Source organism: Aythya fuligula, chromosome 11 (assembly GCF_009819795.1).
Source record: "Aythya fuligula isolate bAytFul2 chromosome 11, bAytFul2.pri, whole genome shotgun sequence".
NCBI classification, from domain to species: domain Eukaryota; kingdom Metazoa; phylum Chordata; class Aves; order Anseriformes; family Anatidae; genus Aythya; species Aythya fuligula.
The window spans coordinates 3,594,548-3,666,636 of NC_045569.1; the positions used below are offsets into that span (position 1 = coordinate 3,594,548).

Below are 72,089 nucleotides of genomic sequence, written 5' to 3' on the forward strand. Positions count from 1 at the left end.
GAAGGTCACATACAAAATGATATAAAAGAGATGCAAGCAAGAAACTCTCACAGTTTAAGTGGATTGTAAGCTCTCTCAAACAATATATTTTGTTATTGTGGAAAGAACCAATGCATTTGTAAGGAGTGTGTTAACACATTAAATAATGAGTGCATTAATCTAAACCACATATGATGTGAGAAGACAAAAAACATATTTTTATTACAGCCAAAATACAAGTGGCAGTTGGAGGTCACACCATGTTAAAACACTGCTAAGCCACAGATCCCTAGTGCAGTTAAATCACTCAGTGCTAACTCACAGTCAGGAAAAAGAAAGGCATCCCCTTTTATATGGAACTCTGTTTTGGTTTGATTTCAACAATAACCTTTCCCATATATATATAATAGCATCTATAGACAACTATGCTAGGAAGGGCCAGCTTTAGCGTGGTGGAAGTGCACAAGTCTAGCAAATATTTTGAGAGCAAAGGTGTCTTGGAGAGGAACAATGTTTCTCAGAGCCCTTAGGTAGCCCCCACCTCAGTAGCACAACCTGATTGATCATATGAATTATTTTATGGAGAGTGAAGATGAAATCCTATTTCCTTCCAATGGGTAGCTCATCTGGCCAGGAGCATACTTTGATTAGCAGAATCCTCTAAATCAAGTATAGTGGCAAGTGTACGACAACCTGTTTAGGTAAGTTTGTGCTCAAAAGAGTGTAAGGATTGTTGCTAAACTCCACCCTCTTTTTAACATGATCAAAAATAAGTTGCTGTGTTGTGTTTTTTGTTTGTTTGTTTGTTTGTTTTAAACTCTCCATCTACATCAGGGAAAATAAAACCCAATTATATTTGCAATGTGGTTGCACATAAACAAGATGTGTGTGTGCGTGTACAAGGCAAACCTGTGGGAATGCAGTAACAGTTCAGTGTGGTTAAGACTTCACTTGACTTCCTATACGACAACCACTTACCCTCCACCAAGTCCAGCTTTTTCTGAGTTTCCTTCCAAGCTGAAATCTTATAATTACTTATACTACGGGGAATCATGTTGAGTCCCTCCATTCTGTCCCAGATTTATTTAGTAATAACATTTCATTTATACAGTAAATAAAAATTAAAGTATGATTGATTAGTACCTTCCTGAGTGGCAGACTAGATTTTATTTAACAAAATCCTATGCAAATAACATTTGAATTCAGAATCCACATTTAAAATGAATGTTCTGTAATTACAATAGGATATTGCAACATGCTTGTTTGGATAAACCAAATATATTGAATTTGCATACATCTAAAAACATATTACTTGCATGCAAATAACAGAAGCTTTATTATGACCTTTAAAGACTACACTGAAAGATGTATAGGTCTTACTCCAAAAAAAGGTTTCCACCGTTAGTGACAGCAGTTGATCAAAACTAATAACGTCTCTGGAGACCCAGCCCTAATAAGCAGACAGTCTCACAGACCCAATAGCTTCATTACTTGCAGCTGTTTGGTATACTGAAAGCTCACTGTGCTTATTCCTCTTCTGGCAATGCTTTCCCTTGTCACAATAGGAATTTGTATACAATCCCCTACAGATTACTCCAAAAGCGTTATTTTTTTAGGCTGTAGTTTCCCACAGTATAATAGCCCAAAGTGTGTCAAGATGCAGGCTTAGAAGGGAAGAGAATCATCTTTTTCACCTCAACTGTATCTGTGGCTCTAAGAGAAAGATAAGCTTTAAGGTACACAGCCCTTCTTGGGGTTGTGAAACTGAAGCAACAAACCACGAAGTACAAGCTGGAAATAATTATTTTGAATTCTGTTATGTTCATCAATTCCACAGTTTGAAAGAGAAGGCAGGTGAAGACCACAAATAGGCACCAGCTAGGGGAGAAACCAGGAAGGTCCTAACATCTACAGAAGGGAAAAGAAATCACTTATGAAATAGCCACGGATAAACTAAAAGTGGAATGATGACAAAATTCTTACTGCAATATTTAAATTTATGCTGTACTCAGTCCACTGTTGTTAGTATCTATTCAGAGTTTTAATTTTACTTCCACACTCATCTTTCAAATACCTCAAATGAAAACCTTGCTTCGGATATTTAAAGACGGTACCATTGTTATGTCTGGTTTGATACCAGCACTACACTCTCACTAGTATTTTAAATATGCAAAGATTAACAGCTGCAAAGGGAAAGCATTTCACTGAATAAAGCTGAGAAGAAGAGATCTAGGCAGAGTGGATTATTATACATTCCCATCCACAAGTAACTTGCATAATGTCTGCTGGGGAAAGAAAAGAAAAAAGAAAAAAAAAGGTATGTTTGCTGTATTTTAAATATAGGTTGTACTTCAATTTTCCTTTTCATCAACAAGATTGCCTTCTGAGGAGCCTCGTGGTAAATGGTTTCTTTTGTTGAATGGACAGAAGTTTTAGGTTATTAAAAAGTATGTTCTGCTTTAAGAATTTTATCTTACGACTTTAAATTGAATCAATACTAAGTGCCAAGCAGGTATATAAACAATACAGGTTCAGTGCATTGAAGCAAACCTGGAGAAATTTCATAGGTAAACCTCAAGAAAAGGTAAGTCTTTATCAGCCTTAAAACAGAGGCTGACAGTCTGTCTTTACACTTCACTGCTGGGGTACTTATTAGCTTGCTATTTGAGGGAAAGGTCACAAAAAAGTTGCAAACTATAGTTTAAAGGATGTTTATATTAAGTATTAGTGCTAGGACACTCTTAGGAAGAATTGGCAGAACTTCATCATGTAGCACAGATGAATAAAATGCTACTATTCACATCTTAATGTCAAGTCACTTCTTAATATATTAATATAAAACTGCATACATGCCACTTGCTAACTTCTTTTTGGTTCCATCAAGGAAGATCATAAAAGCACTTGTCTCCTCTAGGACAACTGAGAGCATCCAGTATGTTATCTGGGAAAGAAAAGAGAGGACAGTCACACAACCACAAGAAAAGCTTCCCCACATCAGGATCCTTTTGTGAATTCTGATCTGATAGGCATATCTCAAGTTTTTTTGCTATCTTTCAGAGCCATTCAAATCAACTGCACTACTTCCTCAAGCTACAATTTTAGGAACATTAAAAAAAAACACATCACTTTATCAGATAAAGCAGGTTAAACCACCTGTCCTGCGTGTAACACGCTCATGATTAAAATTTTGAACTTACTTTTGCTTCTCTTCTGTGTCTGTTGCTTTCCATCTCCATCCAACAACCTAAAAGTTGATTATACATCAACCATCAAGAAAGATACATTCCAAGATACAAAAGGATGGTCACAGGCAGAAAGAAGCCCAGTACTCCATGCATAAGAATAAATAGACATAAAACATATTGACTGAGGAATGACAGCTACATTTTCCAAGGCTGCTGCATCATCAATATGAGAAGACAATCTCCTTTATAAAGATACCCGTGTATGCTGTGCCTTTCACCAAAGGTTTTGTTCCAAAGAAAACAGCTCTTTTAAATTAAATGTTTAATATTGAGAATTTAGTGAACTAAAATAAAAAACCCTAGGTTTATTTACATTAACTTCATAACACAAGGCATTTGTTCAGCAATGGTCATTCTAAAAAAAAAAATTCCCCCACTTTAAATGCAGATACACAGATCAACATCACAGTTATTCTTGTGGTTGTTATAAAAACCTCAGCCTCTCTGAAATAATGGTTCAAACAGTAAATAAACTTCAACAAAACCAGCTCATTTTTACATCCATAAACACACTTTATAATGCCTTGCAGGCATAACAACTACATTAATCTCCCTCAAAAAGAAGTGTTTCACAGCTAAACATTTTCCACATTTTCTTCTCCCCCCTGCTCCTTTTTCTTTTTTATTAATATGTATCTGGTGCAGTACAGAAGAAAACAAATTCGAATGCTTAGCTTGGATCAATAAAATGACTAAATACAAAATTTCAGTCGAGTGCTTTAAAGCAAGAACAGTGATCTGAGACCTAAAAGAACACAGCACAAAACTCTGTGCAACCTCTGTAAACTAATATGAAATACCAGTCAGCATATTTTCATTTTTATAAAGCGGTGAACCAACAGAAATAATATGTAGTCAAAATTATACTTCGATACTTAATGCTCAAAGGAGATAACGTGCTGGGCTTCATCACCACTGTTCCTTAGAGCTACATTAAAATTAGAGCAAAAGTTTTATTAAAAGCAAAAATCATCCGAGTAATCATAAAACATACTTACCAAATTTTTTATTAGAGGCATATTATATTAAGCATACATCAAAAATACAGGGTGCAACTACACAAAATAAGCTCAGCTCACAAGCCTCAAAAATAAAACACTAAAGAGAACAAGAGAACAATCAGGTATAAAATCTGCTCTACACAAATTTCTGAACAGTCTCTTACAAAACTCTACTGTGACAGCATCCGGCCACAGTCTTTGGTGGAATATTAGTATACCTTAGAGCATTAAAAAAATAATTCATTGCTTTCTACATGCTAGCATATAAATAACAATGCTTACACCTGCAGAAAAGCTTTGAGTTTTGTTTTTTTTTTTTGGTTGGTTTTTGTTTTTTATGTAAGGTTTTGCAGAATAAAAAGTGTTACTCGGGATTCTTAACTCAGCCCTTCAGTTTCTAATGCCTTCTGTCACTAAAGCACCAGAGAACGTGACTTAACACCTATTGCCTGGGGTTCTTCTCTCTCCACTTCCAATAAGTAAAAATGGACTTTTGTTATAAAAATGTTTTTGATGTTTTGCTTCTTCTAGGTTTTGCTTAAAATGGCAATTTGAAATCCATCAGCCTATTCTTGGAACTCACTGTGAACTATGATTCATTCTGATTATTTTCCTGGGTTTATTCATGCATTCTTTGAAAGAACTGAATTCTAGGTAAGCCAAAGTTTCTTTCACAAACCGCACAAGACAAACTGAGGCATTTGCCATACTTGAGGAAGTGCCAAGTGACTGTAAAATCACCGAGCATATTCTATTAATTACAAGAGCTTTTCATTAAATGCAAATAAAGAACATGTGTGGCATGTGACTTCCTTGAAAATACAAAGTTATATAAACAAAGGTGAAGTTGTTATTCAAGCACATATTGTAAATGTCTTCAGAAGGGAAACAGTGATTCTGGTGTGGATACCAAGAACCAACCTTAAGTTACTTTTTTTGGTAAGGTAAACTTCAGGTAAAATGTCTTTCTAAATTCAAAGAATGGTGGCACAGAATAACTACCAATGGCTGGATGGGAAACAAACGAAACAACAAAAAAAAACTTTTACATCACTCAGAAAGCAAAATATTGAGTTATGTACACTGATCACATTCAAATAGCTCAGAATGCAGTCAGTGTTAATTGATCTTCTGGAGTGACATCAGTCAAAAGCACCAATTTAACTTAGCTCTAGGAAACCCACTGAATACACGACAGTAATTTTCATCGTTATGCAACCACCTGCAGCGTTCAAACAGCAAATTACTTCAGATAGGAAAACCGCAATGGATTCTTAGATTTTCTCCTTCACAGAATAACATGTCACTGCTTTCACGATACATTTTATTTGCCTATTTAAAGTTATCCCATGGTCTTGCTAGAACAACCTAGTTCTCTCTAATCTCTCCCTTTGGAAGCGCTGATATTTCATATGTGGGTGATATTTCATTTGTGGGTCTATGGCCTAACATTACTGTTTTAAGGGATATGGATTCTCTACATGGATTGAAATAAATAAGAGTTTACATATTAAATATCTAAGAATACATATGTACTTTTGTCAAATACTCAGGTTTTTTAATTTTTGATTTTCCAAACTTTCTCAACAGTAGCTTTCAAACTATACATTTTTCATCCACATTTGTATTATTAAAATGGTAAACATTTTAAAAATTTAATTGCATAATAAAAGACAAATGTGAGGACATTCCGAGCAAGTACCATACAACTGGCTCCACCTGAAGGTAATGCTTTCCAACACCACATATCAGATTGTTATTCAAAATAATCAATTGGCATGTAAAAATTAATATTCAGATTAAAAATAGTACAGGTTTCTCTTGGTTTATATGAACACAGGAACTCCTTCAGTAACATATACACCAAGTTCTACAGCTGGTTTAGAACTCTGCAATACGCTTTTTGGGATGCTGTGTTTTATAATCATTCATGCCTACAAGCATGAAGACACTAGACCTGTTCATACTACCTCAAATTAAAAAATTCACTACAACACTTAAAGATCAGAAGAATACTGCAACTTATTGTTCTCAGCTTTTTCACTTGTTTCTTATTTGGAGTTCTTTAAGCAGCAGATCTTGGAGAGCTGTGACTATGTAAGCCGTTCCACTTTTCTTTCTAAAAAGCTTCTAAACCTGCATGGAGGAAAATTAAGAAGCACTTTAACATCTGATTCATATAGCTTTTTAAGAGTTTGAAGCGATTTTTGAGATGATGAGATGTGGTTTATTTAGAAGTTCCAACAACGAGCTGAATGGTCTCTAAATTTTAATACTGTTGCTAATTAGACCCATTTAGCAGCTAAGCTAGTTAACCTAAAAGGACAGAGCAGACTTCAGTAGCATGCTGATGGCCCAGAAAAATATCTTTATATAATCTGGAAAAGTTGGCGCATCTAACCACAATATACGGCTACAAAAATATGCTTATGCATAGGCACTTGCTTATTTCAAAAATTTACTTAAGTGTCAAATTCACAATTTTGAAATGAAATAATTTCTGGAATCTGCTAATAAATCTTTTTTTTTTTTTTTTTTTTTTTTTTTTTAAAAAGGTGGGAAGACTATGCCCAAAGTTTCAAGCTGAGCAATAAAATTATTCACAAAGACAAAATTTTGTTGCAAATATTTACTCAAAAAGTAATAATTTACAGCAGTGCTTTAACAGCTGTTCAAAACATTTAACATTCATTAGAAATAAGACTAAGTCAAAAGCACATTCTGAATATTTCAAATGGAGCAATGAAGTCCTAAGAGCAAGCTACTGTTAGTCAGTTGCATTCCTATACCTAGCTGCTAGCTATAAAGAAAAAAAAAAAAAAACAACCCAAAACCAGCAGCTATCTTTCTGTACATAACAAACTACAAAAGTCCTGAAATCAAACTGTACACTCCTATGCTCTCGTGTCCTTTTTGTAACAGTTAGCAAGTAGCAGCTGCAAAATGGCAGAACGTATGCCAGCTGGTATTTCCAGTTTGGGGTTCTCCTTCTTTCTGCTTAAAACAATTTTTACATTAAACCATACTTTGGTTTGACTTACAGACCATTCCTATGGGTCTACTACTAAGAATATTTAAAACAATGGTAAAAGCCTAACAGCTACAGTACTTTCAGCAGTATGTCCTACTTTATACAATTATGCTCGGTATTTCTGCACAGCCTGCACATTGAAAACCCCACAAATATATATATTTTGTCATAATATTTCCACTTTCACTGAAAGTTTATTAAGGTAAGCTTACAGTCTGGCAGGATTACACCTGTACAGAGGTGCATAGATTCATATAATTCTGTTTACATGCTTTTACAGACAGGAATGTGACACCAAATCCAAAGGTTTACGTTTACCCAATTTATCAGTAGACCAACAACCATTGCTACAAGTGTGCTCCACTTCAGCATCAGAACTGAATTCATACTGAATCCCACCGTTTCACTTAAGGATTTTTAAAAATCTTGTCTTGACTAGCAAATCACTTTATGTGAGATTAAAAAAATAGAATTTATTCCTCCTTTCAAATGTTGGTTTATTAAGATATACCACACAGAAGAGACAGGCAGACAAATTGAAATGTGTTATCTTTCATAAACTTAGTTAAATCAGTTGTACATACATGTACATGCTACCTTCATATGCAAAGTTTCCCTGCTGTGCCTCTTTCTCGCTCTCAAAAAACCCTACAAGCAACCATGAGCACACTTGTCAGGAATGGTCCATGGTGTTCCTACCATTAGTTATAATAAACAATAAAATGAACACAATTTCAGCTTGTTTCATTTTCGTCTGTCTTGTTTACAGTTGTTTCCATTCTGCTGGGACTGCTTTCTTTAGAAGTCTCGTCTGTTCGTTCAGAGGGTCGTTCAGCTTTCTTTGATGAAGGTGCAACATTACCTTTCTGAAGAATTTCAGTCGCTTCATGCTCTAGCACCTCTGATGGAGTCAAAGGCTCCAAATGAATACTGCCTTGTTCACTAATGTCTGAACTAACGGATTCAGGTTCATTTCTTTTTCTCAAGAACTGCTCAAAACTAACATCTTCGCCCAACGTTAGTTTTAAGTCCTTTGCGTTCATTGCTGAAAGTGTAGTTTCATCCAAGTTTTGTACTTTAGTCTGGTCAGTCAAGACACCATCATCTGAACTTTGGCAAGTTTTCAACTCGCTTTCGCCATGAATACATTTTTGTTCTTTGTCTACTAATTGTTTGTTACTATCTGAATCACAACATGCTCCTTTCTCATGCAAAGAATTCTTGGAGCTATTGTCATGGAGTTCCAAATCGGGAACATTTTTTGTATCTGAGAATGATGAGTTGTCTTCATTCTTTTCAACCGATGCAACTTTTTTAGCTTGATTTCTATTGCATTCTTTTGTTTCCTCTGAAGACTCATGCTCTTGTTTGCTGAAAAAACAAAACATGTTATTTTTATAACAGCTAAAATAAAGCAACACATGGCTGTGCTCTGCAAAGTGACACTTTGCAGATTTTGGTATTGCAGATTTCCTATTTGGTATTTCCATAGCAAGATGGGCTGAATTTAACAAGTGCATTTTTCTTAACCATTTACAAACTCAGCCTTAGGACTCTTCAATTCTTGCATTTCATCTCCAGAAATGAAAGTTGTTCCCCTTCTATGATGTAGAACTTTTCAAAATACACCATTAAGTTCCCCTTTGATGCAGATGTCGATACAGCTATTTGGGAATTTCTGTTGATGATGTACAAATAAAAGAAGCCAGTTCGGACCTTTATATTGCCAAATTAACTCTGCAGTACTAATGGCAGTCAGGAGAAAAAGGAATAGTTGGAAATCAACATTAATTTAAATCTAAAATTTAGTGGAGCAGCTAGAAATTTGAGAATTCATTGAAAAAGTAAATCTGTGAGGACCATTTTTCAGAGTAAAACTGCATGTTGATTAAAAATAGGAAGGAACAGTACTGACATACAAGTAAGAATGAGAATCTTATTATACAATAAGATCTAAAACACAGTGTATGAACTTTTATACAAAGTAGCTGCAGTTTAAGTCTCGTATTATCTTAATAAAGCCACATGCAGTCCTTTAAGGTTATTAGGGAGGGGGGAGAATAAAATTCTCCAAAGAGACTGAACCGTGTATTTCAGATGCCACCTCTACCCATAAAAGAAAGCATCTAGTCACATGCTATACACAATTTGCTTATGTGTTTATATTATAAGAGCCAAAATCCTAAATTCTACTCTGATATTTCTTTTTATTTGTTACAGGAACCACTGGCTTCTCTCATTATTTTAATGAGGAGCTCTATTTTTGCTGTGAAGATTTAAGTTTGGTAAAAACATCATTCTAAACCCATTCAATTTTTTTTTTCTGAATGAGAAGTAGTTCTAATTACCTTAAATAGTGATGTTGATAGACAAAAAAACACAAACAAACAAAAAAGAGAAGGATTGGAGGGGAGATGAAAGAATGAGTTTGATTTCAGATATAAATTCTACATAGGAAGTGAAATTAGGAGCAAGTACATCTCCCAGTTTAACTTTTGAATCTGAAACTTGAAAATAGCCTCTGAGCAGTGACACGCAGATAAGAGATGCAACAGATAGTATCATCAAGTATCTTATTAATCAAAAAATAATTCGTACTTTATTTCTTCACGTAGTTTTAAACATGATTTGAAGTCACTTCTGACTAAACCCACCTTTAACACTGGATGAGCAACAGACAGTTCAAAGACTTTTACAAGGAATAACCAACTACCTGTTATTAAGTTTTTGCAATGTATTTTCACACTGAGAAGTCTAACCATGTTTTCCTACTGATGTAGGAAGTTGAAACAATTCATGTGGTTCACCTAGATGCCAGGTGATGCTGAGCTGCACAGAAAATGGTTAGTCTGGTCCAGGTGCTACATACTGCAAACATCCATAAGTCTGTTTTCAAGCTTTACTGTCACTTAAGGAGGGTAATTCGGAAATATTCTATTTCCTACTTAGAATTTATAACACGGGAATATTTTGAGCAGGGATAGGAGACTACAGAAATACTGTTGAACTGTGAAATCTCATTGGCCACAAAATAATAATTTTCACCGTTTCACCAGTTTTTCTTCATAATAAGGAACTAACTCAAGGGACAGGTCAACCTTTATTAAATTACAATTTGCAATTACAGATTTGCTACCACTGCCAGACAAAGGTGTGTTTTTTTCTTTTCATTTATTGTACTAAAACAATAAACAACAATTGCCAATAGACTTTCATAGCCAAATTCTTGTCCTCCCTCCCAAACTCCTAGAAAAAGTGGAAAAAGCGTAATATTTGAGAGAAAACACAAGCCTAGGTTCTAGCACAGGCATCACCACTCAGAACCACATAACATCCATGGCTAACATAATTAGCCTTACTTCACCTGTTCCTAATTACTGTACCTATTCCAGCAAAACACTTAGCTATACAGAGCCTTAATTAAATTCTAGTAAATATTTAGAAACGCATTCATATGAAAATCCAGTCAACTGTTTATGGGAGTGTATGTAGCTCATATACATGAGCTACTTTAGCTACTACTTTTCAGCGAGCAGCCTGAGGGCAAGGAGTAGTTGCAGAGTTAATTAAGCACAATATTATGCTTTACCTGGCCAGTTTTGAACACAGGTATGAAAAAAAAAAAAAAAAAAGGTTTTAAATAAAGGGATGACTAATACCTCATCAGCACACACAACAGTGCTTCCACACTGTGAATCCTATATGGCTTACATGTATGTACACACACGTTTCACACTGAGAAATTCCTCAGAAGGACAAACCTCCCTTAACGTCTGAAGGGAACCCATCACAAACTCCCTCACCTTCTAGTAATCAACCCCCAGCTTTGACCAAACCAAGTCTTCTCACTACAACTCATTTTTGGTGAAGCATGGGAGGTGGGGGGATGGGGAGGAAGAAAAATCTTTATATATTTATTTCTCATGCAGAAAAAAAGCCGTCTCTTACCAATAAAACACAGTATAAAAACCAATTGAACAAATTTTTGCACAGCAATAACCATCACGGAAACAAATATCCAGAAAAGAGTGATATTTTACTGCTAGACACATCAGTAAGCTCATTTAGATTGACCAGTTCTTCAACTAAATGATTTACCTCTGCTGAGAACTGCTGATGAATAAGCAAAACTCAGCAGCTGTGACGCACTAAAACCCGCAATAAAAAAAAAATTATATGGGATTTCAAGAGAACATTCTGTTAGTAGCTGAAAAAGAACAGCTTTCTAACTAATATTTGAATGAAATGCTCTACTGTACCTGCAAACACTGGTTACAGTGTAAGAACACTAGAATTTCAGAAATCAAGAATACCTGGAAAATGTGAGAACTGTATATAGAAACTATACACAGTATATAGAAACAAGAATTTCAGTGATTAGAATACAAAATTTGACTGTTCTTTAATAAATCAGTGAATTGAAGTTTCTAAAGCATTACATCAACCATGGCTAGAGAGTATCAATTCTGGGCCATACTAAGGAATTAGCTGGTATATGCCTGTATGAAGCATGGCTTTAGAATAAGACTAGTGGGGACTAGTGGAAGAGACAGCTTTAAGAACAAGAGATGAACCTACTAAGTGAAAACGCACACACATACCAAGCTAGAGATGGCTAGAAATGAAGAGGATTTTTTTTCTTTTTTTCTCATTGTATAGAAAATATAAGATCTGGGGGTCAAGTGAGGCTGAGGGAAGTTCAGCTCTGCATGTGTGTGTGTTTTGTTTTGAAATCCTACTAAGCTTGAAGTTTTTTGCTGCAATTTGCTATGCATATTCACTTCTTATTATTTAGATTATTAGTATTTTTTTATATTAAGCTTTTAAAACATTCAGGAAAAAATATTGCAATAAAGAAAATCATACAACTTCAGAACAGCAGTATGAAGTGACACACATCTGCATACATGGTAGTTGCATGCAGACCCTCAGTGTGTGGGCTGTACTTAGAGGTAACAAAATCAGTACCGTGGTTGCATTCACATTAACATGTTGGTATGAAACAACAGCATGGTTTTGAGGCAAATTCCTTGACTGCTCCCACATACCGGCTTGGTTTACAGAACTGCTCTGGTGTATGGAAGGTGAGGAAACTGAATTGGAAGCTCTGATCCATGAGAGCACCAACCATGCTCCAGCTCCTAGTGGAGTCCTCAAGAACCCACCCAAGAGCGGCTGTTTCACACAGCTCTGAAGTATGTGCACAGCACGGGCATTCTGTCCCGGGAACACAAGACTGGTCCTTCAAACCACAAATAATGCCTTCAGACCACAAGGCAAAGATGTAGGTTTCTCAGAACCAACTGCTTTGATCTACTCATCTGCTCCTACAAGACTGATTACTTGTTAATACCAACATAGCTATGTTGGCTTAAAAATTGAAAAAAAGTGTTTGAGGACTGAACACCTCTGGCACTAGAGCTACAATACTCTAGATGTCTGTGTAGAGGTCATAAAAATCAACAAACGTATCAAATGAATAGTTTTAGCAGGAAACACAGAACAGGTTTATAAATTAAAGTGACTTTTATCTACCTAAACACAAGGATAGGAGAATGTAGCACATAATATTCAATTAGAATTACAACGACTGTTGACCGATCTGTAAATTAAAGATGAAGTTATGTTCTAATACCTGAACCTTTTTATAGCCTCAATTCTTCAGTATGCATTTTAAATGAAAGTAAAATTTCAAATGATTTGCCTCACTGCATGAGACTATAACAAAGAAAAAAAAAACACAACCCTTTCTAAAAAGAGAAGTAACCTACAGAGACTCTGAAAGCAGACAGTTTTCCTTTTTATTTTTAAAGCACTCTAAGTGCACCTATAAAAAATAACCGTAGTTGTGTTTTGACTATGCTTTTCAAGGTTAAATTTGCATCAACAACTGTGAAAGACTACTAATTGGCAGAAGAGATTTCAGGCCACAGGACCTGAAGTAGTAATTTAGATTGATTACATGATGTATAAGTCTGCCCGCACTGCATGCCCAAAGTAATGTATTAGATCTCAGTTATTTTCCCAGACTAACGTTAAAAATCCACAATTTCAATTATTTTACATAGATCGGTAATTGGTACAGTTACCCAACAAATTAAAGTTAATAATTTTGTTGAGTGTGCTTTCTACAAATGACATGGGTCATGACACTGAATGAATCCCCATGAACTAACATGTTGGGCTGTATGCTAAAATTGCTTCCAGTTTTCCTGGAGATACTGTTAATTCATACACAGTACTACACAAAATGCTTCTTTTAACACTTGATACAATTTATGTCTTGTTTTATGAATTTTGACTAATTTGCAGTTTAAGCATTACTAAGAACACATTTTGACATTTAGAACCTAAATTCTAAATGCCTTGTTGAGTAAATACATTATGACCGCTGTTCAAAAATCTTTATTGCAGAAAATATACATTATGAAAATATCATTTAAAATACTTCCACCCAATTACCTGAGAAATAACACAGCATGTGTTATTTTGTGTACTTGAATTTCAAGATGTAGCTGATCATTATATTTACCTTTTAAATGTTGGTGTTTCTGTTTTTCCTTCAGATAAACTAGGTCTTGAATTTTTCTGTAATAATTAATGATACTTCTTTTATTTTACATCCGTGACCAATTGATTACAATAAAGTTGTAGAAACAAATTTACACCAACCTTCTCATACATCTCCTAGGTAGTAGAGATTGAGCATGGATCATAACAAAGTTGTTTGCAAACAGTCTTCCAAGTTAAAAAAAAAACAAACAAAAAAAAACATAAAAAAGCATAGCAGAACTTTAAAGCAACTCTTGTAGCCTTTCTTCATGTACATCATTTCAATTACACCTTACTGAATAAGATCTGGAGAGTTAAGTCCTAACAGTGCTTTATTTGGTGGTTAAAAAAACAAAAACAAACAAACAAACAAACAAACCCACTAAATTTGTGTTGCTAAAAAGCCAAGGGAAAAGCAAGAAAGAGAAAGTTGAGGTTAGTATATTTTTATAAGCTTTAGGCAGTGTTTTACCCTACAGATGCTGATACACTGATTTTAAAAGGAAGATTCTTATCAAAACTCTTATAATGGAAGAGACATTTGAGTCTAATGTAAGTTACTGAATGAAATACTTTCTCAGCTCTGAACAACATGAACAAAGTTGTGTTGTTGCTTTTTTAAACTAATTTTTAAAATGACAGAAGGTAAAAGTGACTGAAGACTGCCACTGAGAAAAGGTCAAAGCAGTTTTATAGAAACTTCAATACAACAGGGCATTCTGCTCATATTCTCTTACTCTCATTACAGAAAAAAATACTTAAGTGACAAAATTAAGTTGTTAATTTTTTTGGTCTAACTTTTTAACTATTAAGTGAATTCTGGTTTTACAATAAGAGGTTCCTATATGTAAACTCTTATATATTTAAAAAATGCATAATTAGTTTTATATATTATTAGTATACTTCTCCCCACAGAGATGGTGTATTTTATTTCAATGAAGACAAATTATTCAGCTAATATTTTGAAGTTGTATGTTAAACTTAATCTTATTCTGTCTTCCAAAATACCCTTTACAATACTTCTATCATATTTTGTTACATTCCTGTCCTACAAAACTCATACGATCCATAATAAGAAACACTTTTCAACTTCAAATTATTGTACTCTCTGTGCCCTTCCCTACATCTTGGAGATTATTGATCTGTATTCCTCTAGCTGGCCTACCACAGAACCTCCTTCTCTGCACATCATCCTCCTCTGCTCTGCCCAAGAAACTCTGAAGAAAGGAAGATTTCTTGGCTTAACTCTCTGAATTTTATACACTATATTCTAAACAACCCGAATCATCAATTTATATTTTTGGTTCTTCAGCACCCTGCTTGTTCTTTGACCTCCTGCTACCTATTCCCACAGGCCAGGGTGCACACTGCACTTCCGCTGACTCCACATGACAGAGGAAAAAATGATGACCATAGTTAATGCAGTTACTGGCAGATCCTGACGGGGTTGGTGAATAAAATGTCAAGCACCAGCATGCAACAAAACAGCAAGCACTCCATGGGATCTTGGAAAAAAATAACCAGAAGATCCCCAGTGAAAGGCAGCTCACCTTTCTGAGAGGTCCTGGTTCAGACTTCATGTCCAACCTGAGATCTAACAGCAAAGTGCCTGTTTTGTCTGTATTCTCCACCTTCTCCAACCAGGACTATGGTGGTTTTCCATGCCTTTTTTTCATCCTTTTTTATTGTATTTTTTAATGCAAACCAAAATTATGGACCATAATTTTGTGGAGGAAGAAATACAGATTTCATAAATACGTGGTCCCCATTGAGCCTGCAGGAAATGCATTCCAAACATTGTATGTGATGCAAAAGTATGAAAGATGGAAAGTAAAGGCAAAACACATCTAAAGTGGTAATGGAATCTGTGGACAGAAACGATGCTACTATTTGTGTTTCAGAATTCTTTTGCTTAACAGCACTGAATAAAGATGGACAGGCTTATCACACTGCTACATAATCTTGGCTTCGGATACAAAACTCTGATACAAACCTTTTCCACTTTAGAGAATAAGCAAGCGACATTAGAAGTGCAATCTTTACTAGGTCTGAGGACTTCTCTCTCTCTCTAACTGGATGGAATATCCATAACAAATTGCCCTTTTAGAAAGCCAACAGAAAAGACAACTTGTTACACAAGAAAATTCTGTAAAATCTAAATCCAAAGATGATGTTTTTGCAAAAAGTTGTGTATATACTGTGAGATCATTTAGCTTTATGTTAGGCAGAAAGCATGAGGAAATTTGTACACATGCCTAGAAGGAAAGTAATTCAGGCCTAAAGAGGCATTTCCAGAGATTTTCCTCTTTAAAGAAATGCAAAAAGTCAAAAAGTCACAGTTCAGAATCAACATTTACACATTTCTCAGGTTATATTTCAGGTCAGTTTCTGGGTTCACTGAAGATACATACATAAGACAACTAAGCCATTCCTTCACTGGAATCTGGCGTACAAATCAACCGAATTGGACTGACTAAAATTTTGAAATTGTTGTGTGGCAGACATAATAAAGACATCCCTCCACCACTGCGATACCTTTTTGTGCTAAAACACAGAAAGCTAGCTCTTTGCACTACGTATATCTTCAGAACTCCGTGAAGTAGTAGTGTATGTATAGTTAAAATAGAATTGCCTGGCGTCTTCAAACTAGTTACAAAGTTCAGAGATATTGTTTAGACTGTGTGGAGAAAAGAATAGACATTACCTCCAACTTAGCTTCTCTCTCTAGAATGCAGATTTCATTCTTTAACCTAGTGGATAATGAATTAAGATTCAACGTCTTCAATAGTGTCTGGTTAAAACACAGATAAAACGGATGAAGATGCTTACAGTATGAAAGCAACTTGGTAACCTGAAATCAGTTTATGAAGCTTATACTTCTTTTTGAGCTTAAATGTACTTCAGAGCTCCACAAGAGTGTTTCAAGATTTCAATATGTATTATTATTGGTTATACAAAAATTATGAGATAAATTTGTTTCACGTAACCTGCTCCAGTTGTATCACCTCATGAACATCAGCAGTCTTAAGAAAGTTACTGGTACTTCTATGGCAGAACTCCTTCCCATAAAGGCCTTTTAAACAAGAACTGAAGATTTAAGATCTGAAGTGATAAATTTGTTGAAACGTACTCTTTAAGAAGTGTATAAAGCTACATTCTAAGCAAGATTATTTATTTATTAAACATCTACCACAACCCAAATACCCAGAACAAAGTTGTAGTTTACTTACAGGGCAACTGTAAAACATTGCAACTGACCTCCAACTGCAACTTGGAGGAGATGCTTCCTTCAAAATACCTTCACGGGTACAGTCCATATATTAGATGAGCTATTAATTATTTAAATCTATTGACTTCTAAAACCACATTAATTAAACTTATCACAACATCACTAAAATTGATTTTCTGTGTTTATATAAGTAAATGCTACTGCAGAGATAGCAAGATGTGTGTCTCCTACAAAACCTTGTTAAGTCATCACTTCTAGTATAAAATCTAACCTTTCAAATGTTTCCTACAAAAAAACCTGAACAATCCCCTCAAAACTGGCAATGCCTGTATCATCTTTGTTATTGCTGCATTAAAGACAAACACTCTGCTGCAGTATGGTGCTGCCTCTGTTATATTTAAATACTGTTATAAATCATAACTTAAATTATTCATGACCTCACTGAGTGTTAATGGCTGTGTGCAAAGTACAATATGCCTGACAGAAGAAACACCTTTATCAACTCAAATTTTATGAAAAACGTATACTAATATTAGGTACCACATCTATTTTGCTACATTAATCCAAGAAAAAGCAGTGCTAAAAGCAGACCCTTTAAAGAATTTAACACACACTTTCAGCACACCATGTACGCCTTAGATTAACATTAAAGGTCTAGCAGGTAGGCAACTACTTGGATTGTGGTATAAACAACTATTTACATTGTAATTTGCAATAAACCATTGCAAAAATAACTAGGAAAAAAGTCTGTTTTACAATAACTCCTATTTTAGCACTGTAACAATGTTCATCTAATTATCAGTAAGAACAATGATCAGGGTAAATCAAGTAACACATTTATTGGGTCAGAGACTTGAAATGCTCTGAATCATGACCATCAATACTGGTAAAAGATGGTGCAACACCAGATATTTAACTTGGCTTTACTGCTTTAATGATTTCTGTGCAAGAATTTAAACAAGTAGGTTGGAAACTGTAATTTGTCTAAAAACAAACACTATTCACTTCTGAAAAGGAAGAACAATTTATATGCAAAGAAATCAGACACCACAGGACATGCTGTGCATAGAATAACAGAACAGCTTGGGTTGGAAGGGACTTTAAAAGCCATTTAGTTCCAACCCCCTGCTATGGACAGGGATGCTACCCACTAAAGCAAGTTGCCCAAGGCCTCGTCCAACCTGGTCTTGAACACCTGCAGGGATGGGCTTCCACATCTTTGCTGGGCAAGAGAAGTATTTGTTCTTGTTGTATGAGAAGATTAAGTTTTGCCACCACAATAAACAGGTATGAACTGAATCCAATAACCACACACTGTTGTAAATATATTTTTAAAAATAGTTTACATGATCAAATTATGATAGATTTCTGTGGCTATCTTTCTATAGCTTAGAAAACAGATTTAAACTGGATAGTTTACACTGCTTTTAAAGTGAACAAAGTTTATAGCATTTTGTGACAATTACGTCTTTTTTAATATGGTTCACCTTGGATTACTGATATTCTCAACCTTACTTCTGTTTAGGAATAGGTTTTAGAATTTAATTCCTTCTAATTTGTAATTAACAAGTTTCCTAAGTGGATACTGAACCACAGAAGACTAACATCCTGCGATGTCCCTAACACTTTTACAAAAAATCTTAAATGTTTGGGGCCTAACAGTTTGGTTTCTGAAGAGTTCCGTCTCCCGTAGTTCTCAAAAAGCAACAAAGGCAATGTCCTTTCTCATGTATCTGGAGCTGCCATACTTCTGGGAAGAACTTTATGAAAGTAAAACAAAGTCTCTGTCCATCTATATAAGCTTTGGAAAAGTGGGCAGGCCACTAAGGAGGACTTTAAAGAAGTAGCGAGGCTGTGCAGGGACAAAATTAGGAAGGCCAAAGCTCATCTGGAGCTCAATCTGGCTACTGCCGTTAAAGATAACAAAAAACGTTTCTATAAATACATCAACACAAAAAGGAGGACTAAGGAGAATCTCCATCCTTTACTGGATGCGGGGGGAAACTTAGTTACAAGAGATGAGGAAAAGGCGGAGGTGCTCAATGCCTTCTTTGCCTCAGTCTTTAGCGGCAATACCGGATGTTCTCTGGATACCCAGTACCCTGAGCTGGTGGAAGGGGATGGGGAGCAGGATGTGGCCCTCATTATCCATGAAGAACTGGTTGGTGACCTACTACGGCACTTAGATGTGCACAAGTCGATGGGGCCAGATGGGATCCACCCAAGGGTACTGAGGGAACTGGCAGAGGAGCTGGCCAAGCCACTGTCCATCATTTATCAACAGTCCTGGCTATCGGGGGAGGTCCCAATCGATTGGCGGCTAGCAAACGTGACGCCCATCTACAAGAAGGGCCGGAGGGCAGACCCAGGAAACTACAGGCCTGTCAGTTTGACCTCAGTGCCAGGAAAGCTCATGGAGCAGATCCTCCTGAGAGTCATCATGCAGCACTTGAAGGGGAAGCAGGCGATCAGGCCCAGTCAGCATGGGTTTATGAAAGGCAGGTCATGCCTGACGAACCTGATCTCCTTCTATGACAGAGTGACGCGCTGGGTGGATGAGGGAAAGGCTGTGGATGTGGTCTACCTTGACTTCAGCAAGGCTTTTGACACCGTCTCCCACAGCATTCTCCTCAAGAAACTGGCTGCTCTTGGCTTGGACTGGCGCACGCTTCGTTGGGTTAGAAACTGGCTGGATAGCCGGGCCCAAAGAGTCGTGGTGAATGGAGCCAAGTCCAGTTGGAGGCCAGTCACTAGTGGCGTCCCCCAGGGCTCGGTGCTGGGGCCGGTCCTCTTTAATATCTTCATCGATGATCTGGACGAGGGCATCGAGTGCACCCTCAGTAAGTTCGCAGATGACACCAAGTTAGGTGCGTGTGTCGATCTGCTTGAGGGTAGGAAAGCTCTGCAGGAGGATCTGGATAGGCTGGACCGATGGGCTGAGGTCAACTGCATGAAGTTTAACAAGGCCAAGTGCCGGGTCCTGCACCTGGGGCGCAATAACCCCAAGCAGAGCTACAGGCTGGGAGAGGAATGGTTGGAAAGCTGCCAGGCAGAGAAGGACCTGGGAGTGATGGTGGACAGTCGGCTGAATATGAGCCAGCAGTGTGCTCAGGTGGCCAAGAAGGCCAACGGCATCCTGGCTTGCATAAGAAACAGTGTGACCAGCAGGGCTAGGGAGGTGATCGTCCCCCTGTACTCAGCTCTGGTGAGGCCGCACCTCGAGTACTGTGTTCAGTTTTGGGCCCCTCGCTACAAGAAGGACATCGAGGTGCTTGAGCGGGTGCAGAGAAGGGCGACGAAGCTGGTGAGGGGCCTGGAGAACAAGTCCTACGAGGAGCGGCTGAGGGAGCTGGGCTTGTTCAGCCTGGAGAAGAGGAGGCTCAGGGGCGACCTTATCGCTCTTTTTAGGTACCTCAAGGGAGGCTGTAGCGAGGTGGGGGTTGGCCTGTTCTCCCACGTGCCTGGTGACAGGACGAGGGGGAATGGGCTAAAGTTGAGCCAGGGGAGTTTTAGGCTAGATGTTAGGAAGAACTTCTTCACTGAAAGGGTTGTGAGGCATTGGAACAGGCTGCCCAGGGAAGTGGTGGAGTCACCATCCTTGGAAGTCTTCAAAAGACGTTTAGATGTAGAGCTTAGGGATATGGTTTAGTGGAGGGCTGTTAGCGTTAGGTTGGAGGTTGGACTCGATGACCTTGAGGTCTCTTCCAACCTAGAAAATTCTGTGATTCTGTGATCTGTGGTAAATACAGCCTGTTGGTCCACAATTTTGAGCAATTTTGAAACCTCTCTAAAACTCCCCAAATATTATCGTACATTGAAATAAACTTTAATTTAAGAACAATGAGAAGTGACTCCTGATTATCAATCCCTCAAATAAAAATTCCCCCAAGACGTTAACAGCTGACGACTAAATTTCAGCTTGACTGAGATAGTTAAGAGGAAGTAATGGCCACAAAACTAAAGAGGTTCAGGCTTTGACTATAGAATAAAAGACAGGTAATTAAGAACATTCCTTTAGATGCTTTAAATCTGAAGTCAGGTTGATCTGAAACTTTGTTTGATATGCAAGGAATCAGCTTGGGCTAATGGAACAAATTTAGAGTCATTGAAAAAAGCAGACTGTAAGATACATAATCCAAACATAGCTAAGGGTATTGTCATTATTTCTGAAATTCATGTAGTCTCATAGCTTTGCCTGCCTTCACATAATAAAATGTATCTATATTTGTGCACATACAGAGCTCAAATCATGAACCACTGTCTTCCCAGTGATCTGTCATGTTTTCCTACAGTCACATAGTTGTTCCCACAGCTCTTTTGGGTAAGCAGCACTGAAAAAACAGCTTGAATCGTTCACCAAACACACCCTTCCTGTCCATCCCTAACCAAAACGAACTTTTCCTAGGAAATCAGTAGTCCCAGCTGGAGCTAACAACTTTGTGTTATCTAAGTGGCTCATGGTACCTTCCAGCCACCCAGCTCAACTATACACAAGGATTATAAACATAAATTGCTTGTGAAAACAATATACATAAATGTCAAAACAGAGTACCAATCTTCCGTAATTTGCAGGAAATTCTTAGAGAACATTTCTGAAAGCCACAAAAATCTGCAGTCATACTCCTGTTTTGGTTGCTGACAAAAACCTGAATGAAAGTGTGATATCACAGATTTAACTTCCTCTGAGTTACAACAGCATGTTCACAATGAAATAATGATCCCACTACGCTTTTTTGAATGCTATTGTGACAAAACAGAAACAAGTCCTGCAAGAAAAACTTGTGCTATGTAACTGATGGTTGAAATTGAACAACAGCATGCAAGACAGAACATACCTTCTGTCAGAATAAAAAGAAAAAGCAGCAAAAAGAACAAGACTTAGGAGTACTAATTGACTGCGTGGATGTTTAATCACAACGTATGCATAAAAGACAAACTGATGATGAGATCTTTGCTGTTACTAGCAATAACACAGTGGCTGCAGAAGCTCACTATCTCCCAAACTGTTGTTGTTTCTATATGAAAAGTGAAGAGGACAAAAATATCAGTCAAAACAGATTAATCTCATGGAGTTCGATTATGCGGAAAAAGAAAGTGCTGCAAATCAAGACCAACTTGCATTCATTAGAAATCTCTTACAACTAGGAGGTAGTAACAATGACTGATGCCAGAGTAAGATTATCTGCTAAGTTCCCTGGAAGCCACTAAATGAGAAATTCAACCAAGAAAAAAGTTCGCTGTAAGCACAAGGTTAAATTTGTAGGAATGCTAGATGTTCATCATGACAAAATGAAAGCTCATCATATATTCAGACAACTTGTTGATGGATAAACTTGCCACAGATTATCTACAACTACAGATGAAGTCAGAAGCAGTGAAATCAAAATCAGCAGATGTCTTAGCAGCTTGAGTAGAGCATCCTTGAAGATGAGAGATGATACCAAAAGAACAAGGTGTGAATGAACTGTGGCTGCTCCACCCTCAATAAATATATCTGCTTCCATCACATGCTTTCCTCCGATACCATTTAGGAGCAAAAAGAAGTTTAGCCACTAGAGTAAAGCTAATAAATTCCTTTGGCCAAGATTCAGTTTATGCAGTTATGTGTGATAGAAAGCATATTTACTACTGTATATGGCAAAGTCATTGGCAGACAAAATGCAACTTATTTGAATATTAAACAGATCAGGACTTGCATGTTTTAGTGAATACCCAAAGAGAATGACAAATCCCTTTACTTTAAAAATCTAGGATCAAGTTCAGAACAAAATGGGCTTTGGTGCTAGCAGGTATACATCCTCATTTATACACTACTCTAGCTTGGGATGTTACTGACAGACTTGAGGAGACAATGAGCAGCAAAGAAACACTACATCACATAAAGGAAACCACTGCTAAGCCTCTCTTCCAAGGAGTATTGCCCCCCAAAGCTGTAAGTTAATGCTGCAAAGCAGAGTAACAACACAGAAGAGCCTTTGCCAGACTACAGTACTGGGAGAAAAGACCAGACCTGCTGCCTAAAAGACATTAAAAAAAAAAAAAAGGAAAAAAAAAAAAAGAAAAAGAAAAAGAAAAATACCACAGCTTCAATGCATGAAGAAAAAAGAAAAGGTCTGGCCAGATGCTTGTTCGCTTACATACCAAAATAATCCCAAGCTCGACTGGGTTCAATTTGATGCTCCACAATGATGTATCAGTGAGCCAAGGCAGTATAGGATACCTGCTCACTTTCAACTCCCCTGCAACAAAAATGTCTACTGTCAGTTCATTTAAAAATATGTTAATGTTGCGCAAAGCAGAGAGTTGAGAAAAGAAAGAAGAGTGCTCGCACAGTTATTACGCCTTATTCCCTCAGCACAAGGTAGATCACTAAACAACAAAACAACTTATGTAGAGTAACAACTTAAAAAGAAAATCCTGCTGGAACATCTCCAGCTAGGTTATCTGTACTACTAATGACAGGACTCTGGTCCAAAGACAGGTGTCATCAACACTAAACAGAGCTTGTAGAACATGTTTAGTCATTAGCAATAGAGATGAGTTTTACAACACATACTGATAGTCTCATATGTCACAGAAGATATCAAGGTCTGAAAGATGCAAGAGAAGATCCAAAAGCTTCCAAGAATGTACTATGTGTGTTATTGTGTCCAATGATGGTTATTCTGCAGAGTCCCACAAACAAGTTATACCTCATCACAGTATAGGTCAAGGAATGGGAAGAAACATTCGTAGATCACTGAGAAAATACACGGCAAACGTTATGAGTACTGTTTACAGGTTCCTCTTCCGAAGCTAAATGCAGAGCACCACAAACATTTATTTGTGTTTACTCTGTACTGCAAATAATGAATACAAAAATCTGCTACAGAGATATGCTCATGCTTTTAGGTTCAGCAATGATACATTCTTGTCCAAAATATCAGACTTATATAGAAAAGGACAAGATTTCCTGAGATTAACGTCTATCAACATGTCAGTTTTAAAAACCACAGATATCACCTCATGTACAACCATTAACTAATCTTACAGCAACATCAGAGCTCTCAAAAAAGCCAGCTATCTGCATCTACCCTAATCTAACACACTAACAGCTTGCAGAAACAAACCTGTACATGTTTTCAACTCTACTTCAATCTCTTCCTTTGGTGCTCACCCACCTGTTTCTGCCTAATATTATATAAATATACTTCACATATTTAACATCCTTAAAATATTTTCAGACACTTCAACTGTATTTTTAAGAGAGTAAGGTTCTTGTGCAGTACTGACAGCTTGCCACAGATGTACCCCTTTCCCCACCGTTCAATACACCTAGAATCTTTCCTTACACGTAGTCCAGCATACATTAATTCCAAATACCTATTAACAGCTCCACGTAGAAAAAACTAAGGTTGGATCACAGCTCAACACTTCTTATTTTTCCTGCGTTTGACTTTCACCAAAATCCAAACTGTTTAAGAACACAAGCCACCCCGGATTAATCAGGGGATTATAGCTCACCCTCTTAAATGACTCTTCCCAGTGTTTTGCCCGATTTCAATAAGCAGTGCTCCAAAATCAGAAGTTTCATTTTCTTCTTAAATGGCTTTTTGGAACGGTTTCCTAAATTAACTTCCTTCTCCTGTCCATTCCTCCCAGAACATCTATTCTTTTAAATAATGTCTATTATTCATTCCATCAGAACATCATTTTTATTCAATTACAGCACGTTAAGCAGTTACTACTAGAGATTTGAAGTTCGCAGCATAGATTTTGCTCCACTATTATTCGTAACTGAAGAAAATATTTCTATGCTTGGATCAGATGAGAGAGTTTTCCTGTATCTCCTCTTACTGGCCACTTTATGGAAAATAAGAAAGAAAATATTTAATGTACTGGTATGAAATCATAGAATGGTTTGGTTTGGAAGAGACCTAAAGGGTCATCTAGTACTCTAGTACCTCCCTGTCACGGGCAGGGACATCTTTCCTTAGATCAGATATAACTTACTGGGGATATTTACACTACTCACTGAAGGTTGATTTATGCTCAAGAGGCATAAGAAATTCTCTTTGTTGGTAAAGTCCTCATGCATGAGAATCTCTAATCCCCTTAGAGAGAGCCTACTATAGGCTATATGGAGTCAATGACACCTTGTTGTTAAATCTGGGTTAAACTGTTTTCTTTCACCTTTAAAGTTTCTTTCTTTGTAGTCTAATCAACATCTTTATTCCTGCATTTAGAAAGAGTTTAGAGAGAACTCCTGTTTGTTTCAGCTGACACACCTCTGAACTTTCCATTATGGCAAAAACAGTTTCACAAGATACATTGTAAATCCTCAGGTACTGTCCCAGTATAACCAAGGAAGGGCTTAGCATGCCTGATCCTTCTAAGGTTAAAAAAATCCCAAACCCGACAAACACAAGCTCCACAATACTGCAGGTTCTTTTCCAAATCCTTAAAAAATTGAAAGCCAAAATCACCATATTAATTTTTCTTTGCAAATCATTAAAAATTAATGAGACAGCATATCTTTTATCATTTAATCATTATATCATTTAGAAAATAATTTCTAAATAATTTATCCTACTTCCACAAAGGCCACAACTTTCTTTTTTTAATATTTATAACAATATTATGTGAAGAACAAACACTTATTTAATATAGTTAGCAATAAAAGTAAGTTGAATTTACAGTCCCACTAGGCCTAGACTCAGAAGTCAGGATTGAGAAGTACTAATACTGCAAGAACTGTTTATTTTTCATGAGTTCACTAATCACTATTTCCCCATTCTTGCAATTCTGGATGTGTTCAAGAGCAAAAATCATTAAGTAAAAGCATGGGCCTCCCGTACATTTTCTATTCTAATGAATTCAGAAGAAACCCAAGTTCAAAGTGCAAATTTTGGCCATCTGTCACTGAATTAATAGGAAAAAAAAAGAAACATTGAGTGGTAAAACAAAACTTACTCAGATACTTGTTCAGCAGTTGGCAAATCTACAGAAACTGAAAATAAAAATGAAAAAAAATTAGTTAAAAACATTTTAAAATGTGGAAATACACAAGGACTCATTTTCAAATCTAAGCACATAAAGATAACAGAACTGGAAAAAGGACTGCTGTAACAAAGACATCCTCATGTAAGTATTTATATTTACGTGTACTCACCATTCTCTATAATAACTTGACAAGTATGAGTGTGGCTTTCACTCAGATGTGTGGCCATGCTATCTAAGCCAGAACCATCGGTCAGAAAATCGCAGTTAAGACATACTACAGTCACACCTCTAGAGAAGACAAAGTAAAAAGTACATATAAACATAACATACTTCTGGCTTTCTTAGCTTACAGCTACTGGATAGACTATACAGAAAAAAATGATTTTGCAACTATAGATGAGGCGACTCGCAGAAGTATTCTTACTTTTTATACGGCAAATAGCACCCGGAATTTTCAGTCATTGACTAGGACATCTCCATGTTTGATGTAGTACAAAGAATACTACTTTTGACAGAACTTTATCTGTAAAGTTTGAGTTTATTGGTTTTCCCACCTCCCTCTCCTTTCAGACTTTGCACATTGTGAATAATTGGAAAACAGAGTTGGAAATACTTTTTTCGAACTGCCTTGCGTTGAGAAAGAGGTCAACAAATTTGGACAAATTTTTGTTACAAAAGAGAACCTGGCTAGTAAAAGAGCTAGTATTTTCCCTTTTCTGCTCTAATTTGTGTAAGTGTAGAAATTCAAGAGGGTCTAATCTCATTTAATCAATTATCTTACTATTAAAAACTAAAAACATAATGTTCTGTAACTGAAAAAAGCTGAATTACCGTAGCTCTTCTGAATGCTTCTTGTAGATCCAAAATCTTTTACTTGGACGAGCACTGTGAAAACTAAATGTAAGAAAACATTACCACTTAAACTAGCTTTCTGGAGTACATCTCCACATATCCCGTACGTACTGTACACAGTACTGCAATTTCTTTATGACAAGGCATAAAAATAGAATACTCAACTACTGACCTGAATTACTCTAAAAAAATAAATTAATGAAATTTTATAGGCTTCTGAATCTCACCTCCAGCTCAAAACTGGTAAAATCAAAAACAAACAAAAAGCCCACATGGCTGTGTTCAAGAGCAAAAGAGACAAACAACCTCAAGAACATCTAGCATCTCTACTCCTTCTGAGTTATTTAGTAAATAATTAGTTTGGGAGGGACAAGACTTAGCTTTTTGGCATAGTACTGCCTGCACGTAGTTACATTACTTCCGTTCACATTTTAGGTCTGGAAGCACCGTAGCTGAAGCTACACAGCAAAGCTATATGGTGAAGAAGCTTTACTGAATTCAAGCTCCCTAAAGAGATAGATTTAAATGAGATAAAAATCACATCTTCAGAAAACCTTAAGTTATTTCACATGCAGTTTAAGTATGTGCCAACACTGTACTCCCACATGAAACAAAAAGCAAGCAGCTGAGTACAAAGGCTGCTGCAGAAACATCCTCCCTGTAACTGCCTTCTTTCTCATCACCCCTTGTTCCTTAGGTGCTAGGGGCTGCAAGAGGTAAAGTAGGGGGGCAACAATCAAGACTGCATCAAGGAGACAAATGACAGGAGACTGGCTTCCCAGAGAACATACAACAATCAATCATTATTTGTTAAGTTTGACTGAAATAATTATGAAAGATCTCACAGAAACTCGAAGCAAAAACAATGAACAAGAACACTGGATGTAGGCCCTCAACAAAAAATGAAAATCCAACCTTACACATGCCCCTGTTGGTCCTATGACACAATTAAAAATTCAGTTAATACACACACATAACACACTTTATATGAATTTTGAAAGTATTTGATAACCCAATAAAAACTGCGCAGAGTTCTCACCTCATCATGTGATTCACGTAGGCTTTGCTACAGCTAGTATTATATCTGCATAAGCTACAGTGGACATATGTAGGAAAGTGGTTTGCAAAATCCTTTATTTCTGAGTAACACTCAATGCATTTGTGAGCTCCCAAACGATACCTAACAGTAACATGAAAAAGTTGATAGTTAACATCAACACTTTAGAACATAACTAGTTCAAACTTTTTGCTTTAAGTCTTTTAACAGTAAGAAACAAAGAAAGAAGAATTCAAAAAATGTATTAGTTAAATATTTATTATGGGATATGTTAGTACTTATGAAGAAAATGGTTTTTTTTCTTTAATTATTAACTTAACGTCCTTAATAAAAAAGTGCAAGTTAATATAAACATCTGTTATTGGGCATTTCTGTAAACAAGATCCTGCAGGTGAGAACCTCCAATTTCAGCTGCTAGCATTATCTTTCCATACTTTAGAAGGATTTCAAAGAAATGCTTCATTTGCCGCTATGAGCACAAGAGCATGTGGTTTTCCTGTCACCCAAAATCCTCTGCAAGCTTTGAAATATCTATAGATCAAGAATATAATCCTGCTCTTCCCCAGTTTTGCTGGCTATTTTTGGATGTCTTAAAGAGCTATGTTTTGTGAGTATTGGCATCTTACTGAAATGGAGGCATCCATAACCTTTGTCAAAGACAACTACGAATTCATGCTAGGCAATGAAATTATATTCAAGTCCATAAAACACCCATTAAATTATTAACAAGGACTGCAAAAAACATTACACTGTAAATATAAAGAGAGCATTCTCTCCACAGTCTGCATTTACTTTGACTCTTTTGTTAGTTCCCCAAATTAAGGTACCTCCTAGGACAGACAAGACTTCACCTTTTGAATAATGGGTTCAAATAAATCCCTTCAGAAGCTGAAGGAGGAAAACAGTTTTCCCTCCATAAGAAAGCTTGCAAAGAACACCCCAACAGATGTATTCCCCCTCCAAAGGCCACTTTTAATGTAAATCTGCCTGGTGTACCAGTATTTAAATCATTTGGGGCTCTGTGCAGAGAAAGATTCTAAATTTAGAACAGAATACATGTCAGAGCCACACAGAATACATGCCAGACAAAAAATTATGAAGAATGAAGGTTTCAAATTATAATCACGATACCAACACGTGGAAAGTTCATGAGTATGTGCTTTCTACAAAATGGAGTGGTTGAATGTTCTATATTGCTATATCGTGAGTTACTAAAAAATTAATGAAATGACCACTTATATTCAAAGCATACTTACATATATTTTAATGCTAATATTTTACCTTAGATTATGCAGTGCTGTATTTGTAACTTTTTTTTTTTTGCTGCTGCTGTTGGTCCATGCATTTTGCTTCTTCGATGTAGCTGATGGTTTTGATTTTGCTTTTGACTTATTTGTATTAGATCTGTTATGATTTCTAGTGGTTGTATTTTTAGCTTTAGGTGATAGCTGAAATGTGGATGTACTCGTGCTAACAGAAGATCCTGACTGAAGAGATCCAAGAGATGCTCGAATAGTGACCTAGAAGTATGAAATTAAAAGTTTTTTCATTTAAACTATTCAAGTTCCCATTTCTGTTTACATCAAAGTTTGAGCCATTTTAGAAGAGAACTAACAATTTAACATAGCATATGAAATTCCCCTCAGCAAAGGTTGTCTCAAAAAAAGGTAAATACTGCTGACTAGAGTAAACTTAATCTCAACTGGATGCTAAACTTAATCAACTGGATGCTTAAAAAGTTTGTTTTTCTGGAAATAATTAGCCATGACAAAGAACACTGCTCTCTCTTCAGACCTGCAACTGTCTACATCCTGTTCTCAAAACAAAACAAAACAAAACAAAACAAAACAAAACAAAACAAAACAAAACAAAAAACCAAACAACAAGAAGAAGAAGTAGTAGCAGAAAAGAAACAGAAAGGTCTGAATAATAAGACCTGTTAGGAAGAATATCAAAAGAACCTATCAATTCCTGGATTTTTTTTTTTTTTTAAAAAAGTGTCTTATTACCTCATGATTAGCCAATCTATTTATTCCAGATAACTTTCTGAAGAATGAAACAGAACAGCAATACATATCACCAGGAGGAAACCATGAACTGTTCCTAACAATTCTTCCAAAAGGAAGTGATGTTTTAGTTTTAGAGGCAGCAGAAATTTCTTTGCTTTGGACAAGAAAGGAGAAAAGCATCTCTTTCTAATTTCGCCCCTTTCCCTACCAAGGCATTTTCTTCATTTGCCCCTCTACTTCTCCTTTACAAACACTTACCTTTGTTCCAGGAGGCAATCCTTCTAACTGTTTAGGTTTTCTAAATGTTCGGTGATGCTGAGTCTTGTGATCCATTTTTTCTTTGCAAGTCAAAAATTGCAGTCTGCACTTAGTGCAACGGTATATTCCTTTTTTCTTAAAGGAAAAAATAAATATATAGTAAGCAGGAATGTTATGATAAACAAAACTATAGCCCTAGAATTTCTCAAGGAATGGTCATCTGATTTTTAAAAATCAACCTGATAAACTCTTAATAATATTGTACAAAGACAAGACAACTGTGTACACATGTAATATTATTATAAGAGGGAATCAGAGATTGACAGTTAAACTAAGTCAATGCAGTACGTCACAATCTTTTCTCTAGTTAAATCACTGACAGCCTTGCTATTAACTTCAAGAAAAGCAGAACATATCACTATGACTTGGTGAAGAAACCAAGTAGCAGAGAGATTCTTTCAAGAATATTCAGAGATTTTTAAACAGGGAACTTCTGTCATATAAAAACATGACAAAGTCTAACAATTCACTCAAAGACTTCTCAAAAGAAGAAGTTATAAGGCTTCATCCTTTATTAACTATTCTTATCCACTAAGGACTACACAAATCAGTTCTATTTGTTGTTGTTGTTTATTTTAGGGAGAGACTCATTTTATAATTATTTAGCATTTTTCAATTAAGGATAGAAAAATATCTGTTTACCTGATGCCTCATATAATGATGCATATACGGTGCTCCAATTTTTATTACTTTGAGGCAAAATGGGCACAGCAAATGTTTTGTATTTTCATGAACTGTCCTGAAATGTGTTTCTACATCAGAAAAAGCTGAGGATCTGTAGTTGCATACCTAAAATAAGAAGTTCGACTTTCATGTTAGAAGTTTATTGACAGTAGAGACAGTGTTCATGGGGGGGGGGGGGGGGGGGGGGGGGGGGAGGGCGGTGTAATCTAAATACAAAACAGTCACTCTGAAATACCTGGCAAACATACGGCATTTCACCTGGCTTATGATTGTCCTTCATATGTTGCAAAAGAACTTGCTCTGTTTCAAAGGATAATTCACAGATTTTACAAATAGCTAGAAAAAGTGAAAAGCAAGAAAAATACATTAGAAAATTAGCCTGGGATCAAAAGTAAATCAATACATACATATATGTGAACAGCGAACTCTATAAAGGTAAAAGAATCTAACAATCTTTCTACTTTTCAGGTTAAACACTCTGCACAACTTCAGGAAGCCCATAGTGCAAGGCCCCTAAACAATATGAACTCTTGAAATCAGGGGCTTTCAATCATAAAAAAAAGAGCCTGCCTCCACTCCCCATCCCCCAGCTTTTAGAAATATTTTTTCCAGATACATTGTTATGACATAAGTTGAATGACTGCCCAGCTTCTATATTAAACCTCATGATTATTGCTCTTAACGTACAATACCTTTATTCTAAGGTTATTAACCATCAAAAGTCAGAAAATATCTGAAAATTCTAGGTCACAAAAAGGTTCAATGTGATATATAAGTCAACTTACTAGACGACTCATAAGGCGTGTGTGTACTTTCAATGTGGCACTGCAGCTGAAATGGGGTGGGAAACTGACGGTAACAGTGCTGGCAGGTGGTATGGCTTTCCCAGCTTTCACTGCTCTGCTTCTCAAGCTCTAAGTGATGCTTCATGTGGTTCATAAACCTTTGAATGATAGTGAACAGGTGCAAAAAGCCATATTTTAACACTATCCATGACATATCCCATGCAAAATGCACAAGAACCCTTAGAAAAACTGCTCGGAAAGCACTTCTCAATTTCAAGAAGTTAGAGCAGGAAGTGTTCATCTAAAACAAACAAACAAAAATCAATGAAGTTAAGCAAACTGACTATGCTGGAAATCACGTCTCAAAGCTAAAAAAGGTATCTTGACTATTACAAGGAATATGCAACATGTCTGAAACACGCTCTAAAACTAAGCAATCTATTGCATCTTTCATGTTTGTTTAGCCAAAATTCCAGTCTTGAAATACACAAACTGTCAAAGGCAACAGCAACAATACATTCAGACCTCACCACCACTAGAGGCTCAAATCCACATTCTGGAGCAAGCAGAACTGCAGCTCTACTAAAAGCTATTAAGCAGGAAGACTCATGTGCAACTAGGACCTTCACAGCTTTATCTGAAATTACCTCCATCCAGAACTGACAGCATTCCAAGAACTGCCTTTTTATAAATTATTTAGGTCTGAAGATATGTTACGAAGGGCAGTTATCAAAGAATGCCACTGTGCAGCTGATAACCAGGTTATCAGAAACTTGGTGGTACATCACTACTGAAAGTCACCACCTTTTCCTTATTAATATGTCCAACTATCTGCAGGAGGACCTACCTGAGAAGACTAAGCACTTCGCACATTGTTGGCAGGTCAGTTATCTGTGGAGCAATGAATTGCCAAAAGGACATGCTAGTTGCATAACCCACCACTGTTAACTTCATAAACTGTTCTATTTTGAATGGGCTTAATTTCAGTACAGCCAAAAGAGCTATTAAATGTAGGTCACATTCACAAAAAGAATACATTTCTCAAAGTGGTGACCTTGGAATTTTAAAAAAAATAAAAATACAGTTCCTTACTGTGATAAAGAGAATAGTTACTTGAGTTCAGATTTCTAATATAACATAGTTGCTTAAAAAGACCCAAAAAAAGAAAAAAAAAAAAAAAAGAACTGAAAATATCCAGATACTTAGCAGAAGAAAGGAATTGACACCGTTAAGTCATGGCAGTAAACTCTCTTGAACGTCTGACAACATCAGATTTCCTAACTGCTTAAGATGAAATATTGGCAGTTTTACTCAGACACATACTTAAAGATTTACAGCAAGTTTAATGTTTGTAATTACAAGAAACGTTTGTTTTGTTTAATAATATGGGTTTAATGTTAGCATAACGCTGTTCATTTTAATCTGCAGACTGTGTCTTTTGAAAGAATAGTTCATTTTTCTTCAGTTTTACATTCTGCTACTTCAGCTTCCCTTGAAGAATGCATGTAAAAAAGTACAATGACCTTAACTTCCAAATGAACAATGACATGAGTTGGTCTACCCATTAAAACAGCTTACTGAAGCTTTTTGTGGCATTTGGAAGAAAAATTATTCCATCAAAATAACAGTTGTTACATAAGTAAACCACAAACTATTAGTCACTGGAAATCCCTAAAGAAAATTAACACTCACATCTACTGATATCACCATCAATCAGGATGGCAAGTTGTACAATACTTTGCTTGCCCTTTTCAACCCCAAATCCTACAGCTGCTCTCATTAAAACTAAACCATTTCCTTTAGACACCATTAAAACTCGTACTCTGATCAGTGAATAAGTTTAAAATATGGATGGACATGCACAGTAAAAACTAATTCAATTTCTGTTCAATTACCCAGTATTATCAGTTTTCAAGGAGCCAAAAATCTTTCTATGCCAAAGAGACAAATTGTGAATGTACAAAATTAATTGCTATAGGCTGTAAATTATTAAAACGTGTAGAAAGTGAATTCAAATACCTTATGTTATTTTTAAGAACTTTCAGACAGCTGAAGCACTTAAATGTTGTATGAGTCTTCTGCTCCTGTTGTACCTGCTGGGTATCACCTTCATGTTTCCCATAATAGAAGTCGTTAACTAACATAATCAATTTTCCTTTCTCAGATTCATTGATTTTGCTTGTTGTACTTGAACATTCTGTTTTGGCCACTCCAGGGAAGAAATTATCTATCATATCTGGACAACAATACTGAATAGAAAAGGGGAGATGAAGAGACAGACAAAGGTATCAGTTGCTCCGAACAAACTGCATCAACGACAACAGCATTTTAAAAACTGAAGCCACCTGCTAACTAGAGCTACATGCAAAGCTCCATTTCCATTCTGTGTCACGCTAACTCCATGCAAATTCACATACGCTTTTTTAACTCTGAAATGATCTTTTGGTAGTGTTTAGATAAAATACAGTGCATTTTTAACACCGAAGAGGGATTATTCTCATAGTTTCACGTAAAATGAGTTTAAGATTCAAATCAGAATACGAATGTTGCCTAGTGGTTCCTTACTCATTAGAAAACTGTCTACTTAATTTAAATCTAACAAGAAAAAAAAATCAGCTTTTATGCAACTACTTTGTTGATAAGTGTAAGTTTACAGAGCACCTCATGGAATGTTTTATCTTTTACCTCTTTGGGGAGGACATTTATTAAAAACAGCGTTATTTTTATTTCCAGCATTGTGAAAAATTCAGAAATCCTACATCACACAAGACACATTATTTATGTGTTTCTACCTAAAAGCATAGATAATGAATTGCTTAACCCAGAAGCTGTAATAATAAACTTAAAAAGTATGAACTACTTCATATAGAAAATGATATGAAATTTCCAACAGTGAACAAAATCAGAATGTTTCTGAACAGATCTCTCTCCAGCTGGACAACAGTTCTTATTATGCATTATTACTTTCTATAAGCCTACTGGTACAGAGTTCATCTTCTAGTGTAGAAATGTAAGTCAGTATACTTATCCCCATATACTGTAAATTGACATGCAATTAAAAAAAAAAAAAGTCACTTTATTTAATTCACAGTTCTTTAATTCAGCTAGTATAGTAAGTACAAAAGCAATTTCTACAAACAGTGATTAGATAAAGATCAAACTTTTTTTTTTTTTTTTTTTACTATTATTATTATGTATGCTTCTTAATTGTATTTTGAAGCTGAAGAAGACAGGCAGCACATGTGCCTCATTTCATTGGGAAAATATGGTCAAAAGCGGCAACATTTGGAGCTTCCCATCTCCATTCTTTATCTCTGTGACTACGAGACATTTGGGCCCTGGCTGATTATAGCCAGCAGGCAGACTATCTTCACATCAAAACATAGCACTCTTTTTCATAACCAACCAGAAGACCACATAAACTTATTACAAAGTTTATCAGCCCCAAAATATTTTACCTTCATATGATTTTTTAAAGGATCCATAAGATTGAAATGAATATTGCACTTTGGACAAGCTCGTGGAAAAGGTCCTCCGTTTTTAATATTGCTTGATGTAGCATTAGTACCTGGAAAACATATTAAGATTCAGAATTCACAATCAAGAGTGACTAATTTATTATTGTTTATTATTCTAGCAAAACATGCTATTTGAAATAAAAACTATTTCAACCGATGTGGCTGTAGTGAACATACGCAAGGTTTTACAACCATCTTTTAAATACTGTTCTTAATTTCCAAAATCATTTTATTCAGTTTGATATAAACATATATAAAATCTTAGCAAATAACAAGGAAAAAATGGGAGAGGGTAATAGGAGCACAACAGAGACAAAACATTAATTCTGTTCCCCTAAGCCCCCAGATGAAACAGATTACGTGATTTCTTTTTTAAAGAGGTTTAATTTTAAAGAATTGTACAAAACTTTTTATGCCATGACCTGATCACCATCACATAGGGTTCAGATACCTGTTTTTGAAAGGAATTTCACCATCTCATTCTCAATAGTAAGACTATAGTTCTCTGGCAGTAGTTGTAACCCTGAGCCTATTCAGATGCATCATTCCTGTTGAGCAAAGGTGTCTTTGGAAAACCTGGACAATAAATCCTCTAAATAATTACTCCCAAGAATGGAAGGAAGGAATATTCTCTTATCAGTACAAATTAATACTTTTCAAGCAAATTAAAAACAAAAACCTTTGCGTTATCTTAAACTTCAATGAATAAAGCCAAGCTTCCAGTTTTCTCCTAACTGCCAAAAGACAGTGAGAGCTACTTTTCCAGGTCAAGTTCTCTTGCATTTACAAGTCATTCACAGATCTGGAGGACTCCATGCAGAATAAGCAGTTTAGAACAGATTAAACACAGGAGAAGTGTTAATATCTTAACTTCAGGGTCAAATGTACTGTGCCAGGGCTATGAAAAAAATGTAATAAAAAATATACGCACAAATACATCCACCTTGTAACAAGGAAAAGTTTGGGTTAAGAGATGACCATGCAACTGCCTAATACATTTTGTCATTAAAATGATCTTGCATAATCCACAAGCTAGACAGAGATCAAGCAGTATTTTTCCATGAGGATAACATTACTGCTAAGAATCGTAATTAAGCAGAAAGTCCTTCAAATGAGTGGATGACCATGCAAGAGATTTACCACAAAACAGTGCTGCAAGTCTTCAGCATTAAAGTTTGTAAAACATTTTGACAAGTTTGCTGAGGGCAAATTAATTTTGGAACGTTCTGCAGCAAAATGTAATGTTCTGTGGTGCCTCATTGCTGGATTTTGTGACATTTGAAATTTGTATGGGATCGTGGAACTGCCTAGAGACAAACTCAAAAAAATGGGTTCTCAGTAACTATGATCATCTATTCCTTTGTTACTGAATTTAGTAATATCCTCTGGTTATCTTTTGTATGCTGCAAGCTGCAGCACAGTATCTGTTTTGCAGCATAGTATCTGTTTTACCCACCACAGGGTGTAGGAATTCTTTTTTCCCAGCAATATTCTGGGTTATAGCTACTTCCTGCTGGTTGCTAAGGAAGAGAACAGCTGCAAACGGGACGTCAAAAAAAAAGTATTCTAAGCAATTTAATCATAATGTGGGTAGCTTCTCATTTTAATATTATAGGAAAGAGTATGTGGCTGGAAATATCTCAAAGTCAATAAGAAGTTCTGGTCTATTATAATCAGCTGGAAAGCACCTTTTGGCTCAGGAGGAAACGTGCCTGATTACTAATATGCTGAAACAGCCAGACTACCTTTCTACTTGTAGGGAGGGGAAGTTCATTCAGAGCAACCTGAAACTTAAATTCCCCTGCTCCTTTCCTACTACTATTTTAAACCGTATCAAAATCACCACTGCAAAAGAAAGGTCGGAACTGCAAAAACCACTTTGCAATAGTTATTCCAAATACCGGCATCACAGAATTTAGGAGGGATGTGTAGAGGTGTTTTTGTCCAGCCTCCCACTCAAAGCACATGCAACCCCATCAGCATGCTCAGAGCCATCCAGCTGATTTCTCAGTAACTCCAAGGACAGAGATTCCATAGTCCAAGTCCCTCATCTTGCATTCCTAAAGTTAATTGTTTTCATCCTTTTAACTAATCTTTTAAATACTTGATAAATTCAGCAGTCACAAAATTCTTTCAACCTTGATTTTTAGTTGGTTAAGTATCAACCCCATTAAGTTGTTTGAGCTAAAAAAATCAGATGAGTTCAGGGGCATTTGTTTTGAATGTCTGTTTTCACAGCTACTGAACAACTCAACTAGTCTCCACTTCACTGAAGTCAAACATCCGAACAAGGAAGGCCAGAAGTTTGAATATGCAGTAACTTAGGTTGAATTAATTTGTAAAGGTATATAAATTCTTGCACTGAAAGGTTTGTCTTTATTTTTTATTTATTGTAAGGCAGAACAATTACTTATTTACATTGCCTTAACAGCATTGAGAATAATGATCAACTTAAACATTGCAAGAGTGCTAGCTTTCTCCATGAACCAGACGCATGGATGGACAGCTAGACCATTGGATCTACCCTACCTTTTGAAGATACATTTTGTGATGGTGTTACTGTTGGAGAGTTAACTGTAGGTGAAACATCTGAATTGCTTCCAGCACCAACCTCATTAGGCTTGGCCTTTTTTGGAGTTACACTGTTGCCTTCAGAAGTAGCAGGACGCTTAGATACAAAAACACTCTCATTCAGACCTAGTGGTTTAAATTAAAAAACCTCAGTTTTTTTCCATAGTATATTACAAACACATTACTGATGCCTATACTTTAAAAGATGGGCAAGTCCAAATACAGCAGTTAAGATTTCCCTAACATCATAATCCATGCAGAAGTTAAGAAAACTATATCCGACTCAGAATTTTCTCAGACAGTGGAGAAGAAAAGGGTAAAGGTGAAAGATACACAGCCCCATCTGTAAAAACAAGTAAAATATACTGTGACCAACTGAATTTTTTGGCCTGCTTTTCGTATCTTGACCCAGACTCATCTCAAACAGATTCTTAACTCTGTAAAACATTTTGAGACTTCAGTTTGTATGCGAAATACTACCCAAAATGAAAATTGTGTTGTAATTTCTAATAAGCAATCATGGTATGCCTATTTTGCTCTATTCTGATGAAGACGCTGATTCACTAATTGTTTGCAGTACTTCTAAAAATAAATAAAACACTATAAACAACTCTGAAATTCAGAGTTTCAGTGCCTAATAAACTGGTCCTTCAGTATTTGTCTCTCTCTTGTCCTGAAACCACCATCTCTGTTACTGTAAAATTATCCTTGGATTGGAGAATCATCCAACTGATATAATCTTGATACAGAGCTCAATCTTCAACTAGACCTGAAGCACAGCTGCATACCAGTAATTCTGAGGTGATAGTACAGGCCTTCAGTAATTCTGAAGTGACAGCACAGATGGCAGACAGCTTTTACAGTATGATGATCTACGAGGAGGCCAAGACTTGCAGAAAATAACTCCCAAACACAATGATATCAAGGAAGGACATTCTTGTACATTTCCCTCCCAGCCATCTAACTGCTCCAATGACTTCTTTGGGTGTAATAAAAAATGAACTACTATCTTTAAAAGCCTTTCCAATGATCAGAGATAACTTGTGTTACATAAAATTATTCAAACTACTATGAAAAAATAAAAACCAAGCCACTGGTTCACCTCCAAGTCGTGTTTATCCTGTATTAGCTATCTACAGCTAGCAAACAGTCTCCCTGTTCAATCCAAAGAATCTCAGCAGGGAATGCTGGCATTTGAGCATTTGGACATTTACCGCATTATGCCTCATATACAGGAAAACGTAATTCACTTGTTATATATGCATTTAATGATCCTAGTATTCTCCTTCTGAGCATACCCTTCCATAATAACCACTTCTTCCTGACATAAATGAAGATACTAAGCTCAAATATCTCAGCCTGTGCATTGTTTCCCAAAGACAACGCATACACAAAATAAACAGGTCATCTGCTAGATGACACTACTTCCTAGATGTTGTTTGTTTTACATTTACTTATCCTTGATCACAAAAAGTTTTCATACAACTGGTATAACTTTTGAATTCTGCATCACTGAGGCCATTCGAGCACCAGGCCATCAACCCACAGCAGGCAAAATTTAATAAAATATAATTACATATCTGTGTTGTGTAAGAAGGGACTGGGTTAAGACAGAAGGTCTGATTTTATAAGAATCTTCAGTAAAATACTTAATTTTACTAAGGAAAACCTGATATATAAAAAAGACAATCTTTACAGGTTAACAAAATTGGTAATACTTGAAATTTAATAAGCTTGACATATCTGTGACACACAAAAAAATTGAAGTTCGTTTTCTATATTCATACAGGTAAGGATTCTTACCTTGGTTTATACACCTCTGATCTAATAAATTTCCTCTTTCAGAAAAGTGATAACACTAGGAGAACATATATACATTTGCATTTGAATTCCACTGTTTGCTCATTAGAAATATTTCAAGGCATATTGTGAAAAATAAACAAAACTATTTTAAATATTATTTAATATCTAGCCTATGCAAATCAGTCCCTGTTCTGACTGATTTGTCTTTTCAACTTGCCTCTCTAGGCTGGTGCATTGACACCAAATTTCCTCAGATCACTGATGCTCCAGGCTAGTTTGTCCAATGCTCCACCCAACATACCACAAGCTGAAATTGTCAGGGACTCCAGGCACTGGAGCCCAGAGCACACAGTTGCTGTTTGGTTTTGCAGTTTGCTTATGAAGTCTATTACCTTCACTTCACGCTACTAGTAAATACTTCTGTAACTATTTTGTAGTTATTATGAAACAGTTGCCTATTAACATACACACAGCATCACTGTATATGATATCGAGAATTACTGCAAAAAGAAGCCACAATACGGTAAAATATATTAAAAATGGTAACCTTGAATAGAGGTGGTTTATGTAATGTGATAAATCACATCAAATTCACAGAATCGGGACATAAAAGCCTTCTCAGACCTGTCCCTCACCAACACTTTCATTAACCTGGTGATATGAATGGATGCATACACTTCAGACAGCTCTTGAATACCACAGAACAGTTTTTCTGTTGGTTATGGCATTTTCTGGTTTCTCCAAGTGCATAGTTTCACATACATCCCCAGTGCCCATCCAACACCCAGGTACGAGCTATCAGTACAGTTTAACTTCTCAACACTGTTTAGCAGCCTAGCAAAAAGGTTGGTTAGTGTCTGTCAGCAATTCCTCATTTGCCTGGTTCACACACCTCAGAAACAAACATTTATGCTATGTTGAGCTAAAAGTTGTGTATTCTTCAGTGACTCCACATGCAGAGGTTAAACTACTCTGCAGAGAGTACCACAGGCTGGTTCCCACTAAGGCTGCACTTTGAAATACCATATTCCAGAATGTTTTGTGCCAGCAGTGCTGCCCATGAATTAGAGGAAGCACAACGCCAACACAGGCAAGTAGGCATCGGCACATACAACCAAACCAAATGTAAGAGCCTTACGTGACCTTACCACGCCAGCCAAACCACAAAACACACAGATACTTCTTGGGAAATTAAGTTAAATATTACATTAGCCTCCTGTGTCACACAGGAATGAAAGAGACACAACTTTGAACCAGAAATAATAAACCTTTTCATCTATTTTCTCTGTTGTGTATCTTACTGAAATATACAGACTAAGTATGGTATATTACTTTGAATTACAGTCCTTGATGCCTTTGAGTACATCATTTTTCCTGATAAGAGCCTAATATAAGTAATTGTTAAATATGCAAGCAGGTGTCATGAATTAGAAAAATAAAATTAAATACCTGTGGCTTTGGAGAACTAGGGTTGAATACTGAACCATTTGCAATAAATAAAAGCCTCGTTTGCTTTACAAAAAGCTATTTATTCCACTAAGACAAGAATCAGATCACAGAATAGACACATGCAAAGAAATACACTACCTTCATTGATCAGTAGCTGCAGTGAATGCCTTAGCTAGAGATGCAAAATCATCATACCAAGCAACAGAAGAAGCTACCAGTCATTCTGTTTTACTTTTAGTATGACCGGTTAAGCCATTCATTATAGATAGCCTGTTACCTTATGGAAGAATCGAAAGTGTTTGTCATCTATAACTTACAGACTGAATCCTAGGATTCTGTTCAGTTACTAGAGAAGTGCAATCCTTCACAAAAAAAGGGAAAGTTTCAAGTTACAGCCTGTTTAAGATTGAATACACTGCATGCTTCAATTCTATTCCACCTGCTATGAAAAAAGGGGGTTGGTTGGTTGGTTGTGTTTAGATAGGTTAAATAGTTCCTGTTGAAATATGGTTTAGCTAGATGAAAAAAAAAATTAGTTGTCAAACTGCAGTCTGTTCCTTCCCCCTCCTTTTTGCACAGGATCCTTTTGATCCCATTTACTCCAACTGCTATATTTAGCAGTCAGGAAACCAAGACCATCATCATTGGGAATCCACTCAGCAGACTCAGGAAGTTCTTCTGGCACTGTTCCACAGCCCCTCTCTTGCTAACAGCCGCTTCTATTCATGCTAGTCGAAGAGTGCTGGATATACAGAAAATGAGCCTTTAACTGTCAAAAATAATTGTAGTGTATCTGGCAATATTTTTTTTTCCATCTAAATGACCATTACAAGACATCAGTTGATATTACAGTCAGTCTAATGCAATGAAAAGCAAAGTCTGACAACACAAGGCTCTGAAGTTTAATTCATCAAACATTATATAGTGTTATGTACAGGGGGAAGAAAAAAAAGTAGCTATACTATATTCTAAAAATCCTATTTAAAATTATAACCCAAAGGTCTGCACTACAGTTAAATGACATTACGCTGTTTCTTTCTCTTATCAACTACTACAGTTATACCCACCTGTTACATTCACTGATGGCCCAGTCTGGTACTGTGGAACTCCCGAGTTCTCTCTCACACCAAACAGTATACCAGATGTATTATCTGGTGCAGCTGGTGGAGAATCCATAATATAATCCTAATAAGATATTTTCAAGAGGGAAAAGAAATTTGAGGTTTAACATTTTTTTACTTGCAGGCTTCAAAGGGTTTATCTTAAAAACATACGACGGCTTACAAGTACTCATAAGTACTCATCTCTAAACCAAGTTCATTACAATCTCCCCCAAATAGTTTATTTTGACATTTTAAGAAGTTTGCAACTCTTATCAGTGGTTAATTTAGTCATAGCTGTATATCCAAAAAAAAAAAACAACCATATGACCCAAGAAAGCCCATTTTATGAAATATTACTAGGACTATGTGAATTGCTAATTGCAATTACTTTTGTTCAAAAGTCTGATGATGTTGCAAATTACACTTGAATTGTTCTGACAACTGTAGAGCTTTCTTCCTTCAATACAAGCTTAGACATTTGCCTGTTACTCTTGTGTAACAGCTACTACCTGCATTTTAAAAGAACAGAAAACAGAACTGAAAGTAGCACAAACTTGCTGCGAGCAGAAGCCTCTTAAAGATGAGATTACGCCAGTCAAATTCTATGAAGTGATCAAGCTTTAATGAAAGTAAGGAAGTATCTACAACATGGTGACTGTGAATGGCACTCAAACTTATGGTATCACTAAGGGATATTTTTTTTTTTCTTTTATGTAGGATAATTTATAAGAGATTTCTTGAAATAATACAGTTTAACTCCCTTTTCAAAGCACAGCTAACCTAAAAGTTGGTTTGTGTTTCTCAGCACCTTGATGCTTTTGAGCATCTCCAAATACAGGTATACTTTTACCCTTCAACTTAAAAGGTTTGCCCTTTGGTACTACCATAACCTAAAAAATGAAACAGAGTCTACACTTCTCAGCTGCAACACAGAAAACTTATACCTAAACACTTTCATTGATCACCTAACAGGTAACGTTTAGAGTGAAGGAAACATCAAATTTAGTTCTTATTAACATTCAAATTTAGAGGCTGTGGTAGGTGAAAAACACACTTGCCAAGATCATTAATATTGCTCACATCTCTGTTCACACTAACTAAACCAATTTGGAACACAAAATATTTTCAGCAATAGCAATAATCAGTTAAGAAAAACCTTATGGTAGAATTGCATTAAATCTCCATGTTGAGGTATAAATGGCAAAATGTTGGCACTTCATCTTTCTACTCTGAAATAGTGCAATTACTTACATTAACTTTGTCAAGCTGTACTGTGAAACAGAAGACTAGACAGAATTAGCCCCACTTTCTTAAAACATGATCACCTAACACTCATACACACACTTTGTCATCAATGTATCCATGAGACAAAGGCCACAATGCTTTTTGCTGTAAAGTTAAGTCTCTTAATATGCTTCCCACTCCACTAAGTCAGCACAATTGTAGAAACATCCTGGTAGAAGCTGTTACCTTTTTAACTACCGCCATTTTGACTAAACTTGATGGTAACAAGTCTAAAGGCAGTGCACAAATACACAGACAGGTATGATAATTTGTTTTAGGACTCTTAAGTACTAGAAAAGATTGGAACAAAGCAAGAGCTTTTTCTTCCCACCCTGTTTTTGTTGTAGAGCTCTGAAACAAAGACCCTGCAGGGCCCTAATGAAAACACAGAGCTGTTCTTCCGGAGCGATCAAATTCAATCTAAGTAAGTTAAGCAAAGGTGTAGCTGTTGAAATCATGATAATGCTAAAAACATTGACTACTAAATTTCTTTGCCGTATTTGTTACAAGTAAAAACTATGAGCAGGAGTCCTACCAGAGCAGGTTTTACTGTATCCACGATGGCTTCAGACTAGCCAGTGAAATTACAAGTGAAGCCCTTAACCTGCAAACCCCAGTTCTGAAGCAACTAATGCTCAGGTGGTAAGCCTGTTGCAGGCTCCTGGGGTGGAGGACTTTGCACACCACCACTTTAAATATGACCAATACAATACATATACACAAAATCTGCCACTCTTACTACTTTGCAGTTTGTTTTTAAGTGCTGATACCATTTCAGCTTTCTTCAACACACTAGGTATTTCGATGGCATGTGTACACCTCCCTAGTATATACTAAACTCGTCTGGTGAGCAAGAAAGTAAAAGCCTGGAAATTCAGTCTCTTTTTTTTCTCAATGTCCCCTTCTGTTTAAAACTATTCTTTTCACATAATTTGGTTCTGTTGTTTTACATACAATAAAATAAAAAAAAATATCATGCTTTAGAAAGCAAAAACATTTTAAATAATTAAGTAGAGCAGCTTTACCATGTCAATGAAAAAAAATCAACCAAAATTAACTAAATTAACATATTAACTAAATTAACACATACAGGTGCTCTCACATGTAGAAAGTCTAAATCCAACAACATTATAAATGAAGTTCCGAGGGCTCAAGTAAAGAAAAAAAAACAACATTGTCATTCTGTTTTTCAGAAGACTAGTAACAATTTTAGACTCCATGTGCATGCTGGGTTTCCTAACTGTAGAAACTGACACGCCAATCTGTAACCAAATCCACATAGAACTGGAATGATGCATGTTACTGGACCTTTGCTCTTTCAAAATTTAACTAGGAAGAACTGAAACCTGAATCACACTCAGGCTGAGGAATGTGCCTAGCCATTATGGGAAAGATGGACAGAAGCGGCTAGGGCTTACTGGAAGGCATTCTGAATGCTGAATCATAGAAAATCCTCATCGCTGAGAATGAATGAGCCTTAAAGAAGAAGATAACCTTACGGTATCATACAACAGCAGTAGCTCTGAATTAATTAGGACTGGTGTAGACAGTACCACCAAAGCCAAATTCAATTCAGAATTTCTGGAACTGATTTAAAATAGTGCAGTAACAAGAACACAAAACAGAAGAATCAGGTTGGGAAGAAACAGAAAACGTGTGAATGAAAGTGTCATATAAAGCTCAAGGTAGAAAAACATTAATATAAAGCAGTGGTCCCCAGAGAAGGAAGACTAGATAACGGGGAAAAAAAATACCCAAAGCTTAAGGAGCCGTTAAATGAAGACAATTCTAGCCAAGGACATGAACCAAAATAAAAGGAGCATACATATGACACTAAGAAGAGCAGATGACAGTTGTGTCAGGAGTGATATTAAAAAACACAGAACAATGCCCAAGAACCTGAACTACAGTACCTCATTAAAAATAAAAGCACAACAATCAAGCCTTCTCCCTCCCCGCCCCCAAAGTATGGTTTAATCAAGTGGCTGAACAGTACAAGGATAAGGAAGCAAACTATCCTAAATAAGGCTGAAAGTGGAAATACTAATCTGAATCTGGAAGAGTTAAGTTGAAGAGATGGAAGAGTCACCTTCAGTATGTTCTAAGCAAGGAAGAAAACCACCATCAGAACAGTCTTCCTAACAGTACTCAAGAATAACATCTTAAGAACACCTAAAAAATTAAAGAGCTTGTGAAAGCCATGATCAAAATGCCAACACTGAAAAGAAACCATACAATATGAGATGGTCTCAATTGTGTAAGTTTTAAGAGACCACAGAACATATATGCACTGGGCATCCACAAAAGGATGCTCTGCTTTGTAAAGCACATTGATCTAACTTGGAATAAAGACAGAACAGCCTAATACATAGTTAGAGACCCCTTCCTACATCATGCACCTTGAAAGCCGCATTTCTAGCTGCGACTGCTTTACATAGGTGTATCTCTCTCTACCAGTAACAAGAACAACCTGCAGGTTTTGGCAAAGTAAAAGAAATTGTCTAAGTCAACTTTGACGTTCCTGTTGCAAGCAAACTTGATAAATGAGAAAGAACTTTCAACAAAAAGAAGTGCTGTGTGTATACCATCTTTAACCTTCAGAAGACATTACCATCATGTGAGTTACATCCCACTTACATATACGTTTTGCAGCTCAGCTTTCCTAGGTCTGCTTACTCAAAGGTTTCCTAATAAAACCATTTTAGAGGCCACTAGCAGCTTTATCTATTAGAACAGAAACACAGAATTTATATGTGAGAGAAGTATGGGAGGAAGCTGTCCCATGCAACAGAGATTCTGCAAGACATCCTAACATCCTTTTGAAGGATTTGAAAAAGCATACTACATCATGAGTAAACCTTGATAAAACTCACAGACTTGGAATATGTGTATACATTAGGTGAAATAGCAGACTTTTCTGTATTAACTCAGGCTGCTTTATAAAGACAAATTTAAGAGGACTTTAGAGCCAACCTGCATGTCCTACTGACATCTGGCCTTCTAATTATATCACTGTTTTAGGCCTTCATACATGCCACGACAGACTAATTTAATTAACATGTTTCACTAGACGTGCCCAAAAAGTTCTCTTTGCAAATTGTCAATCAACTCCTGAAGACTCTACATTGGAAAGTACGAGTTCCTTCCTAACAAATCTGCCAGAGATCCGGCTATGAAGGCAACAATTCCATTGTAGTTTTTCTGAAAATCCAGCACCACCAATGATTTAGCCACAAATCATAAGAAGAGTAATTCTCATGTTCTACCAGCTTTATTCATACTGATTTCCTTGTTCAGTAAAAGCAGAATACATGAAGACTGAAAGATTTTCATTTATACTTAAAGACTGGCAGCTAGGACAACTGCAGGTCTGTAAATTTGCATGGATTGTGGAGATGGTGCCCACTTCATTTTAGCCTGACAGTAGCAGTTATATAGTAGTCACATTGCCTAGACATTGCCTTTTCACACCATAGTTTACCTCACACAAACATAGAATGTCGATCTTCACTCTCTCTCTCTCACGAGCATCCAACAGGTAAGGCAAAAAAGCCAGCATCTAACTTGACTCCCTCAAGTTCTGAGGGAATCCTGAGGTTCCCTGGCTCTCCCTGAAGATCTACAATATATGACTTGTGTACCTAATTCCCTTGGGCTTTTAAGAAAAAGCAAGTACCTTGTTAGAGCCTTCCAGCTACTCACCCTACAGCTTATGGCTGCTTGCACCCCCGTTCTTATACCACAGTTTCACTACAGCTGCCAAGTGAACCAAGAAGCTACCACAACAGCATTCTCTCAAGCAGCCATACCCCAAGAGAGCCATTGTAAAAATCACATGGGAAAAGCTAAACACCAAATGCAAGTCACTGCAAAATGAAATTAATTCACCAATATGAAGGATCCGTCTCTAAGAAAAGAATGCATCTCTGTAAAACTTACAGAATGGGATTTTGCATCATTTCTCCATATAAGCTAAACAAATTACCTAAACCACATCAATCTATGCTTAAGATTTTTCATTTAATTCTGCTGTTATTAGGTAAAGCTACCATCCTTGAGCCCTGTAACACATTTTAAACATAGTAAGAGTTTTTAAATCAGTATTTTAAATATATACTATAATTAAGCAGAGCAAGGTTATGGTCAATGAATCCTTACAATGTACGTAATAATGATAGTCAATAATTTAGTGCAGGTCTTCAAATAACTCTACTAAGTGAGTCCATATGTTCCACATTAATTTATTCAAAAGCAAACTAAGTATTTTACAGTTTAAGGGAATAAAAATTTACCTGATTGAGTATTACAGGCTGTGTTGTTACAGTAGTCACTGGCCTGGATACAGGTTGAGCCACTACAGGAACTGTGATATTTCTTGATACTGGCTGTGTCGTCACTGGAATGGTTACAGGTCTGCTAACAGGCTGTGATATTCCAGAACTTGGCCGGGGCATCTGCTGTGTTGATAAACATCCAGCAACTGGTCTCTGCAGTGTCTGTGAAGTTCCTGAAACATTCACTGGTCTAGACAATGGCTGAACTGCTACAGAGCTAGTCGTAGGTCTGGATACAGACTGAAAGACTGATGAGACAGGCATGGCACTGGGGCTGGAGGCAGATGTCGGATAATGGTGACTTTCAGGCTTGAATGTAGTAACAGTACCTGTTGCAAAGGATTCCAAAGTTATCTTTATATACTTTCGTGGTCAGACATTTCATAAGTTTTGTGGTTTCGAGTGTGTTTGTTTTTTAATTACCATATTAGGACAATATAGTACCTCTACTGGGTGCACCATTCTGTATCCCCCTTCGTGATGAGCCGAAGTTGACTCTGTTCAATATATCTGTCAAAAGTTACATTTATCTTAATTGCAGTTAAATTAATAGCTTAAGCTCTTTGCAAATTAAAAGCAGCATTCATGTCCACTAATTAAGCCAATTAGGATCTGCCTTATGAATTAGAATATTACTTCTAAAACAAATAACCTTACAACACACAATGTCATTTGTACCAGTTAAGACATGCTCTTCTACTCTGCTTTTCTTAGTTTGGCTAGCTCACTTAAGAATCTCAGGTTTTATTTTCTTGGAGATTAAGACAGAAGTAAGAGTGTAAGCAAAATAAGAACACTTCACAAAGATTTAGCTCTGCTGATTTTAAGAAATGCATTTATTCATTAATGTTTGTTGCATACACAGAAAAGAAGTTCCCCAACTCTACGACTGCTCCGCAGAAAAGGAATCATTTTCTTTAAACCAGTTACTAAACAATTACCAATCTCAAGTTCCCAGTGCCAAAGGAAATGAAGAGAGCAGCAATTACAGGAGCCATATTGGAAGTGTATTACAATCAGATTGATTTTCTTACATATCCCACACAGCAGTCTATGACCAGAGTTCTAACTTGTTGGAAAGAAGTGGAATTTCTTAGATCTAATGCTTACTCCCTAACCGGTATCAGCAATATTCCCCAACCATCTACATCTTTTTCTATGATTACAATGTATTTGCCAGAATATTACAGCAATATTGATCAAATTAAAATATTCTTCTACCACCAGATTCTCAATGCATTTAATGCTACTGCCAAGTTTCTTGCTCTGACATGTGAAAATATGCATATGAAATTAGGTAAATGTTCCAAATCAGTAAGATTGAAAATACCTTCTCAAACCGGGGTCAAATTACATCAGGATCTCAAACGAGGTATTAAAACTTCTGGAAATTGTGCTTAATAACCTCAAGGCTGCTTCCACAGACAACAGCTCATGAGTATTCAGTCCCCAGGTTGATAAATAAATCTAACAGCAGCAGAGCTCAGATCACAGCTCTCAACCTGTCACCTGCATTTAGATCATACTAATGAAAAAGCAGCTGCAAGCGGCAGATTCTAACAAGTTTGCATTTTTTAAGATAGGAGAAATTTACTTCTGCAATAATACTATTTTTACTTCAAATGACGCAGTCTATGAGCAAGGATTAACTTAACTCAGGATTTACCCAAATATGTATATTTTTGTGTTTATTAACAAATCTATACCCCACATTTTAATTCCAGAGCCAAAACAAAAACCTTTGTCTACCTCCCCCTCCCCCCTATAAAAAACACAACACAACAAAAGAACAAATCAAAAACAGACAAGCAAACAAAAAAACAGCTACCCTAAAAACTTAAAAGTTATGGTTCACAAAAGATATTCAGCTCCAGGCAGTCTGATACACAGACAATTCAAATCCTAAAATATAAAGGTAGAGTTTACTATTCATAAAAACATTTCAGAAAACCAGTGTTTTGAAATAAACTAGATTCACATGACAACTGATTCTTCATAGACTTGACATGCTGTTTCCCCTCCCCCTTCAAAGTATTATTTTTCCAGTTTGGGTAAAACAGTACTGAACAATAACAAGGTAACATGGAGAATAACATTTTAAAGTAGCAACAAATTACAAGTTTATGTGTATGACAAAGTAAGCAAGAAAAAATGAGCGGTAACTGTAGGAGAAATAAGCAGTTGCAGGAAACAGTAAAGCAAGCAAAGTGAGAGTTACTTTTCCTCCCACTCTAACTAATCCTCCAGCATGGCAGAAGAGACACTTTGCCATACGTTACACTGGGCCAGCATGTCAAGGCTGGGGCCCTTACCTATTTCCTTCCCAATTTCAACATCAGTCTATAGAAATCGATAATTGCATTGTCAGAAGAAGGTTAAAAAGATTGCTATGTATTGCAGAAAACATACCTTTCAGAAAAATTAAGAGCAATATGCACATCTCCATTTGTCATCTGATCAGACAGGGATTTTCTCAAGCAAAAACTAAACAGTAGCAGTAAGCAAAGCTGAGTTCATTGTGGCTTGCCTATCACGAACAACGATTCTGCAGACTGGAGCCTGACTACTGCCAGGACGTACTACTTACAAGCCAGAGAAGAACTGAGGTCATTCTTCCATAGCTGTTTTTGATAGTCAAGTAGGAGATTACAAAGAGAAAAGTTGGGGAAAGGGAAGGAAAAGAGAAAGTAACAAGTTATATCATAAGTGCTTTTATGTGTGTCAGGACTGAGTATGGGCAGCAGAATTAGAGGCATACATTGCAAGTCTGTATCTTTTACCAAAGTTCTTGAAGCTGCTGAATTATATCACAAACATAGTTCTCACTTCAAACACGTATTTCTATCCTTCTGACTGGGAAATAACCTTTATACTGACTGCAGTGAACCTTTGTGTATTTATTGCTCCAATGTCTTGCACTTTAATAGTTGACTTTCATGATCTACTGCTAATGGCCAACAAGAATCCAGAGGTCTTTAGGCCTCCTAAAAAACAGTTAGGGTATTTTTTTTTTTAATCTTTTTAGAAATTAGTAACTTCAGAAAACTTCTTAAACCAAATTTCAAGCATTCTTCCAAAGGTTCAAGAGGATGTAGACTATTTTTCAAGTATTCAAAAACATCAACCATTGAGAACTATTTTTAGGTGAGAGAGCTTTAACATCAACTTTAATGCTTCTCAAATACTTAAGATGTTATTTTCCACAATTTTAAGCTAGTGAAAGAAGTATTAAAGTAGACTTACTATCCCAGCGAGTAACAAAGTAAAACAGAGCTCAGATGCAAGATGAAGGTACTATAAATGAAAATGACTGAACAGCTAAGAATAGCTCCAAAGTCCATGCAGCAGAGTGTGGCAAAGAGCCTAGTTTAACATTTTGCCTTGAAATTCTTTACTGCAAACAACAAACGTTCAGAAAATGACTATGAAAATCTCAGATACAAGCATAGCAGAGACAAGACAAAACCATGCAGCTGTGAACCTCCTTACCAGGCTGTCTTCTGTATTTGACGACTAGAGAATACTTAGGTAAAACCTCCTAACGTTTGACTACATGATGGCCAAACACAGAGATCCAAAACTTCCATTACTGAAATTAATTTTAATAACAAAAATTATGTTCTCCTTCACTTACCTGCCAAAGCCCAAGCACAGGAAAAACATGGAATTCTGATACATCTGCTGTCATCACAACCACCTAACCTCATTCCCTGCACTACCTGTAATCAGAGAGAACTACAGAACTTGATGAAAAAACTCAGATTTCATAAGGAGGTAATGAATTTATTAATAGAAATCTCTTACTTAGCAGACAGGCTTGTGCTATTTTCAGATTAAATGATGTTCCTGTTTGTGCCTTTATTATACACACTTGGACAGTTACCATCGTTTTATCAAAATGATGTCCACACATTCTATCAACACATGAAATGAGCAGGGGAGGAGCAGGGGGTGGAAGAGGGACTGCCACATGAAGACTTGAATTCATGCATGTTACTTTAGCAGAGACACTTCCAAGTATCTACTTAAATATTGACTATATTAAGAGCTGTTGCACGGTTTCAGCATTGTCAGTGCTAAAACCTTCAAATGTTCTTGTTTTGCCTTGAGAGATTTAAGGTTACAGGTAGAGACAGCTGTGCATTACCTGGATGTTAGGACAGAATTCCCTAAAAATTCCAGTTTTCAGTGTAAGACAGCAAACTAAAGAACAGCTTTAAGATGTAGGATTTCTTAAATCTCGCTGATTTTAAAAATCTCAATTTTCAATATAAGTTGGAAGTTTTACACCTTAAAATACCTCTTTAAATTATGGAAAATGTTATCTTACATGTACTAGGTGGCTTTGAGCTTGAGATTTCTCCAACAAAGATTGGCTCATCATCATCATCATCCTCTTCCACTTCTTTCACTCTCTTCTGCCATGGTTCTAGCTCCTCTTCTTCACATTCCATAAACAATTCTGCCATCTCGAGACTAGACAGAAAAAACAACAACAAATATTCAGTACTTTTGTGAGACAAATGCTTTACTGTGAACAGAAATGACTGCACTTGACAACAATTCCCAGATTATGGTCTCCCCCCACCACGTTCAATACCGGTTCAACATGACCTGATCTAGAATACATGTAGATCTTCAGAGATCAACATCAGAGCTACCAATCACAAATGGTTCTGTTTGCCTTTAAATAAGCCGTGACATCTAACAAAGCTTTCCTCTTTCTTTTCACAACCCCTGTTAGATAATCTTAAAAGCATTTCTTAACAATACAGGAAATAAGAACATAGGTTATTTGGAGTGTAATATACATATGTAAAATAAATTACAATAAGACCAGTATTTTCATAAAACCAAGTGATGGCTTCAGCAATAACCAGTATCAGAATGCCAGTAAAATTGTATTTGCTCTTCCTAAGACTTGGAGCTTCACAGACTTTGATGTCTCAGTTTTGCTCGATGACGCCAACAGTACCTCAAGCTAAGAGAGAATTTGATTGAAATTAATTAATAGTTTTGTTACGTACATGAAATTCTATTCATCACTGGACTGCTTTGACAAAAACTGGAGAACAGAACTCAAGGAACTTCTTTCATGAAGACCACAATCAATACAAGAGTATTTCTTGTCTTGTATCAGGCCCCAGCCACATAACCATTACTAATACTTCCCTTATGCTTATGAAATATTTACTTTACAAAGCAAACTAGCTAAGGAAGCTGGACTTTGAAAATCATTCTATTACACAGTGACAGTTGCCTGACACTGTAACTCCCTACACCTGGTGTGATGTCACGGCCGTAGCTCTAATAGCAATGCAAGGAAGGACAAAATGCATATTGCCTTTCCGCAGCAACATGCAGTTGAACTGACCTGTTCACACCATAAGTAACAAACTGTTTTTACCATTACTACATATATATTGACGAGAACAACTTTTCCCTATTATTAGTAGTAAAATAGCAATATTAATATAATTAAAGACTTTAGGAAGTGTGCTGGGACTATTTTTTTTTGTATCCTTTAATGGATGCTATAGTCTCCACACACTCAAAAGCCTTGCTGTTTTCTACAGTTGCATGCAGATTTTTGCCCAGAGGCAGCTACGAATTCTTGAAGGCAAGAGCTATTTGTACAGTTGATTTCAGAAACGTATCACAAACCCTGACTTTGGTTTTCCTTGAATTCCTACAGCCCTAACACCAAACCTCTTAGTGTCAAAATTCAACTTCATCTCTAAAATCTTGATTCTGTTTTTCTACTTATCAACTGTCTACACTAAATCAAGCTCAGATCTTTTAGAAACAATGCTTATGTATTATAATGTCATTAATAACTACCAAAAAAAAAAAAGACTATATATATATACTTGTATATATACAAGGTGACAAAATCAAGGCTATATTCATAAACTACTACTTCTTAAACCAAACGATTCCTCTTTAACACATCAAGGGCGTTCAGTCAACAGTTTTCTGTGCAATTTCCCATGATCTTCTCTTTTCCAAAAGTATATCAAGCGCAACATATATATTAAACATTGGGTTAAGTTTCTTTTTTCAAAGTATAACTATGCAAAGTTAAGAATACTCATAATCTCTCAACAGTGTTTAAAATGGAAGTCTTCAGCACAGAGAGTGAGAAACTGTCTAATAAGAGTCAACAACTTCAGGATAGGAGCAATGAGCTGCTATCAAAAATCACTGGGGAGCAGTCACAATCTGTGGGAATGTGGCCATGGGTGTCTGCAATCCCCATGGCTGGCGATACAATTGAACTCTTATTAATGAGGCCATCAAGGAATTTAGAGTTTAGAGGGAAAAAAGAAGGGTGATTCAGGAGACTCCCTGCCGTCTCAGGTTGCTTGTTCTCCAGCCATTATGGCATGGAAGTTGCTGGGTGTTTGTGGTTGCTGGGCAAAGCTGTTGACCAATGAATGGTGGAAAAGTACTGCTGTGGGGCGAATAGTATAAGAAGGGAGCCTGTCCTCAAGATGGGGATGCAACACGGATAACGAAGTTATGGCATCAATAAAGTAGCAGCAGTTACTGATCCTAAAAGAGCCCTGGTGTCCGTGTAGTCTTTATGCCACAACAATCCTGCACCTGCTTGCAGTGAAGCGCGTGAGAGGGGAGTGGGATGGCTGTGTGCCATGTCTTGAGGATAACACCAAGTTGCAGAGCTACACTACTCGCTTCCTTCATCAGATCAGGATGCCGAAGTTAAACAAAGTGCTAGAAAAGAAGAGAACAGGACACTAGACTAGGTTCTTGTCACAGGACAAGAGGAAGAGCATGGAGCCAATGTCCACTTCACACAGGTAAGAAAGGCCACGTGCCAGGTCTCAGAAGGTCGAGGCCCAATCTCTTCCTTCACAGAAGGCCTTTGTTTTACTTACAGGGAGACAATGTTTGGGAGACTTCAAGGCAAAATGAAAGATCATTTTCAGACACTTGGCTCGTGGAACTGCTAACATGGATACGAACTGTGTAGGGGGTATTTTTATTTAAGAAACCTGATTTTATTTGACCTCAAAAAAGTAATCGGATACAAGATGTACTAGAGAAGGTTAGAACACATACAAATTACACAGAAAATAGAATAGGCACAAACAATCTACATACTAGCACAGTTTTAACAAGATGCGTGATAATTTCAGTTACAGCAGAATGCAGCTGATTTTTTTTTTAATCCAAATAAATTTAGTAACATAAGCACGGACATTTAGGTGACACCACCTAGCAGCGCTTCTTATGAACAATTCCATTTTATGAATAAAAATGGTTTTCTCAAAAGGTGACTTAAAAAGTAGGACCGCTTTTTAAAGGCGAATATCAAGTTATTTCAGATCTTTTACTACTATTATTATTCCAACAACAGGAATTTAAGGCAATGCTTTTACTGAGCCTAATGAGTCCTGCCTTGTTCCTATACTCCTCCTTCAGTCATGATAGCACAGCTTCTCATAGGACTAGGACATGAACCTATGCAGATTAAAAATAACCTGGCCTGTGAGCAGTGGAACCAGCATGACTGAGAGGCCAAAAAAATTAGTGGCCTACAGAATTACAACTGCAGTAAGGGGAAAAGGTTTGATTACAGGAGGCATGCAGGAACTGCTCAAATTGTCATCATTGACAACATCTCCATCCATCTTTAGAGTACAATCAGCTTCCAAGTTTTCATCTTTTTAAACTTGATTAAGGCAGAACCTGCATGCCAGGAATCCTTCTAGCAGTTGCTCTAAAAGCCAGCAACAACAGTGACTTCTTTTCTTCCCCCACTCTCCACAAATATTTTCCAGCGGAGGTGCAGACTCCATTGTAACAAAGGTAAACCCACTGGCAATAACCTTTATTTACGCTATTTCTTTTTAATGCATATAAACACAAATACACATTTACACACATATCTACTCAGAAGTAGTCCACAGATCTGAGGCAGGTCCAAAACTCCAATGGAACGCTACATAAATAATCAAATAAACTGTTTAAAACAGTATTTTAATCTAAAAAGTGTCACAAAGCGTCTCCCTGCAGTGCAGGGTCAGGCTGGGTGTTAGGAAAAGGCTCTTTATTGAGTGGGTGGCCAGGCACTGGGACAGGTTCCCCAGAGCAGTGGTCATGGCACCAAGCCTGTAGGAGCTCAAGAAAAGTTTGGGCAATGCTCTCAGACACATGGTCTGATTTTGGGATGGTTCTGTGTGGACTCAGGAATTGGACTTGATCCCTTCCAGCTTGGGCTATTTTGTGATTCTATGAAAACTGTGAACAAATTCTTTAAAACATTTTTAAAGTGTTGTTAGAATAATATCAAAGGATTGCTTAAAAAAGCAACAGCAGTTAAAATGAAAAGGCTTCCTATTTTCACAACCATGTGGTTGACACCTGTATGCATCTGTCCAGCAAAAACTAAGGCTAGTGATAGAAGTTTATTAGGCTAGCGCGGATAATCAACATCCTGCAAAAGCTCACAGAAGACAGTTAGCAGGCAAGCAACGAACTAAAAATCTGACAGAAAAACAAAAAAAAAATCATCAACTCATTGCACAAATCAGGCTCCTGATAAAATAAGTATTTTTAAATAAGTATTTTGAAAGTTGGACATCTTTATTTATCATGTTAGTTACATTTAAACATGCGTAGCTTTACTGAAGCCAGTTATATTTATATCCTGCTTTTTACTACTGGGATTTGCAATTGCTTATTTACAGGGAAACAAGAGAAGTGATACAAACATTACTAAATGTAACAAGACTGTGACAGCCTAAGCAAAACCAGCAGAAAGCAATCTGTCCAAATGCACCTTACAGACACTCAGATCAATGCTATGGAAAATCATGGCAAATACAGCTGCGGTGAGATTTGAAGTTACTGAAAACCCATTTACTTCTTCAGATGCAGTTCACTTGTTCCACACGTAAGGTCAACACTCAACGTTTCCAATGGTTGATACTTTGGACTGGCTTAAAGTAACTGAAACCGAACCACTGGTGTGAGGTTGGTGGTATACTTCAAGAGTGAGGGTGTTTACATTAGCCAGAAAGTTTCCAGACTAGCCTTGCTTGTCACCTCCTCCTGACAACTATCAGGGAATTATTCACCCATCAGTCCTTTGCACCTCCAGTTCTAACGGGAAAGTCGTGTTGTTTAAAACACAGACCTCATGGTGGGCACCTACAGGGCGTTTTTCTGCCAGCCTCCCCCCGGCCTGTGACTGTGCTCGGTGTGAGCTGCAGCTTGGCAAGGCCGGCGAGCAATGGCATTTCCAATGGGCGCTGCGTTTGTTTCAGCAGCGAAGAAACAAGGACGAAGTGGAAGCCGAACCTGGAAAGTTTTAAAAAGCCGAAGCACAAACCAACTCCCCTCAGAAAATTAAAAGAAAAAAAAAAAAAGGGGGGGGGGGGGGGTTTAGAACAGAGCTAAAGCCAAGGAGCCAACGCTGCCCTGCGTGCCGGGAGCTGCCGTAAGCTCCGCCTAGGGAAGGGCACCGCTGCCTCGGCAGCCAAGCCCCCAGTTCCCACCCCCGAGCCGGGCCGGCTGCGAGGCGGCGGGAGGGAGCCCGGGAGGGCGCCGAGGCCCGAGGGCAGCCGAGCGGCGGCCGCTCCGCTCCGCCCGGGAGCCGCCTCAGGGCCGGGCCCAGGCCTGCGGGCCGCAGCCGGCAGGAAGGAGGAGGAGGAGGAGGCCCGGCGCCCGCCGCCCAGCCCGGGGGCCCCGTGCGGGCGGAGCGAGGCCTCCCCGCGACGCCCCCGCGGGCAGACCCCCGGCACCCGGCCGGGAGAAGCCGTCGCGGCCCGGCCCCCGCGCTCCGGGCACCGCGAGGGGGCCGCGAGGCCGCGCTGCGACCTAAGATGGCGCCGGCCCGGCCCGGCAGGCGGCGAGCCCCCCGCCCCCCGCGGCCCGCAGCGGAGCGGCGCCGGGGCCGCCCCCGGGGGCTGAGGGGCACGGCGGGCGGGCAGGGAGCGGGCCGGCTTCGGCTTACCGTGCTGCGCCTCCGGAGGGGCCGCTCCCGGGCTGGCGGGGCGGGGATGGAAGGGACGGGAAGGGAAGGGAAAGGAAAGGAGGGGGCTGGGAGGGAGGGAGGGATGGAGGCAGCCGCGCTGGCAGCGGCTCCGCGCCTCACATCGCCGGAGCGCGGCGCCCCACCTCAGCGCCGCCGCCACCGGGGGAAGGAGGCGGGGGGCGCCCGGCGCGGGGCCTGCCGGGTAGGGCGCGGGGCAGCGCCGCGGGGCGGGGCCGGGCGCCATGTGGCGGGCCTCACGTGCCGCCGCCTCACGGCCCCGCCGCCGCCCTGAGGGGAGCTGCGCCCCGCGCTGCCGGCACGCGGAGCGGGACACAAACGGCGATAAAACAGCGATAAAACAGCGTTAAAACGGCGTCACTGCGGCCCGGGGGCAGGAAATGGCGGGTTGGGGGCTGCTCACAGGGACGGGTGCTGCGCCCGGGGTGCCTCTGAGGGGTGTTTGCCCCGTGGGATAAATAACGGGACCGAGTGTCAGCATCCCGGGCCCCCACTGACTGCAATAACTGCCCTCGGTGCCAAGGGAACGGCGCTGGGCTGCTGGGCAAGGCCTTGGCTTGACAGCGAGGCCCTAACGACTGGAAAATGCCGGCCGGGAAGGTGGTGCAGGAAGAGCCGTGTCAGTACCACTTACCTGTGGAGAACACAACCACAAAGTAACTAAAATTCAGCTTTTCCTCACGCTTTTTGGTCAATAGAGCTCTTCTATCCTGGACATCTCAGGTATTAGTTCCGATAATCTCAACATCTCTTTAAGAATACTTCCAAGTTTAGATTTTTTTGCCTCAAAGCTTTGCTGTCCATTCTACCTTAATTAAAAATAATAATAAAAAAATAATAAAGTACAATTCTTTTTTAGAAAAATATTAAATCATTTCTGCTGAAGTGTAAAGGTAAATAATGGGAAAATACTTAACGAAATGTGACCTGCATCTCTCAACCTTTTCAGTCCACGCTTACCTCAACTTACTGACCTCTGCCATAGCTACTTTCAGACATGCCCACTTCATTTAGTGTAAGTTCTTTCAATTATAGGTATTTTTCAGAAGAAAAAATTGTGTCCTTTGTGAACTTAAGCTCTGAAGATCAAATTGCTGTGTTTAGCCTGGAAAATACTGTGCTCATTTTCAGTATTACGTTTAGCTTTGAGATGTTTCCAAGGTTCTTTGGAACTTCAGAGAATGGAAGAAAAAACAATACAATATCTAGTAATTAAATAATTGCTGCTTAGTAATTATGCCACTAAATCATTTGGCTATCACTGTTCAGTAACTAAAAAAATTATTAAACTGTACTATCCTGCCAAAGCCAGTATGATGGAAGACACTCAGTATTTTCAAATACAGCAGAAAAAATGGCAAGTCCTGGAGATGTCAGCCAAAATTACCTACTGTGGAGGAAGGCTGCATGGTATGTAAAATGAGGTACTGGTAAAGTAACACAAGGTTTTAGCAGGACTATGGTTGAAAAGTTAGAAAACTGTGAACGTATGATAGAGAAGAGAAAGAGAAATATTGCAGAAGCTGATTACAGGGAGTGAATGTGTTTCATGCAGTTGGGCAGTACACTGTTGGCTATGGTAGTAAAGTTGAAATCTAACTACTGTGAATTACTACTTCTGAGATCTATTGGCCTGTAACTAAATTACTAAGGAGACATTCCTTTCCCAGCTGAGAGTTACTGACAGTAATATCTCATCAGTTTCTGTGTTTTGTCTCAAAGGCATTTGTGCTGGAAAGACCAATTGATGACATCCCTCAGTGGTCCAAAATGCTTCAGTTGCTTGGTAGGTACATGTTAAAAAACAAACAACACCCCCCTCCCCCCCCCCCAAATAGAGTTGCATTTGTAAAGCCAAAAACTTCATTGCTAACACATATTGTAGATGTAGGCAACTGGAGACATTGATTCAGTCAACTCTGGCAACTGTTAGAGCCGCAAGCTCAATCAAAAACCAAAATCAGCTAGATATTTGTACTTCTCTTTGCCACTGCCATTTTCTTACTTTTCCCCCAGGAAAAAAAAAGCTTCATAGGTTCATCCTAAGCGTAGATTCCCTATGTTGCTAGTGCGGTCTGCCTCTCCCACTCTGCAGTTCTTTCTGTTCATCAGTAAACTAAACTATCATCTGTTCTGTCCCGGGGTCTGTTCCCCCACATCACTTTTCAGCAGCCACTGACCTTACGTTAGTCTCATTTCAAGAAGGCACACACAAGTTTGTTAAGAAATAGCAGAAACTGGTAGCTGGATTATTAACAGCACCAGAGCGTATAACTTAATTCTTGTTTTATTACTCCTCTGACCTTATGCTGGAGGAGGTAATAGAAGGGAGGAGTACACTAAGTGAGAAATGATGAATACAATTAACAACTTCACTTTGCATATCAAGCAAAATAAGAATAATATGAAGAAGTGCTGCTTATCATGTTCAGGAATTTCAAGGCCAGAGTGTCAATCAGCTAACCGTGAGGATTCTGCAAGGGAGGGAGGCAGGCAGCAAATGGGAGCCCAAAGCATTCCTTATCAAGGGGTAATTAAAAACTAGATAACTTGTATGATTGTACTGGGATGGAGCACAACCCCATTTTTTTTTTTGTTAGGAAAAACACAACTGAAGACATTTTCTTGCAGGTTATGGTTATAAGGGGAATGACATGGACAGTAGATAGGATTCTCATTGAAAAATGTAGAGAGTTACTCTGGTATTCTTTATAAGGTGGCAGTCGCTTTCAACTGCTTCAGCTGAAGTGTTAAACAAAAAATCATCATATTGATTCACAGAGACTAGAAAAGCACTGGGACAGCATATGTCTGTGCCATTGATTTCTGTAGCCAAAAGGCCCCGTATAAGAGTTCCCAAGAAAGTTATCCATTTTTCTTTTATGGTAAAAAAAAAAAAAAATAGAGGAAAAATCCTCATACTCTATTTCAACTGGCATGTCTTTAAACAGTGCATCAACGTGCGCAAAAGCTTGATGATTGCTTGTCACTCCAGCACCATACTTTTTAAATTTTTAACCACAGCCGTCCCATCCATATGTAACCAAAAGGCACACAGACTCCATCAGGGTTTTAAGCTACACAAACAATTAGGTTGAACTGCTTTGTATTCTCAGATTAAAGAGCTAGATACAGGGATATCAGTTGATACTTGAGAAACCTCGCTGTGCAAGAATACGAAAATGTATGCTTAAGGCATATAAGCCTTACCTCTTATCATGAACTCATAAAGCAAGCTCGTTTTTTATTTTTCTGTAGTTACAGGCTGATTCTGAGACCCTTTAACCATGCTGGTAAGATTCACAAAATCAGATATACAATCCAAATTATATTTGGATTAAGATTGTATAAAGAAATTCCTAGAACTATTGCTATTGATATTTATCCTGGAAAATCCAATTTGTTACTAGGATGACCTAACCAATTTCATTTGACTGAAGGAGACTACTTCCCTAACTCCCTCCACAAACAGTGGAGGTAAATGGGAGACTATCCAGAAAAGGGAATTCAGATTTCTTTTTTAATTAAAGCGCCAGCAGTTGCCACTGTGCAAGCTTCTTACAAGTTTCTAAGTTTATAGATTACATAAACCCAGGCATCAGTTAAACTACCACCAGCACTCAAATAACTCTGCCTAGAACTCAGAGGTCAATATCACAGCACCAGCAACAATATTTAAGGTTACCAGTTGAAGTGCAACATACAAAGAAAGTTACAGGGAATTTAACTAAGGATCCTGAATTTGCCTGCATAGAAATATGAGCAGAGCACTAGGAGAGCTTAAGTTTATCCATCTTAGGAAAACAGAACTTTTAAAAATTAGAACTTCAATAGTACATCCATCAGACACTTGCATCCCTTCTGCTGATACTGAAATACCTCTTATGTAATTGTCAGCTTCAGGTTCATATTTTAAAATGAGCCCAAATACTTTCTTCACTGTCAGTTTAGTGAACAAAACCAACATTTGGTGAGAATGACTGAAGAGTGAATAAGTTTATAGTATGTTCCGAGAAGTCTTGACCAGAATCCTGAAAAAAATGTATGTTAAATTCAAGCCACATATAATCGTGCCTTGTTATTAACATCATCAAAGTTCACTTTGATGGAGTACACTAAGGAGAATGCGAGGTCCCCAACACTGAAGATTTTTAGAGCAAGTTTCAGCATGTCAGAAGCAGACTTGGTACATTAAGTGCTGCTTAACTACTGTCAAACAATACTTAATGACAACTTTTGTAAAAACAAAAACTTACTGAGTGAGGAGTCCATGTTGTGTCTGCTGTCACTGTTCGAATGCAGTCGGGGAATCCAGGCGCAATCGCCTAGTTGCAATTTTATATGTAGGCAAAGTAGTGTAGAAAATTGAGGAAGTCTTACTCATTAGCATTCAAGTTACGGGTTTGTTCAATATTATTTGTTATTCTTAGAGTCACTGCACACATACAGCAAGTACCAATCCACATGATGATGTTATTGGAGCTGCTGCCAAAATTTTATTAGAATGGATAAGTTCAGACAGGAAGCCTTTAACTAGGAATGCACAAACAGAAACATCTACAAAACAAGCACTATTCAACACGTGTGATTTACTCAAGTGTTCCATAAGGTATGCTTGTATAGTTGGTTGCATTTAGCTGGCTGTGGTTTGTTGTTACAGTATCATACCTTCAGGAATTTGGCACAAGTATAAACACTAAGGGGTGATCTGTTTATAACATGATTTTATAATGTTTGTTAGGCATATGTAACTTGTTTGTTTTTTCCTTTTTGAGACAATATGAAAAGTCTGACATGCAACCCTGAAGAAAAAAGTTTAAATGAACAAAAAAGGAACCAATCCAAAACAAATTATAGTTTTAAGACATTCAACACACCATCACGCAGGATTAAAAAATATATATCATCTAGGAAAGTCACTGTCCCTTTAGTGCACAGGTAATTCTCCTGTCAACATTACTCAAACTCATCAGGCCAGAACACATTCTAAACTGCCTGAGATTACAAGAAATGTTGGAATCAGCTGAACTCTATTACAGTAAAAATGTCTGCTAACAAAACCATTGCTATTACAAGTCTGCTCTGTTTATTTGGATGGAAAAGAGCTATAGTGTCATCGAATCATTAGGGTTGGAAAAGACCTCCAACATCATCTGGTCCAAGGAATATTTCTTAAAGAAAACGTTCAGCTTCCAGATGTTTTTCATAGTGAACCGAGGTTAAAACGAAGTTAGTAGGTTAACAAAACAGTTAATAGATGAACATTATGAAGTAAGCCTTTTATTTATTTTTTTTTTTAAAGAAATTGAATTTAGAAAATGAACACTACATACGCCTGTTTATCTATTGCAACTGCTTGTCCAGCTCTCACATCAGAGACAGAACGTACACCTTGTCTGATTCATTTTTATCATTTACCTCAAATTCAAGCCTGGATGTTTGCTACTGAGTATACTCCACATAGTAAGGAAATCCAGGTAGATAACTATTTGGCTTAACCTTTCAATCCATTTCTATTCAATTAAGTAATTCAGTAGTAAAGAACATTGTTCCATTGTGTTGATGCCAGACGAAATTGTTGCAATACTTGGCAGAAGCCTTAAATAGCATGAAAAGTGGCTTAATTCAACATATGCCCTAGAGACTCTTGTTGAAAAATGACACTACCGGGTAAATTTTATAGGCATATTTTCTGCTCAAGAAAAAAAGTGTGTGAGACTGATGTCAACGTATTACAGAAGTTGTCTGTTGACAGCAATTGCCAGGTCATACTGACATGAAATGCAGGAGTCCTATTACTTGATCAGTTTCTCTCCCTCTCACTTGTTCTTACAGCCTTCCTTAGAGAAAAGTGCATTGCTTTGCCAAGGTATCCGGCTTCATTAGAATATTGTGAACATATTCAGAGGCATGTGTGTTAGTTTGATTTTTCCCCCCCTCTGATGCTTCCTTTTCCATTATTTGTAAAAGCTAACTTATTATGCAAAATATTAGCCATAGGATCTCAAGAGCAAACCACATTGTTGTAGGCAGACAAAAAAAGGATAAATTCATTCCAAAAGAGAAAAACGTGAGTTAAAACTAGTAGTAATGCAATACTCTAGTGCAGCTTTTTAAACTACAGCAGACAGTGCTGGGAGGTGATAAATCATGCATCGTCTTTGATACCATAACTTACATTGCATCACAATGAGGTGCTATTGGGAAGATTTTAACAATAGCTGAAGAATAAATGAAGGAACATAGCAACTCCTAAGTGGTAAGCACTCTTATAATCTGAAAGTAAGGAACTAGTAACACAGAAATAAAGGAAGAAAAGCTGTTACATGTAACATTTGTTTTAGTAGAATGTTGCTCAGAATTTCTGCTGAAGTATCAGCACTGCTGATAAATCACAGTAAGAAAATGGAGATTGCGGCACTATTTGAAGTTGTTAGATTTCTTTATGTTCTTTACAACGAATTTTATTTGCATGGCAGTTGCTGTTCGTAAACTAGAACTGGAACTGCTTTCTTGGTATTGTCACCACATCTGCAGTACATGTCCATGAATTATGAAAAAATCTGTGACAAAGCTGATTTTTTTTAATCAGGTTGGCTGTTAAACTGAAAGGAAAAAAGTACTAGAGTAACAAAAAATAAAAAACAGGGATTGCCTTATCTACTAGCCAATTAGGTTACAGTCAATAAGGAGACATGCCTTAGTAGTCCTAGAAGCGACACTTTCCACAGGCGTGATCTAATCAGCACTGTAGAGGATATTTGGGGTGCTTTTCTGATTTAGCCATTCCACTTTAAGAAGTTTAAATGTCCACATGAGCAGGAATTAAAAGCCCAGGATGCCCCACCTCCTCAATTCCTGGTTTGCACATCAGGCTTGAGTCATTCTGACTCAGTGAACACTTCTGTGAAACAAAAGTGTTTTTTCCAAAATTCCTTCTAGTCTGGGTGAGCAGATCTTCTCAAACAGTAGAGGGAAATAGGCAGAGGTGGCCTGTATCCCCGATGAAAGCACCAGTACTTGCACTTTTGGGTGAAAGCGGCCATCACTCCCCTTTCCTACAGATCTAGCCAGTCAAGTTGTAGAACTTTGCATTTACACTGCTCTGTGAAGTTCAAAAACTGTCAAGCATTGGCCTCTCTAAAATTTAATTTCATGCAAATACCAAGTCATTGCCTTCCCTTTAATTGCGTTTTTCCACATCCTATTGAGATCATTCTCTCCTTGGTTTTACAAAGTTCATCTGTAGCATATGATGAAACAGTAACTTAAAAACAATACCATTGTAGCATTATAAATACCTTGCTTAAAAGAATTAGAGCTTATTTTAAAATGATTTAGGAATTTTTCTCTGATCCTCTGACTGCTATTTATAAAGATTGAAACTGGCCAACGACCCTCATATCTACACAGCTGTTTCCTCTTTGAATATTCAGCAGAGTTGACTTGTTTATCTTTCCTTCAGGCTCCTGCATGTTGGGTGTGCAACATTCTCAGCTGGAATTACCCTACTGCTTGAAGAAAACTTAAGAAACCAAGCTGTGAGTAGTAAGTCTAAAACAGAGTTAATATTGTTTGGGCTCTCCATCATCTCCAGATTCTTGAATGTTTGGTTGACTAAAATTTAGCCAGTTCATGGTTCCCCACCAAATTACAGAACAGAATGTTTATTGCCTACCAGGTATACTGCCTACCTGGACCGCACATGTCTGGCAGCCCTGATATGTTTGTACTCTAATCAAAATGCAAAGTCCATCTGAATACCATGGTAATGCATACTTCATTGGCGTTAATATTGACTTAGCTCTGAAGCAGACAAGGTAACTGTTTGCTGGGTAACATTTCAGGTGAAAGCGTCCTAAATGGCTTGACTGAAAATTATGTTTTTGACATAGAAATGTGGAGGAGGGGTCAAGAACTCTGACAAAGAATATGATTTTATTCCTGTACATTTGAATAGCAATATTAAAATGACATGAAATTTGGTAGGGACTTCCATACGAAGTGGATTTTTTTTTGTAAACATCATTACTTAAAGATTAAACTTTCATTTGGCTTCTTAGAGGTACTTAGCCCACATTATTAAGGAAAGGAGATTTATGCTGTCATAGCATGTGCGCTCTGTGTACCTTTAATAGGTTTTGAGCACATAGGCTGATTTGAGACAAATTTGATAAAAGGATAGATACCTTTAAAGTAATTTAGAACTTCAGATGTTTGTAAAAATAACTGGTAGGTAAGGAGTACCCATACCCGAAGTTAGAATGAATAGATGCTCGTTCTATATAGGAGAGAGATTAGAGAAATGCCACAACTGTGGCTTCCACCCAAGTTTGCAAACGAGTCAGATTTAATTTCTTGTGATTTCACAGAGATGAGTTAAGAATGAAAAAGCACCATTATTATCCCAGTAACTCTTGAACAATGAAGGCATGGATGCATATGAGCACTTGGTGTCTGAGGCGGCTCCCAAAGCACAACCAGCAGAGTCTATGGGAAAGCCTGTGTCATTTTATCACCTCTAACATTTACTAGCTGTTTATCGCAAACAATTATTCTTGCTGACTTGTGTTACTTTTCTGCATGCTACAGGGATTCGTAACAATATAATAATCTCAAGTCTCAAACTGGAACCTACAGCTTTCTTGCCTTACACATTGTAAGGAAGGGGGAGGTAAAACGCCATTTCTGTACTAACCTCACTGAAAGTTGGTATCTTTTTGTTCCTTTTCCTCTTGAGCCCCACAGCGCTGTTTCTTCTCGCTATGCTCTGCTATTACTTTACCCCAGCTGCCAGTGTTGCATAAATGCATAAAATTAGTGAAAACATACTTTCATTTTCCTCTTCAGATTCTGTCTGGCCAATGTTACTTTTCATGCCAGCTACAGTAAAGATGATAGTTCTATAATGTGGACCCACATTAATGGCTAACAGTGGAGAACAAAGTAGCACTGTAAAACTGAGTTGTAAATAATACAGTTATTGTAGAGTGAAGTTAGATGCATGCTTTTTGATCCTTGACTGATGTACCAAGAGAAACGGGAATTTTCGTATGACATTACAATTAATAGCATTGCATTGGTATCAGCTGAAAATTACTGTGGCTTAGGTCAACAGAAACGTGATCTGGGTGCCACAGCAGTTAAAAATAGATTATATTAACAAGCAGTATGGCAATGCTATGACAATAATATCTATCCTAGAAAACAATATGGATAAGCTGAGGCTGCACAAAATTCTGTGAAAAATCTTGATCATAACATTCTGTAGCCCACAGATTTCTCAATCAAGGGGTTTCTGTTTCTTAAATGTGCCTGCAACAGACATTTTCAGGAGAATTTCTTTAACTGTCCTGACATGTTAATGCAAATCTATGTGCAGTACAAAGTTATTTTTCCAGACCGTCAGTATCTAGCAAAACGCTGAAGGCCTAAACAATTTGTGGTTTGTAATTATTTTCATTGTTACAAACAATGTCAGACTAGTAGTTTTCTCTAGCATACCGCTTCTGGTATATGGTTTCACTGGGAAACATGAACAATGAATCAGTCAACTGCTCTTGCTTTTATTTAGACAGGTGGAATACAGATATTAAACTTACACAATAAGCAGATGCCTATCTGCATGTGACAGGATTCAAAAAATTTTTTTCATGTTTTCTAAGCTAATGTGAACACTGTGCATATCCTTTACTAAAAGCCAGGATTACTCACCAGATCTGCCAATCCCCAAAATTAGTTTTTTAAAAGGCCATGTACAAGTCAGTGAAAAACAGCTCATCCCTTTGAAGGTTTGAGACAGGCTAATATTTTACTTTTCAGGAAAGATAAGGATGAAACATCAGGAAGCTGTGGCATGTATGGAGAAGTGATACTTAAAGGCAGCTTTCCGTTCAGAACCATGATGCTGGAGAACTTTCACATAGCGCTGCAACTGAGGCAACTGGCACATACAAAAAGTTAATTCTTAAACAAAATACCTTCTGGAAGTTAACCAAGTGGGACGGACTTATGGATTTAACAACACACTTTGTTTCTATCAAGATATGGTGTGCATACTAGTACTGCAATTTCATTTGGCAAAATATGCATTAGCTGTAAGATATCAGTACCCCAACAAAATAGGTAATAAATGCACCTGTGAAAAATTAGGCATTAATTATAAACAGTCTCTGGTAGCTCAAGCTACAGGACTGCTCTTTTAGTTCAACAGCAAAGTACTCATTTGGGAAACGTGAAATAATTTCAGGAGCAGTTTGTCAGATAAATTCTCTGTTTCAGCTGCTAACTGGAAATGATTTGCCAAAGCAGCCATGTTCATCCACATTGTTAACCACTTAATGATCTACAATAGGGGATGAGATCCTGCTTCCACAGAATCACATATTCATTGAATTCATTTAGAGTATTTTCAGTTTGGCTAAAGTACCAATCAGGATCTTCATCTTCTTGTACTTTCTGGAAGTAGTGAAGAATGTTTTGGAAATGAAAGGACTACAGCTATAGAACTGCAATATATGAGAATCCAGACCTAGAAAAAAAAACAACTATGTAAATGTAAAAGGGAAATTCTTGCATTCCTACACTTTCCCAGGCTTTTTTCCTTGTGGGTGGGTTGCTAAGGCTCTGATAGAAACATAGGCCTTAGATCAGAATACAAGAGAAAATGCAATTCTTTTAAAATTAGGCGTTCCAAAATATCCAAGTCCTAGTTTGTTAGAATATAGTCCTCATCTTTTTGTGGGAGAACTGGGAGCTGGAATGTAAGACAAATGTAAAGAGTGACTTGTTCTGAGAAGATAATCTGGGATTCTGCCCAAAAGCAAAACAGTTATATTCCAGTTATATAGTTTCAGGAGGTATGTAAGGCTGAAAAAACATAGCTTGGAAGAAAGACATATTAAGACTGGTAATTTTTCTTTTAGTAGCTTCTGTCTCAACAATTTAAAAAAATCTAAAATTAAAGATTATATAGTGTTAATAAAAAACTATGCTTAATGGACAATCTGTATATATATATATTTTTTAAAACAAATGTTGATCTGATTGAAGAAAATTAGTTCTAAGCCTAACCCTCCATGCTTATTCATCCCCTTTACCATAGAGCTTTTAACGGGAGTGTTTTCTACGTGGAGGGACAGACTGTCTGCCAGTGTCTGCATTAGCAATACAGAGTTTAAAAAGTAGCCCTGCATATTCATATCTTGAAGTTTATATTCCTAGTACCTGCAGATATATGAACCAGATGATAAAATGACTGTTTGCGCTCTGCTCTTTTTAGACATCTATTGTAGAAATCTGTTTTCCAAATTCAAACTCTAATTTTTCCTTTAAATTTGAATTTTAGAATTTACCAAGAAAATTATACCAGGTCACAAATTAAAATCCTGACTCAAGAAGAGAAACAACTAAATTAAGCAACTAGAAATAAGGCAGATTCAGAATAGCAGTATTGCTGATGATAGCAGCATTGAGTTAGTGTTCTATTCCATACAGAAATTTTTTCCACAGTGGAAAAACTACTACTTTTCTAACTTTTTTCCTCTCGCCCAGTATTTCTTACATATTTTTGTAACATTTGCACTCAAATTTTTTTGAGTATCAATCCTGAAAAAGTCAATCATTATTACATAGCATGTCCCAGCTTAATTCCAAGTTGTTACAATCCATGCTAAGAACACCCTGCACATTTTCCACATTTCAATGAAAAACAAAGATTTTGTATTAGACTTCATGGTCACCTTTTGAGAACTACAGTTTTTCCCCACCGTTTTCAAAGATATCACCTCTCTGATGCAAACATTATGCTTGGTTTCCAATTACACTTGGACTTTCTTTTTAAAAAAACGTTTCTTCAGCAAGCGCACATAATGGGAATTTTAAGCAATGCTCTTTGACATAAGGCTTGTTTTTGACTGGTAGAAAGCTTAGATGCTTTCCTGGCCATATGGCTGTCAGCTAGAAACAACCTCAAAAGGAAGCTGAGAGCACAGTAAGAAGTACCTCAGTTAATGAGGAAAACACTTCAAAGATGCCCTTGACATGTTTTCTATCTGCAGTGGCTGAGGTACAGCAGAGTCAGAGATGGCTGAAGGGAATGTAGAGTGCAGCACCTAGCTGGTCTCAGGGTCTAACACGTGAGAAAAGATGCCAGGGAGATGAAAAACCAACTTCAGCAGTAGCCCCAGATGGAATGATGTGATTTAGAGACATTCAAAGTTATAGCAACTAGAGACTGACATTCTGCCCCAACCCCATCTTTGTCTCTGCTGGAGCTATGGTCAGGATAAACTGGCAGTATAAAGAAAGCTGATAGCTTATTGTCCATTTGGCAGTGCTCTTGCTTTTACTACAGATAAATCATGCATTTTGCTTTATTCCAGCAACTCACAAATAGTTAAATTTCATGGTTTTTTGTGACCGCTTATGAAAAAAAAAAAAGACTTCCACTTAGCGCAGCCTACTTCTACGGATGCTGCTTAATTATTTCTGTCATGAGTAACTTTGTGTGGTCTCACCAGCTGTTCTATAAAGAGAATCTTTGTCATGATCTTCCCATAGCCAGATTAACATTGGTAGAGCTTGATCAGTAAAAGCCCTGAGTATATTTTGGGCAGATATGCAGAGAAAAGCCTATGAGCAGTGAAAGTTTTGGGCTGCTCTTTTATTTTGATTCCTTGCATATATCAAAATCCCACATTCATTTGCTACATTTCTCGAGCAACCATTAAACTTTTATTTCAACCATTGCAAATGTAGTGCCAGCCTAAAATTAGTGCTTTCAGCAGGAAAACCTCATCTTAGGGGTTATAAAATGCTTGTCCTTTTTCCTACTGTCAGCTTTTTCTGCTACTGTCTAGACCATGGATTTCTCTTTTCAACACCAGCAGTGAGTAATCCAGAAGTCTTTCCACCCATGTACTTGTATTATAATAGTCTTCATTCAGTGACTTAGCACATGAACAAAAGATCTCACTACCTGATTCTCAAACTCTTACACCATAATGTTTTGTAATATTCCATTTCACATTAGAAGATTTCTCTGTGTACTCATTTTGAGTTAAAATTTCTTGGCATGATCTGACTTCTCTCAAAGAATATTAGAAGCGTTTGTCTTACCTTTGAATAGAATGTATTTTTGAATAATGTGGAATTACTATGTCAAAAAGAAGATGGAGAAATACGTATGAACACTAGTGAAAAATGCCTAATAATCTAGGACAACAGTACAGAGACCTTGAGAGTAACACTTGCAGACCTATGACTGTTTTAGGAATTCATTTCCATCTGTATTCTCTACCAGAGTCTCTTTGCTACAGGTACACGACGTAGTTTATAACACTAAAGAGGATAACAATGCAGCATGCAACAATGCCACATGGCTAATAATCCCATTCCCATTAAATATTTCGAATTCTGTTCTATTTCATATTCAGAACATAGAAGTAACAAATTAGAACAACTCCATGCTGATTAAAATGACTAATTCAATATTAAAAGCAAGAGGAAGCCCTTACTTAAGAACAAAATCCTCAAAGGAAGTTGCAATTCTTTTTAAATACTTTTCCCTTGATCTTTTGTTTTCATATGGCAGCATTAGGACAAGAGCAGCTATTCCTAAACTCTAGACTGTCTGTAACAGAAATAATTTGACCCCACTAATGTTCTTTCATCTGTAAAGTTGAAATATTACTGCTTATCTAGGCTCAGAGCACTTCTCTTCAGAAGCTGTGAATGTCAGTACTACCCCTTTGTTTTCAGTGATACCCCTTCGGTTTTGCACTGAGTCAGACTGACATAAATCACAGGCAGTTCTAATGCTCTTCCAGCTGAAGCGATAGATACAACTCTGAATCTGTAGTTGCTCCTACATCATGAGATTAGAAATGCTTGTGACATGGGATTGTAGTAATGGTGAGAGCTACAGTCCCAGCAGGCTTCAACAGAGAACATATCTGAACTTCGCTCAGATCTAGAACAGTTTTTCAAGATTTAGCCAAAGACACTGACAAGGAATACAGAGGCACCTACTTGGGAGAATGGGAGCAGGATCTGGAAGACACGCAATGAAATCTGCACCATATAAAGCACCCAGCTTTGTTTGCTCCATGCAGTCAGACAGTTGGGCTTCACAATTGTTAAAAAAAAACAATTGCAACTTTGGATGTCAAAACATTTCCCACTTCCCTTATTTCAAGGAAATAGATATAGAAGCACTAGAATTGCAAGTTTTAGTTACTTTTTAGGTCTTCTTTCTACTAAGAAATCTGGTTATCAGTAAT

General features: G+C 37.4%; 1 protein-coding gene across 7 annotated transcripts; it reads right to left on the bottom strand.

Annotated features, from left to right (window-relative positions):
* Positions 1–6,775: 6,775 nt before the first annotated feature.
* Positions 6,776–57,905, bottom strand: ZNF280D (zinc finger protein 280D). 7 transcript variants are annotated; one of them, XR_004253737.1, is made up of 19 exons: positions 57,769–57,826; positions 52,117–52,262; positions 48,231–48,296; positions 47,745–48,115; positions 42,133–42,250; positions 37,772–37,939; positions 35,183–35,292; positions 33,744–33,973; positions 31,725–31,882; positions 31,175–31,275; positions 30,898–31,044; positions 30,196–30,330; positions 29,210–29,448; positions 27,911–28,051; positions 26,851–26,913; positions 26,189–26,307; positions 25,990–26,026; positions 23,179–23,276; positions 8,564–8,627 (listed from the first exon to the last, which is right to left on the bottom strand). XR_004253737.1 is itself a non-coding variant. In XM_032194563.1 (18 exons), the coding sequence occupies exons 2-18, from the start codon at positions 52,253–52,255 to the stop codon at positions 7,991–7,993; spliced, it is 2,979 nt and encodes a 992-aa protein (XP_032050454.1). In that variant the 5' UTR covers positions 52,256–52,262; positions 57,769–57,905; the 3' UTR covers positions 6,776–7,990. The 7 variants fall into 7 exon arrangements, 6 of the variants coding, with proteins under 6 accessions (XP_032050454.1, XP_032050447.1, XP_032050448.1 ...); XM_032194563.1 differs by lacking the exon at positions 23,179–23,276 and having other exon boundaries at positions 6,776–8,627; positions 57,769–57,905; XM_032194556.1 differs by lacking the exons at positions 23,179–23,276; positions 57,769–57,826 and adding an exon at positions 50,374–50,407 and having other exon boundaries at positions 6,776–8,627; positions 52,117–52,247.
* Positions 57,906–72,089: the final 14,184 nt, after the last annotated feature.

Excerpts from the sequence above, each read along its gene's own strand:
- ZNF280D (XM_032194563.1), bottom strand. The coding sequence starts at position 52,255 with ATGGCAGAATTGTTTATGGAATGTGAAGAAGAGGAGCTAGAACCATGG. Across the intron at positions 28,052-29,209 it reads ACAGCACTGCATAATCTAAG|GTATCGTTTGGGAGCTCACA; the intron begins GTAAAATATTAG and ends TGTTACTGTTAG. Across the intron at positions 26,914-27,910 it reads TACGTGAATCACATGATGAG|TTTTCACAGTGCTCGTCCAA; the intron begins GTGAGAACTCTG and ends TCTTACATTTAG.